The sequence below is a fragment of the Salvelinus fontinalis genome, chromosome 34, assembly GCF_029448725.1.
Source record: "Salvelinus fontinalis isolate EN_2023a chromosome 34, ASM2944872v1, whole genome shotgun sequence".
NCBI lineage: Eukaryota > Metazoa > Chordata > Actinopteri > Salmoniformes > Salmonidae > Salvelinus > Salvelinus fontinalis.
The window spans coordinates 15,240,460-15,312,548 of record NC_074698.1 but is presented as its reverse complement, the minus strand read 5'-3'; the positions used below and the strand labels follow the sequence as shown (position 1 = coordinate 15,312,548).

At 40.9% G+C, this 72,089-nt stretch overlaps 3 protein-coding genes and 3 long non-coding RNA genes across 17 annotated transcripts in view; all 6 read right to left on the bottom strand.

Annotated features, from left to right (window-relative positions):
* LOC129833254 (caskin-2-like) overlaps nucleotides 1-6,670 on the bottom strand; it is a 94,113-nt gene extending 87,443 nt beyond the window's left edge. For all 3 annotated transcript variants that reach the window (XM_055897701.1, XM_055897703.1, XM_055897702.1), the window contains exon 1: nucleotides 6,344-6,670. The gene's annotated coding sequence lies outside the window, so the exon portion shown is untranslated. The remainder of the gene's footprint in view (nucleotides 1-6,343) is intronic.
* Nucleotides 6,671-7,778: 1,108 nt separating this feature from the next.
* Nucleotides 7,779-13,043, bottom strand: LOC129833257 (alpha-N-acetylgalactosaminide alpha-2,6-sialyltransferase 2-like). The gene is made up of 9 exons (XM_055897706.1): nucleotides 12,067-13,043; nucleotides 10,526-10,604; nucleotides 10,256-10,427; nucleotides 9,984-10,146; nucleotides 9,668-9,806; nucleotides 9,238-9,341; nucleotides 8,830-8,913; nucleotides 8,641-8,734; nucleotides 7,779-8,125 (listed from the first exon to the last, which is right to left on the bottom strand). Exons 1-9 carry the CDS (start codon nucleotides 12,189-12,191, stop codon nucleotides 7,946-7,948), a joined length of 1,140 nt encoding a protein of 379 aa, XP_055753681.1. The 5' UTR covers nucleotides 12,192-13,043; the 3' UTR covers nucleotides 7,779-7,945.
* Nucleotides 13,044-26,678: 13,635 nt separating this feature from the next.
* On the bottom strand, nucleotides 26,679-29,299 carry LOC129833263 (uncharacterized). The gene is made up of 2 exons (XR_008756054.1): nucleotides 27,924-29,299; nucleotides 26,679-27,727 (listed from the first exon to the last, which is right to left on the bottom strand). It is a non-coding gene; the product is annotated as an uncharacterized LOC129833263 (long non-coding RNA).
* A 4,529-nt stretch (nucleotides 29,300-33,828) lies between these two features.
* LOC129833262 (uncharacterized) lies at nucleotides 33,829-36,034 on the bottom strand. Its single transcript, XR_008756053.1, has 2 exons — nucleotides 35,074-36,034; nucleotides 33,829-34,877 (listed from the first exon to the last, which is right to left on the bottom strand). It is a non-coding gene; the product is annotated as an uncharacterized LOC129833262 (long non-coding RNA).
* Nucleotides 36,035-48,144: 12,110 nt separating this feature from the next.
* Nucleotides 48,145-49,696, bottom strand: LOC129833264 (uncharacterized). Its single transcript, XR_008756055.1, has 2 exons — nucleotides 49,390-49,696; nucleotides 48,145-49,193 (listed from the first exon to the last, which is right to left on the bottom strand). It is a non-coding gene; the product is annotated as an uncharacterized LOC129833264 (long non-coding RNA).
* Nucleotides 49,697-59,339: 9,643 nt separating this feature from the next.
* Nucleotides 59,340-72,089, bottom strand: part of LOC129833258 (matrix-remodeling-associated protein 7-like) — a 31,370-nt gene continuing 18,620 nt past the window's right edge. For 3 of the 10 annotated variants that reach the window (XM_055897711.1, XM_055897709.1, XM_055897712.1), the window contains one exon: nucleotides 66,501-67,554. Coding sequence is in view for 4 of the 10 variants with exons in the window: in XM_055897712.1 (XP_055753687.1) it covers nucleotides 67,542-67,554 (13 nt within the window). In the remaining 6 variants the exon portion in view is untranslated. Of the gene's footprint in view, nucleotides 64,105-66,500; nucleotides 67,555-67,745 lie in introns of those variants that run through there. The other 7 variants (XM_055897707.1, XM_055897715.1, XM_055897708.1 and 4 more) reach the window with 5 other exon arrangements.

Here is a 72,089-nt window from a genome sequence, read left to right as displayed (position 1 = left end):
ATGTTTGATAAACATACACATGTTGAGAAACTGACTGTTAGAACTGTTAAGGCTCCATGGATTGATGAGGAATTGAAAAACTATATAGTTGAAAGAGATGGGGGAAAAGGAGTGGCTATAAATCTGGCTGTATATCTGACTGACTGGCTGACTTACGGCAAATTGAGAAATTGTGACTAAGCTTAAAAATAAAAAACTACTCAGAAGCCAAGCTCAATGACAAAGAATGATGGAAGAAAACCTGAGTACTTGAAATGAAATTATGGGAAGACAGACAAATTAAACTCCATCTTTTGATGAATCAGATGGCTTACTCATCACAAAACCATTTGATGTTGCCAATTATTTTAATGGTCCCTTCATTGGAAAAGTGGGCAAACTTAGGCAGTAAATGCCAACAATGAACAATGAGAAATCGTATTCATGCATTAAAAAAACGAATAATGAAAGAAAAGCATTGTAAGTTTGAATTTTGTAAAGTTAGTGTGGGAGAGGTGGGAAAATAATTGTTATCAATCAATAATGACAAACCTCCTGGCTAGAGGTCGACCGATTAATTAGGGCCGATTTCAAGTTTTCATAACAATCGGTAGTCGACCTTTTTGGACGCCGATTATATTGCAATCCACGAGGAAACTGCGTGGCAGGCTGACCACCTGTTACGCAAGTGCAGCGTCAAAAGGACCTTGTGGCTGCAAGGAGTCAAAGTAAGTCGCTAGCTAGCATTAAACCTATGTTATAAAACAAATAACAATCTTCACATAATCACTAGTTAACTACACATGGTTGATGATATTACTAGATTAACTAGCTTGTCCTGCGTTGCATATAATCAATGCGGTGCCTGTTAATTTATCATCGAATCACAGCCTACTTCAACTTCACCAAATGGGTGATGATTTAACAAAAGCGCATTCCCGAAAAAAAACACAATCAATGCGCAAATGTACCTAACGATGAACATCAATGCCTTTCTTCAGAGTATATGCAACAGTTTGGGCCGCCTGACTCGTTGCGAACTGTGTGAATACCATTTCTTCCTAACAAAGACCGTAATTAATTGGCCAGAATTTGACATAATTATGACATAACATTGAAGGTTGTGCAATGTAACAGCAATACTTAGACTTAGGGTTGCCACCCATTCGATAAAATACGGAACGGTTCCGTATTTCACTGAAAGAATAAATGTTTTGTTTTCGAAATGATAGTTTCCGGATTTGACCATATTAATGACCAAAGGCTCGTATTTCTGTGTGTTTATTATATTATAATTAAGTCTATGATTTGATATTTGATAGAGCAGTCTGACTGAGCGGTGGTAGGCAGCAGCAAGCTCGTAAGCATTCGTTCAAACAGCACTTTCCTGCGTTTGCCAGCAGCTCTTAGTGATGCTTGAATGCACAGCGCTGTTAATGACTTCAAGCCTATCAACTCCCGAGATTAAGCTGGCAATACTAAAGTGCCTATAAGAACATCCAATAGTCAAAGGTATATGAAATAGAGGTCGACTGATTCTGATTATTCAATGCCGATACCAATTATTGGAGAACCAAAAAAAGCTGATAACGATTAATCGGCTGATTCATATTTATTGACATTTAATCCTAGTAAAAATTCTCTGTTTTAACTCAGTTAGGATCACCATTTTAAGAATGTGAAATGTCAGAATAATAGTTGAGAATTTTTTTTATTTCAGCTTTTACTTCTTTCATCACATTCCCAGTGGGTCAGAAGTTTATATACACTCAATTAGTATTTGGTAGCATTGCCTTTAAATTGTTTAACTTGGGTCAAACGTTTTTGGTAGCCTTCCACAATAAGTTGGGTGAATTTTGACCCATTCCTCCTGACAGAGCTGGTGTAACTGAGTCAGGTTTGTAGGCCTCCTTGCTCGCACACACTTTTTCAGTTCTGCCCCACACATTTTCTATAGGATTGAGGTCAGGGCTTTGTGATGGCCACTCCAAAACCTTGACTTTGTTGTCCTTAAGCCCTTTTGACACAACTTTGGAAGTTTGATTGTCCATTTGGAAGATGACTGATGTCATCCTGACTGATGTCTGAAGATGTTGCTTCAATATATCCACCTAATTTTCCTCCCTCATGATGCCATCTATTTTGTGAAGTGCACCAGTCCCTCCTGCAGCAAAGCACCCCCACAACATGATGCTGCCACCCCCATGCTTCACGGCTGGGATGGTGTTCTTCGGCTTGCAAGCCACCCCCTTTTTCCTCCAAACATAACGATGGTCATTATAGCCAAACAGTTATATTTTTGTTTCATCAGACAAGAGGACATTTCTCCAAAAAGTACGATCTTTGTCCCAATGTGCAGTTGCAAACCATAGTGTGGCTTTTATATGGCGGTTTTGGAGCAGTGGCTTCTTCCTTGCTGAGCGGCCTTTCAGGTTATGTCGATATAGGACTTGTTTTACTGTGGATATAGATACTTTTGTACCTGTTTCCTCCAGCATCTTCACAAGGTCCTTTGCTGTTGTTCTGTATTTGACTTGCACTTTTCGCAACAAAGTACGTTCATCTCTAGTTCTTCCTGAGCGGTGTGACGGCTGCGTATTCACATGGTGCGTATTCCCATACTTGCGTAATATTGTTTGTACAGATGAACGTGCCTTCAGGCATTTGGAAATTGCTCCCAAGGATGAACCAGACTTGTGGAGGTCTACAATTTTTTTCTGAGGTCTTAGCTGATTTCTTTTGATTTTCCCATGATGTCAAGCAAAGAGGCACTGAGTTTAAAGGTAGGCCTGGAAATACATTCACAGGTACACTTCCAATTGACTCAAATGATGTCATTTAGTCTATCAGAAGCTTCTAAAGCCATGACATAATTTTCTGGAATTTTCCAAGCTGTTTAAAGGCACAGTCAACTTAGTGTATGTAAACTTCTGACCCACTGGAATTGTGATACAGTGATTTTTTAAGTGAAATAATCTGTCTGTAAACAATTGTTGGAAAAATTACTTGTGTCATGCATGAAGTAGATGTCCTAACCGACTTGTCAAAACTATAGTTTATTAATATGGCTTGGGGGCCGTATTTCGACGTCTGGATGAGAAGCGTGCCCAAAGTAAACTGCCTGTTACTCAGGCCCAGAAGCTAGGATATGCATATAATTGGTAGCAAGGAACTTAAACATTTGCTTTTTTACATGGCACATATTGCACTTTTACTTTCTTCTCCAACACTGTTTTTTTGCATTATTTAAACCAAATTGAACATGTTTCCTTTATTTGAGACTAAATGTATTTTATTTATGTATTATATTAAGTTAAAATAAAAAAGTGTTCATTCAGTATTGTTGTAATTGTCATTATTACATATTATTATTATTATTATTTATTTTTGTATTATTATTTTTATTTTTTATTTAATCAGCCGATTAATCGGTATCTGCTTTTTTTGGTCCTCCAATAATCGACATCGGCGTTGAAAAATCATTGAAAAAGTGGGATGACCTCTAGTGTAATGTAGCGCAGGGCAGTTCTCTAGGCCCTGTACTCTTTTCTATTTTTACCTATGACCTGCCACTGGCATTAAGGGGATCCTAATAAAATACCAAATACCAAAAGATCTGTGAGAAAACAGTGCTCGACAGGCGGGGGAGGAGGACACTGTGATACCATGTGCTATCTTGCTAGTTAGCACACAGTGTCACCCCCAACTCCTGTGCACTGGGGAAAACCTTGCTTGACAAGCGGGGGCAAAGGACACTGTCTACCAATCGTCCCCAACTCCCGCTAGCACAGCAGGCGGGAGGCGACACCATGGACTAGCTAGCTTGATAGTTAGCTCGCTAACTAGCAAGCACACGGTGTCGCTAACTATCACGCTAGCTAGTCCATGGTGTCGCCTCCCGCCTGCTGTGCTAGCAGGAAGTGGGGACGATTGGTAGACAGTGTCCTTTAAAGAAAAACTAACTAGCAAGCACATGGTGTCGCTAGCACACAGTGTCGCTCCCGCCTGCTGTGTACCAGTTCTTAGGACTAGCTGGTTAAGCTAGTACACAGTGTCCTTCACTCCCGCCTGCCGAACACCTGCCCTCGCCGTCGGCAGGGGCGAAGGACACCATCTACCGGTGTATGGCTAGCTAGCTACTGTTGCCCCACCTTCTTCTGTGAGTTTATTGGCGGCTGGCATCCAACATTATTGTGCATTAACCCCACTTACTGTACTGGAGCGCCCCCGCCTCCTGCCTGTCCTACTTCAAAATGTACCAATAGAAGTATAAAGAGGGGTTACTGCAGATGCAGGAATACCCACGTGCAGGAACACCCTGAATTGTGGGCCAATTGCACCCTTCTCCTCATTACTGCCATGCATGCACAGGTCATCTGATTTTATTTTATTTGGATCTCTTTTAGTCCCCATTTGGACTAATCTTCCAAGAGTCCTTAAACATTAAAATACAATTTGATACAGCAGGAGTACAGTATCCCAAAAGATCATTGATAAAACATTTATTTCACCCTTTTTTGGAAGTACATGTAACGGATGTGAAATGGCTAGCTAGTTAGCGGGTACGCGCTAGTAGCGTTTCAATCAGTTATGTCACTTGTTCTGAAACCTAGAAGTAGTGTTGCACCTTGCTCTGCAAGGGCCGCGGCTTTTGTGGAGCGATGGGTAACGACGCTTCGTGGGTGACTGTTGTTGATGTGTGCAGAGGGTCCCTAGTTCGCGCCCGTGTCGGGGCGAGGGGACGTACTAAAGTTATACTGTTACATTGATGCTGTTGACCCGGATCACTGGTTGCTTCGGAAAAGGAGGAGGTTGAAAGGGGGTTGAGTGTAACGGATGTGAAATGGCTAGCTAGTTAGCGGGTACGCGCTAGTAGCGTTTCAATCAGTTACGTCACTTGCTCTGAAACCTAGAAGTAGTGTTGCACCTTGCTCTGCAAGGGCCGCGGCTTTTGTGGAGCGATGGGTAACGACGCTTCGTGGGTGACTGTTGTTGATGTGTGCAGAGGGTCCCGGGTATGGGCGAGGGGACGTACTAAAGTTATACTGTTACATTGATGCTGTTGACCCGGATCACTGGTTGCTGCGGAAAAGGAGGAGGTTGAAAGGGGGGTGAGTGTAACGGATGTGAAATGGCTAGCTAGTTAGCGGGTACGCGCTACTAGCGTTTCAATCAGTTACGTCACTTGCTCTGAAACCTACAAGTAGTGTTGCCCCTTGCTCTGCAAGGGCCGCGGCTTTTGTGGAGTGATGGGTAACGACGCTTCGTGGGTGACTGTTGTTGATGTGTGCAGAGGGTCCCTGGTTCGCGCCCGAGGTCGGGGCGAGGGGACGTACTAAAGTTATACTGTTACATACATACCGGGTGTGAAGGCAGTAAATGACGATAGTTGCTCAGCGAAACTCCATATTTGGTGAGTATAACAAACATATTGACATAACGTTTGCAGAGCTGTCTAATAGGAAAATGAATGGTGGCTAACTGGGCTAGAGTGGCTACTCGTTATATTCATCGTCTCCTCAAATCAACCTGGCCAGGAAATTCATGTACAGCAAAGTGTTGCTATGTAAACACACCGTTTTGAGAAAGTTCACTGTGTGCACAGCAGGATCCCACTAATGAGATGGTGTCTGCACTGTTCTTTTGTGTGAACATAACTTGCTACATTACATAACATGGCAGTCTCAGTACACCACACACCCAAAGAGGTGCACGGGGCGTAAGCAAAGCTGTCATTCCCATTAACAGTGATCATATCTTCCTCCTCTTCCCCCACCAAGACCACTAGCCAGTCTTTTCATGCTTGCTGCATTGCTGGCAAGGGGTCACACAATATGAATGTGTGTTTGAGAGGTTGGAGTGTGTAGCTGGTGATGGGGTGTAACTTTATTCACTGGTCCCAATGGAGAACTACACCATGATGAGGGATTTACATTATGGATCCTTTATTGCCAATAATGTGTTTTTAGAAATAGACCTAGTTAGTTATTGTTCATCCAACTGTAAGATAGTTATTACTCAATTATAAAATGATCCATAAATAAGACACACATTACAAAGCATGGCGCAAACGTGCAATGCAATTTGAGCTGGACTGGGTTATTATGAAAGGAAAAATGCCATTAGCTAGTAGCTCTTACAACATATGTAGCAAGCCTATCACTTTAGCTAGCATCTACTCCTCAATCTCTCGGTTGCTTCGTTCACTAAAATAACATGGCTAGCTAGCTAGCAAAGCTAACTAGTGTGCTAGCGACCTTCGGACTGAACTTCTTAACTAGCAACACTAGTTTCCCGAGCCCGTCGGTAGGGGCCATTCCTGTCTTATCCATAATTATAACGTTTGAATTCACATTTGTCTTACCTTACAGAGTGTTGTTGTTGCATGTTAGAAAACGGAAATACTTGTGAAGGTGACAGTTTTCAGAGAGCCCTCCAAGGTCCAAGCAAAAGTAATCGTAGCCTTCCAATAACTCAAGGAAAGTAATTTTGAGCCAGTCTCCCACAGAAAGCCAATCTTAGTACTCCTCTTATGTCCAGTGAACACATAACCTACTCATCACAAATATATGTGAATTATAAAACTACATAAAAGTTTGTATAATTTGATACAATATTTTCCAACTCCGACGTGAAAGCCAGACTCCGCTACATTGTCACTTGCTCCGTCAGATCCAATCCAGAATATGTTCGTCCCTCCCACAGTCCTCTGTCCCCGTTATCCCCTCCTCCGCTTCCAAAAAGAGCGAGCTGTGCGACCCGACTCGCACCAGTGCGACTTGAAATTATATGAAGTAAATAATAATAAATCATATAAATAAAAAAGACATAACATGCACTACACTAAAGTTTAAAGCTAGAATCCCTAGTTGTACATACATTTTCAATATATACGAATTGATTATTGATGATAACATAAATGCCTATGAGCTTAGTTCAACTGCTGTACCCCATCAGAACCAAAAATGTGTTTGTAAACAATGTAAATGTATTTAAACAAACTGTATAGCCTCAAAATATGTTTACAACTATAATGTTGAAATCATGGCTGGGCAGTCCTCGCATCCATAGCTCTATGAATTTGAGTTACAATTTGGTTACATTTCTCCTGGCCCATCCCTCAGCTTTTTACCAAAATAGAGGCCGGCTGACCGCTTTGCTATTGTTTCAATTAAGGACTCTAGCTATAATTAGGTTTGTAAAATTAAAGATTTGCTGATGGAATAATAAAACAATTGCACATAAGATGCCATCCCATAACATTTTGCACAGCTGTCAGTGGCAGAAAATGGCCATAACACAGCTTTCCCCAAAAATGTGTACAATTTGTTACAAGTGGTCATTATCTAGCTTTTACAGTGAATTATATAATCTAGCAGCATTCACTAGTCTATTATCAGGATTTCATTCATAACAGACACTGGAGATCCATGTATGTATGTAACAATAGCTCAGCAGATCAAAGCTTGACACAAGAATGTGTCACTTTGTCTTTATTGTGGCTTGGAGTAACCTATCCTTGGATAGGCACTGGACAAAGAGGCTGTAAGTCAAAGCTCATTTACAAAAAGGTTGGCATGAATGGACTGCTGGCTTCATAATGTGAATGCTTTCATTGTGAGTCCCAGTCAAACCCGACAGTTTCTAATGAGAATAGGCATGGTAGGAAAATGAGAAAGAGGAATGACCGAGAGACTATAGTCTCGGCTCCCTGCACCTGCCTTCACAGAGAAGCTAAGGGTTGTTCAAATGATCAAAGGAGGCCCGATCCCACAAACAGACGCTTGGAACACCTGAGCTTGGCTTTACACCGTCAAAGGCCTTTAATGTTGCTGTGAGACTAATAACAAAGGACGCCACACAACTCCAGCAGCCGCTACTTCGGAGGGACTACCTCCATGGCAAACATAGAAGTTAACAGCATTTCAAGGAAGGCTTTTCACATGAAAATACAATTGACTGTCCATCATTTTACTTTTGTCCTCTTGTACAGTGATATTACTTTTCGTGCATGCAGTACTTCCCACAGCGAGCTCTCCATCTGCATGTCGTGGTTGGCATAGAAGTGCAGGGGCAGCATCACAGCATCATAGTAGTGGTCAGAGAAGTCTGCAAAGTTTTTTGTGATGAAACCATAAGCAGACACCTGCGGGAAGGTAGGAGATTTGTTCACTTATGCATGAATTGCATTCTCAGTCAGCTGTGTAACTATTTGCATGCATAGTTTCAGTATAGCACCATCTAGCCTTCAATACAGATGTAGGATCTTAATTTGATCACCCTGTTGCAGTAGAACTGCAAGGAAATTAAATACTTGTGTGTTTGAGATTTAAAAAGGCTTCGGAAGTTTGTAATTTCCACTTTTACATTTCAGACTTGATTTTCCCTTACAAAAAACGTATCAACCACTTCAACAATGTTCAGGAAATATAATCCACATTTACTGTTTCTGCAGGATTATGTTAATAAATTACATCTGACACAATCAATATGGAATAACAGTATATGGGGTCTATACCAGGACTATAAACAGAGGATGTCATGGTTTGCCAATAAATCACTTCCAGACTGGCCAAGTTGCCATATGTCATTAGACACTTGGTTGGTTAAACAGTGACCAATAGATGACCAAGGGCAATGCGTGTGTTGATGTGACCTGACCTGGTCACACATGTGCAGGGCGGTCAGAAGCATCAGAGCACCAGTGCTGGGCATGTAGAGCTGACTGTACTTCAGCAGGGGAGACTTCAGAAACCTGCACAGCATTGACAGTCAACAGTCATTAGTGTCAAAAGCAGCCAATAATGTTCTAAAAGTCTCAATTTGACCAGGCAATACGAGTCCCCTTACCTTTGCGTTACATATGTAATAAAATCTGGATGAAGCATTTTAAAATGCTTAACTGGTGCCTTAAATCCAAAGTATCGAGAGGGCCTGTTTGAGGGGATAAATGTAGTAAGGGGTGAAAACTTTCCATTAAGAACGTCAAAAAGTAAATCAATAGCAAAGGAGCTTCATCAAGTGAATTGTATGCGTATAGCCCTATCACCACTCACAAGATTCTATCCATTGCACACCGCACCACATTCACAGAAATACAACACCACCATCTTGTGGTAATAAAGTGAATTACAGCTGAGAAGCCTATTCACCAGCAGAAGCGCTGACCACAGTACTTCAACACACCATTGTTTCATGCTGTTCAAATGTACTACTCTTCTTAATGTGGGCTTCACATATGTGACCCTCTCAACTCACCAGTCCCCCTTGTCATGACCGGAGGTGACAGTGAGACCCTGGATAGCAGCTGACATCATCACATAGTCACGTTCGTTGGACGGAATGAAGATATATCGGACTCTCTGCACATAGGAAATAGTCAAAGCTTTAAGGAATAGTAGCATAAACAACCACTCAGAGTATGACAAATTCCTAACACTTTAAAATGGACCGGATTCAACACTGTAGCCCAGGGTTTCCCAAACTTGGTCCTCGTGACCCCAAGGGGTGCATGTCTTGGTTTATGCCCTAGCACTTCACAGCTGATTCAAATAATCAACTAATCATCAAGCTTTGATAATTTGAATCAACTGTGTAGTGTTAGGGCAAAAACCAAAACGTGTACCCCTTGAGGTCCAGAGGGCAGAGTTTGAGAAACGCTTCTGTAGCCTGTCCCACAAGTTCTTACCCGTCCCCGTGGGACTTTGGTGAAGCCATCTTTTCTGTAAAAACGTAGGGAATTTTTCATAGTATTTGTGGTGAACCCATAGAAAGATGTCTTTGTGCCCACATCCTCCTCAAAGTGCTTGGTGATTGCCCCATTGACCCTGGAATAAATCATTTACCTTCAGTCTAATACTTAAGCGTTTCCTTAAAAACTGTGGATTAATATAAGGAAATATTTACAATTGCAACAAACTTGATCTTAGTTATGTCAAAGAGCAATAAGAAGTCTAATAGTTTTTTGAAGATGGTCGAAGGGGAGCTGCAGCAGCACTACTGACCTGAAGACAAAGTGGTGACTGTCGATGGCCCTGCCTTGTTTGGAGCCTCGAAGAATGCCGCCATTTCCCACCACAGCACAGCGGACACACTGATCAGGCCACCTGCGCTCAAACAGGCGGCTGCTGGACGAGTCGTTGAGCAGGGCCAAAGTGGATCTCACAACTGATCAACAACAAATAAGCAAAAAGGTGAGAGGTCAATGACTTTATATACAGTAAACACATAGTTTGGTTGAGATGATTAAATAGGGTCCTGAAGGGAATGTTCATACCGTCCTGGGGCAGGCCTTTCCAGCCGTAGGGGGGCATATACCTCTCCAATCGCCACCACTCTGAATAGCTGAAGCTCCCAGCCCACTGCAGCACAGGCACTTTAAAGTTAAAGCGTAGTCTGAGGAAGTCGTCCTTCTTCACTGCTTTTCTCAGAGGACACAACCCCTCCAGCTGAGTAGAGACAGACATCACTTGACACTGTACAAGATGGATATATGTGCCTTTGTTCTATTAGATGAGAGGCAACTACATCATCTCTGTGCGATTACCTTCTCTTCCCCAGCTGCTGTGGTGTTGTCCCAAAGCTCCTCATCGCAAGTCCAAATGCTATCAAACTCTGTGTCTTGACTGGAAGGAGAAGCACAACAAAGAGTTAAATCCACACAAAACCTTGTTAAGTGGACATAAGCACATCAGACCAATCCAGCGGATTTGTTTAAGTCAGGGATGGGCAACTTTGATGGGGTGGGAGCCACAAAATCTGACCTCATGGCTCGCGGGTCTGCGTACCCACATCCATACCCACACATGCAGTCAGAGCTGACTCTAGCCTTTTGGGGACCCTAAGTGAAATTTGAAGTTACATTTCCTTCAATTCCACACATGTTGCAGTTTTAAAGCAAGTTTGCTGCAAATCTACACATTTTGCCATAGGGGGGGTCCAGTTTTTAATAGGACATCTGACCGAGAGTGACTAACAAAATCACTGGGGGCCACCGGTAGGTAATTCAACCATGATTACTGCAAGTTTAAATAGCTGGCTGCAAATCTGGCTACAAAATGAACTTACAATAAATAAATAAAAAATAGCTGACATGGGCTAATTGAGTGACATGAGAAAAACTGCTGATGCACAACCAAATTTCTAAATTTCACTTGATGTATTCTACCTCTCAGTAAGTTGAGACCCCGACCACCCCAAAAAAAGGATATATTTGATTTAAGTCTTTGGAACTTGATCTACGGCCTGTGGGCTGTCAGATACCCATCCTTGGTTTAATGAATACATGAAGATTTTAACAGATATTTTATGGTACCAGACCCATTCAGCCCATCAAAACAATTCCTAACATGCATTTTACAAGGTCCTTTCCTTGGAACAGAGTGACAAGTGACAAGACTCCTGACCTCAATTCAGAGGAGAGTTCAAATTACTGTCATAACAGTATTGTAGTTGTGATAATTACTGCTGTCAGTTGTGTAATCAGCATATTACATTTACATGCACAATTAAAAACCAGAGCACAATGTCTGAACTGTAATGTAGACAGTATTTGGTTCATTTAGGACATGTCTGAACAGGAATAAAAATTAGCCGAGTCAGTAGCTTTACTATTAACCACAAATTCAGATCTTGACAAAATGGCAAGCATAAATTTGAAGACACCAGCAACACTGGAACCTCAAACAATCTCTCATTTAGTAAAACATTTGAGTTTCAACTTTCAGCAACAAAAATTAAGGTAGAGTCTTATGAACGGGAAACGGATTATTACAAACTACCCCCCAAAATGCATCAATTTGATAAATGTAATCTCATCTGCCAGAATCGAACCATTCCACAATAAGACACAATAAAACTACAGTAGCAGTAGGTTGAGTGTGTCAACGTCTCAGTTGAATGCAACAGGTCATAGAACTGTCAGGGTTGATGGATTACAGGGATGAAGATACAGGTAGTTGATTTGCATGGATTTCATTTTTTTGGACAATGGTTTCCCAATTAACTAAGTAGCCTAGATTACATTCTACCAACGTATACAAATATTTGAGAGGGAAAACATTTTTTTTTTAAACGCTGAATATTCACCTGTTCGCAAGTCTGTCGTGGAAGAAGTCCAGGTCATAGTATTGTCCATACATAATCGTGGTTATAGTAACACTTACACATAAAGCCCCCACTAGGAAGACACACTTCCTCCAAGAAATCGTCATATTTCTCAACTAGAGAACAGAATATCTCGTGCTGTTTGAGTTTAAAAAAAATGGAGTTTAACTTTCTGTCACAAGTCATTTACTGCTCTAAATCCCAGGTGAGTCAGTTGGGCGAACAAGGTCCAAGGTCTGTCTCTGTCCTGTTTTTTATTTGTAGCTGTCAATATAACGACGCATGGCGAGACCCAGATGCAGACACAGGACGCAGAAGGTTCAAGTCACTGATTTTATTAAACATCAAGAGGCTGGTCGAGGACAAGTAAAAGTTAATTAACCAGGTCAGAGTTCCAAACGGTACAGGGAGGCAGGCAGGCTGAATGTTCAGGCAGGCGGGCTCAGAGTCAGGGCAGGCAAAAAGTCAAAACCAGGAGCACAGAAAAAAAACACACTGGTTGACTTGACAAGACAAACTGGCAAAAGACAAGGGGGGGGGGGGTCAGGAAAATCAAGAAGTATAAACGCGATTTGGAAGATAAGAACAACGGACTTATATATCTCTGGCGAGACTCTAAACACAAGAAACTAAAAAAACGGAAGAGACAACCCGATGACAGACGACTATCCACAGACAGCGCTAACTCTGGCCACTCTACCAACGCTGAGTGTTCTATCTACAACAGAGGGCAGGGACACCGGGGACAACGTCGAGGCCAACACCCCCAGCACGTAAGAGGGTTTGACACATACGTCGGGGGAAGAAGAAATCCACTACCACCCCGCGACACATATCAATTGAGACCCAGGACGAGCCCACAGTCCGACAGTCCAACAGTCCACAGTCCATCTGAGATCAACCTTGGAGGGGACAATTACATTAAATTTTCTCAAGAGCAATTCCTGAGGGGGACACCAAAAGTAGTGCTGTAACACATAGCATACGTTGTTAAATGTATATTGAGGAACCATAATTCCTACAACTGGATAATTGATAGGTACAGTAGTTAACTGAAGGGTTTTCCCAACTTGTTCAAATGTTTAAATCATTATAATTCTACTACTAATAATAGTTATAGCAGTGCTCCTTACCAGTCCAGTATGTATGCAGGTATTCGTACTTACAACCAGCAATATCAAGAAAGGTCAGTAGGTGACAATGGTACTGTACACTGTATGGGTGTAGTTTTCATAAATACAATGAACATGGTGTGATCACATCTAAAAGAATCTCCATTGAGAACCATCACAAAGTTGGTCTCCGTATTGAATTGACCTTTTAATTTGACTTTTTCTGATACATTTTTATAGTCATTAAATATGTGCACCTGGCCTGAGTCTACAATATCTTTGCAAGAACAAAAAGCTTAAAATAAGTACAGTTCTAAAAGCAAAATAACTACTTCAATGAAAAACCCAAATAAATCAAACAAAATATCCTTCAGTGTCTCAACTCTTCAAACAGCAGCTATGGACAAGTATGTCACACAAAGTATGCCATTTTAAATAAAATAACATGAAATAAATCATTTGTAAGTGTACTGAAAACTACTAAACAAAAGAACAACTATCAATTACACCATGGGTTCTCAAACAGGGGTCCATGGACTAATTGCAAGGGGTCCGTGAAATAAAAAAGTGTAATGAATGTAGTCAGTACCACAAGGTTTCCAGTAAGTTTACATATAATATAGAGGGGGTGGAGGTCCCTGAGGACCGCTCAAAACCTTGCCTGCCTTGCCTCAAAATATGCAGGGGTTCCAGTACCCCAAAAAGGTTGAGAACCACTGCTATACACACTACTGAACAAAAGAACCGAGCATATGTTTGCGGGTTTCCTCAACAACACATCAGTTGGCACTTTCGCAATGCCCTCGCCTGTTGTCTCCGACACCCTGTATAGCCCAATAAACTCCTTGTGAGGGACAAGGTCATGGTCAACATAACGCAGACAGACATTCTCCTGTTCAGCACCAGAGACATCTTGAGTACCATCAACAATTAATGAAAATTGTACAATCGGAAGAGACCTAATCTCAGCTGCAATGCCTCGAATGACTATTGGCCATGATGTTCAGAATTTCATTCTGTGCTTTTGGGCCTGTGTACATTGTGGTACGCTCTGTTAACCACTTCAGTAAAATGGGATCATCCTCTTCTGCCCTAAGTTTCAAAATCTGGTATAAATTCCCACTGTCATCCGTGTGGCCTCTAAATGCTTGTCCCTGTCTTACTACATGCCGCACCGAACTAACAATTTTCATCAAGCAATGCCTTGCGTCATCCTGCTGTTTACCCCACGCGCTGGACATAACTGGACACTGATTGGATTTAGCTGGTGTGCTGTTACAATTACAAAGTGGCGGTGGGTTTGGCAATTTTGATGTGCTGTGAATTTTTCAATGCCTTTTCTCCAGTTCCTAAATCCTGCACTAATGAAGGCAGCATCAGCTCTTTGGCCAAAAGATGGCTGGCTTGAAAACCCTTGGCTACAGTGAAAACACAACACTCCTTTTATTGATGGATTATAATGTAGCCAGGGGAAATCGCGAAACCATCTCTCTTGAAACGTCAACACTCTGTTGGCAAGAGTTTGCGGTTCTATAAATTGTGGGTGTGGCTGATATGGTTTTGTGCCATCACTGTGGTAACTGGACAATGCTGTGCCACTGTCCCCTATACTGGTGCTGCTGGCAACAAGGGTGACACTTGGTCCTGCCGTGGCTGTGACACTGTCCTCTGAAGTCTCTCTCCCTGGCTCTTTCCCTTTCACCACCCTAACTGACTCAGTCTGTCTCCTAGAAAATAAATAAGGTGTTTGCCGTACTCCTAACTACCGGTACCCCAAACTACACAATTAATCACAACAGCAATACCATTGCCGTAAACAAATCTTAGTTTAGTCACCAGTTTAAGTTGAGAGTGGGGGTATCCATGGCATTTTCCAATTATGTCCCTATTTTACAAGTCAAAAAAATTGAGAACCTTTCATAATGTTGCCAAACAAAGACTCAACAAACTTACCTGAGACTCCCTGTCTACCAATCTGTCCCTGCATATCTGTCCCCAACTCTGCTGTCTGTGTGCCATCTGTTGCCTGCTCTGCCTAATGACATCATTGTGAAACATTTCCATTAGCATTTCACTTCTTTCTTATGAACATTTTATCAACTAGTCTTTGAGATATTAGGATACTAGAGTTCTTACTATGCGTTTTGGTGTACTGACAAATACTCTGATGTCCGTCTTCCATTTTTCTACCTGGCTGGCTGGCTGGCCTAGCTGCACACACACACATTTACACAACACATGCTGCAACCTTTTGTAATTTAAATAGTTTGTTTCATATTGGCTGGCTTCCAACAATAGCTGAATTTGTAAAGCTAGCGAGCACCAATTCCGTTTCTGTGTGTTTGCTATAATCTTTGCTACCTGGTTAAATAAAGGTGAAATAAAATAAAATAAAAAAAGTTCACTAGCGACAATTTATCTTTTGCAACGAGACCATTATATATATTTAAGACAATGGTAGAAGAGAGTGTAGTTCTGTTCTGTTCAGTTTGGACTTCAGTTTATTGCTAACCTTATCACAGGGACGTCGAAGCACTACAGCTGCATGCTGATCTTGGAATAAACTGACGATAGCAAAGATTCCATCTTTGACGACGCCACATAAATGGAATAGGTACTAGCTAGCTTGATAGTTAATGTTTGCTTTAGTTTGCGCGCTAGCTCTGCAAATTCCCCTAGTGTGTGAACCCTGCCAACATAAAAATAAATAAATAACATTGCTATGGACCTGCTATGGATTGACTGGATTAACCTCACGTCAGTTACGTACATGTCCCTTTCGGACAGTAGATACGAACCCTTTATTACCTTGCCAGCTAAACAACTGGCAGTGGATCAAACCATTGTGCGGCAAAGGGCGGGGGGGGTCGCAATCTTTTGAAATTTAAATGCGCTATTAAGTGTCTATAATCAGCACAAGTGCTTTCATTGCGTATTATTAATATTATTGAAATTACATAGTTATGTTTACAGTGATATATTGGGGGGGACAAATCATATTTTTCCCAAGATGGGGGGGTCGTGTCCCCCCCGTCCCCCCTGGGATTTCCGCCTATGGGCCATTAACCCAGCTGAGGTACCTGACAACTCTGAGAGAACTACATTTATAGCAAAAAGTTCATTTGTACCTCCCCCCAAACACAATGCCTCCATAGAAACCTTTGGAAAATGTGTTGAAAATGATGTAGGTGACTTACTGAAAGACAAACAGAAACACAAATCCTATGATAACCTGAGTAGAGACAAGAGAATGGCTCTTAAGGACTTAAAGTCAGATCCTTCGATTATCATAAAAAAATGTGACAAAGGAGAATGAATTTGTATACAAAACAAATGTGACTACGTGAATGAATATCGCCGACAACTATCTAAAGGTGACTTCTATCGCAAACTGAATTGTGACCCTACCCTGGAATTCCAGCATAATATTTCATCCACAGTGGAAAGCTGTTTGGAATCAGGACAAATCACTAAACAAGAAGTTGAATTTCTATTTGTGAAATTTCCCAAGATACCAACTTTCTATAGTCGCTAAATTACACAAACAAGTATCTCCTCCAGGTAGACCCATTGTCGCAGCAATCAGCTCTGTAACATCCAACATTTCTAAATTTGTGGATTACCACATCAAACCGATGGTTGAGATTCTCCCATCTTGTGTCAAAGATACTAGTCACATGATCTCATTGATAGAGGGCTTAGGAAGGATACCAGAGGGCACCCTGCTGGTCACTTTTGATGTGGAGAGCTTGTTCACTAACATCCCACACGCTGTAGGCTTGCAGGCATTACAACACTTCCTTCAGCAGAGAGACTCTACCCTTGCTCCATCTAATGATTGCATCTTACAACTTACTGAACTGGTATTATCCCATAACTATTTTGTCTTTGAGTCAGACTGTTTCCTTCAAATTCGGGGTGTAGCCATGGGTTCCCCTTTTTCCCCCAACTATGCAAACCTGTATGTGGGACAATTTGAAGAAGCATTCCTTTTTAAAACAGACACACACCCCTTACTTTCTAAAATACTTATAAAAGAGATACATAGATGATGTCTTTGTGCTCTGGGAAGGAAGTCAGCAGGAACTAAATGAATTCCAAATTCTACCAAACGAGAGCTCTGAATACCTCAAATTCACCATGCAGACTGATGAGAGAAAAATAATCTACCTGGATTTATGGATTATCAAAGAGAATGATGCATTACACAGACTTATACACAAAGCCCACAGATCGCAATAACTTGCTATGTGCGGATAGTATGCATCCTCTTCCCCTCAAGAATGGTCTGCCATATAGCCAGTTATGCAGGGTTAAACAAATCTGTGGCCACCAGTCAGATTTTGACAGCAATGCTAAAAAAAAATGACAGAAATTCAAAATGAGAGGCTACAAGGATAAAACTCTTAATGCTGCAATGATGAAAATATCTCAAAAACCAAGAGATGAATTACTAAGAACTCAACCAAAGAAGAAAAACAACGCAACCGTCTTTTGTACGAAGTACACCAAGGGTTCGGAGAAAATGAAAGCAATTCTGAAAAAGCACTGGCATATTCTGCAATCAGACAAAATAATTGCACACCTCTTCAAGGAACCCCCACTGGTGGTCTATAAGCGTGGTCGCAATATTGGAGATAGTTTGGTGAGATCTGACATGCCCCCTGAGCCCACTCAGACACTCTTGACACCTATCCCAAATGGGAACTACAAATGTGGCTCATGCGCACAGTGTAATAGCACCAAAAAAATAAAAATCTTCAGACACCCACATACAGGTTGAAAGATCCCTGTGAGGGGTATCATCTCATGCAAGACCAAGGGAGTAATCTATCTCATCACCTGTTCATGTGGAAAAGCCTATGTGGGACAAACGAAAAGGCAATTAAAACAACGCATAGCTGAACACCGCAGCTCAATCAGGTGTAAGAACACTGACTATCCAGTAGCAGCTCACTTTGTTGAAGCTAACCATCCCATCTCCTCCCTCAAATACACAGGCAATGAGCATGTGGCTCAACCAAGGAGAGGAGGTAACATTGAGATCGTGCTACAACAAAGAGAGGCTTACTGGATATCCTATCTAAAAACATTGACCCCTAGTGGTCTGAATATTGACTTTGATCTCAGGCCCTTCTTATGAACACTTTTTCCTTTATTAAATTGTCTTATAAATTGAAAAATATTTTTTACAGCTTATACTCAATATGTTCCCCCTGTTGATGAGGTTCATTATATATTAAGGTTGAACCAATATTACCAATATGTAACAAAAATGAAATCCGAAATGATGTGAAATTGAATGAAACAATAATGTATGTTGATGCTAATATGATGTACTATATTCCATTATTTTTCTATATGATAACAATAGAATAATATATTTAATATGCCAAATACAATTACATAACCTGGTTCAAGTATTTATGACATTACCCTGAGGAAGGCACAGTGATGCCGAAACGTTGGTAAATACCCATTAAATTGTTGGGAGATTATACATGCAGTGTGCGACTTTATTTTGATAGTTTAAAAGACAGAGAACACAGGAATAAATACCCTGGGAATAATGGTGAAAACGGGTGACACCTGGAGGTGGGTGGAGACAATCACAAAGACAGGTGAAACAGATCAGGGCGTGAGAGTCAATGCATCTTCCTCATGTGTGGAGTTGGGGGTTTCTTTTTATGGAAATGCCTCAATTCATGCCAACTGGCAGTTTAAAGAGGTGTGCCATTTAAAGAGGTGTGCCATAATTAGGGAAATTCGGGCTGGCTTGCCTTTCAATGATTCTTTAACCTCTAATAACCTCTACCTTTAAAACTTACTTAAACTTGATTACATGATTAGAGTACAATTTGAAGAGAGCATAGTGTACATGTCATGCATTACATGTTCATTACAGGTGCCATTTTAACTAGGATTTTAAGGCCTTGTCTTTGGAGTTATGAAATCATAGCTAGTGCCATATAAGAATTCTCATAAATTCAGATTCATTACATTACTTAAGCCGTGTTTAGACAGAATGCTCAATTCTGATATTTTTTAACTAATTGGTATTTGGACTAAACAGATCAGCTCTGAAAAATACCTGTTGTGATTAGATCTGATGTGATTGGTCAAAATACAATTTAGTGGACAAACGTTCAGAATTGAGCTGTCTGTGTAAACACATCCTTTGTGTTCTAGAAATGACAGAGTGGGATGGATATAGGGGAGGAAGTAATTACATGGATTTCTCAGTCCATCTGCAAATCTTTTCCAGGATGACAGAATAGGATTGGGTTTTAATTGGTCTCCAGCTGATGACAGGACCCTTCAACCAGTAGAGCCCATTGACTAGATAAATAACCAACGGCCAGGGGGAGCACTGAGAGACCAACAGCTGATGTCAAGGTGATTCCTGTCCAGACCAGAAGAATGCAGCACAGATCAGAATGGGAACTCTGCTGCATACCAGAAGTTATTTCATGCAGAGATGGGAATGAGTGGTGTTCCCATAGAAATGTAATTTGAAGACGCACTCCAGCTATTTTTGAACGTTTCCTATTCTAAACAATATTCCATGTATAAATCCAATAATGTACGCTTAATATTGGATCCGTAGCGGTGAAACTGCCACGGTCATTTGCGATATTGCAACAACAAAGATGTTACTTCAGACAATGAACACTTTTTTTCGGCAGACATCACTGCACGCGCAATAGCACAGCAGAGCGTGTTCTCTGATTTAGTTTTTTACCTTGATGTGGGAGCTCCTCTGCCGTTTGAAGGTCCAATGCAGTCGTTTTTATCTCAATATCAAATCATTTCTGGGTAACAATTAAGTCCATTACTGTGGTTGTTTTCCATTCAAATGGTCAAAAAGGGAAAAAATTGCTTCTTAGCAAAGGGCAATTTCTCAAACAAGAATTTTGCTGGGACTGTCTGGGAGGGGTTTGAGTGAGGAGAGGAAAACTGAAAATTAGCTGTTATTAGCAGAGAGGTATGGAACTCTTTTTCTTATTGGTCTATTAACTCATTTATTGCATGTTGACGTCACCATGGAAGGCCAAAACTCCCTCCCACCAAAACAGGCTGAAATTTCAGGTAGTCTTTTCATACAGCTCTTACACTAAAAGCGCATTATCATAATTTTCACAATTTCACAGTATTATTCCAACCTCATAGTGTGGAAAAATACACTCACCGGTCAGTTTATTAGGTATACCACTCCATTCACGAAAATGGATCGCTCCTACAGACAGTGAGTCACGTGGCCATAGCTTGTTATATAAATCAGGCAGACAAGCATTGAGGCATTCAGTTACTGTTCGATTGAACGATAGAATGGGCAAAGCGAGTGACCTAATCGACTTTGAGCGTGGAATGCCAGGCGTGCCGGATCCACTATCTCAGAAACGGCCACCCTACTGGGCTTTTCACTCACGATAGTGTCTAAGGTTTACCAAGAAGGATGCGACAAACAAAAAACATCCAGTCAGTGGCAATCCTGTGGGTGAAAATAGCTCGATGATGAGAGAGGTTGAAGGAGAATGGCAAGAATCGTGCAAGCTAACAAACGGGCCACAAACGGACAAATAGCGGCGCAGTACAACAGTGCGGTGCAGAACTGCATTTCGGAACGCACAACTCGTAGATCCTTGTCAAGAATGGGCTATTGCAGCAGACGACCACAGAGGGCTCCACTCCTAACAGCTAAAAAGAAGAAGAAGCGGCTCCACATGATCACCAACACTGGACAATTGTGGAAAAACATTGCCTGTAACATGGCAGCAAAATCAGTTTACTTGAGTGGCCTGCTCAGTCCCCATACCTCAACCCAATACAGCATCTTTTGGATGACATGGAACGGGCTGTTTACAGCATGAATTAACCGCTGTTGAATCTGCAGCAACTGCATGATGCCATTGTGTCAGCGTGGACCAACATCCCTGTGGAGCGTTTCCGACACCTTGTAGATGCCCTGAAGAATTCAAGGCAAAGGGGGGTCCGCACTGGTACTAGATGTGTGTACCTAATAAACTGGCCGGTGCGTGTATATTAAACACAGAAAAATCACGCTTTGACTGCACTGGGGCTTTAATAAACAAAACAAAAACAATAATAAATGCGCCTGGGGCTGCCAGTGGCCAGTGGTGTAAAGTACTGAAGTAAAAATATTTGAAAATACTACTAGTAGTTTTTTGGGGTATCTGTACTTTACTATTTATATTTTTGCAAACTTTTACTTTTACTTCACTACATTCCTAAAGAAAATAATGGACTTTTTACTCCATACATTTTCCCTGACACCCAAAAGTACTCATTACATTTTGACAAGTAAATGGTCCAATTCGCACACGTATCAAGAGAACATCCCTGGTCACCCCTACTGCCTCTGATCTGTAGGACTCACTAAACACAAATGCTTCATTTGTAAATTATGTCTGAGTGCTGGAGTGTGCCTCTGGCTATCCGTCAATAAAAAAATATATAAAAAATGTTGTGTCTGGTTTATACTTTTACTTTCGATACTAAAATACATTTTAGCAATTCCATTTACTTTTGATACTTAAGTATATTTAAAACCAAATACTTTTAGACTTTTACTCAAGTAGTATTTTACTGGGTGACTTTCACTTTTACTTTTGAGTCATTTTCTATGAGGGTATCTTTACTTTGACTCAAGTATGACTGTGTACCTTTTCCACCACTGCCAGTGGCGCTGTTTCTCCAAGTGCGGAGCTCGGCTTTAAGAGTAAAAAAATATGTTTTGAGCAAAATCATTTTTTCATGCTGCCCTCTGATGTCATCGGCATCCCACCTTGATCGAGGAAAAATAGAGGAGCAATAGAGAACATTTGTGCCATGTCAGAGGACACCTGGACCACCTATAGAGATACGCCTTTTGTTAAGAAAATCAGGTGATAAATGAGCTGAAAAGGAGACTGGAGTTCTGTGGGTATTACACTAAAACCCCTACTTCTTCTCTGATCCAGACTTGGTGTCCTTAATCTTCTCACCTGTGGTGCTATGTAGAATGATGCCAACACAGCTTACAAAAATTATGGCAAGAGGATGAATCCAATTTATACTACTAGGAAGTGATTATAATTATGCCTTGAAATTTATTATGACAAACACAAACATTGTATGACTTTGATAACGATCTGAGCAACTATATTTTGATAAGGTGTTTTTCAAACATGTACTGTGTAACTATGTACTCTAATTATTTCAAACATGTTAGAGGTACCACCCCACAGAGGAATGGTAAGAGTGTGACAAACAGCAAGCGGGAAGACTACTCATCTACTCATCTACTCAACCAGCTAGACCATATCATTGTAGCCTACCTCATTTGTCCTTGCCTGGTTTCACATGTACAACACATCATCAGAGAAACGTTGGACAAGGCATAAACAACTTGTATGTGTTCATGTGACACAATTATGACAGTTGTTTAAAAAAATAACATTTCATAGTTTGCTTTTTCTTATAGAAGTTTAGCAAAATAATGTTGGCGTTAGACTTACTGAAGGAAAATGTGAAATCATGATTTATCAAATGAACTGTTCATAGAGTGTAGAAACAGAGAGTTGAAATAAAAGCATTATCCATCAAACACACATAAAAAAATACATGATCACACGACCTGTTTTGAGTGTCATATTATTTAATAAAATAACTGGTAAAAAGATACACCAGAGTACTAACCACATGAGGCTGCTGAGGGGAGGACGGCTCAAAATAATGTCTGGAATGGAGTGAATGGAATGGTGATACCATTCCATTTATTCCATTCAAGCCATTAGTATGAGCCCGTCCTTCCCAATTAAGGTGCCACCTGTGGTACTAACTATTAAAACCTCATCGCTTGAGACTCTAAACAAACTACTAAAATATCTCCATACAGTATGTACATCCATTAAAAAGATTTGATTCAAAATATGGAGTGCTTAGAATATATGAAAAACATACACTGAGTGTACAAAACATTAGGAACACTTACCTAATACCCACCTTTCACTCAGAACAGCCTCAATTCGTCAGGGCATGGCCTCTACAGGTGTCGAAAGCATTCCACAGGGATGCTGACCCATGTTGACTCCAATGCTTCCGACAGGAGGTCTTTTGGGTGGTGGACCTTGATACACACAGGAAACTGTTGAGCGTGAAAACCCCAGCAGCTTTGCAGTTCTTGACACACTCAAACCGGTGTACCTGGCACCTACAACCCATAACCCCTTCAAAGCACTTAAAGCTTTTGTTTGCCCATTCACCCAATCCATGTCTCAATTGTCTCCAGGCTTAAAAATCATTATTTAACCTGTCTCCTCCCCTTCATCCACACTGACTGAAGTGAATTTAACAAGTAACATCAATAAGGGATCATAGCTTTCATCTGGATTCATCTGGTCAGTCTGTGTCATGTTTTGTACACTTAGTGTATATTTCAATATTACCTATATTAACACTACAAAGTCATTCCAAAATAGTTCTTTACAACTGAAAATACATACAGTTTTTGTGACTTACCAACAATATTTCATAAAAAATGTAAGTAATATAAACAAAGTGTGTTATCGATGTACTTAATGAATATAAGTTACTGCAATTGATTGTTCATTAAATTGTTCATACTCTAAGAACATGTGATTTTTAAAGCCACTGTAACATTGCCATACTTTACGATAACCAATGTTAACAGAACAAGAACAGTATAAAGACTTGTGTCTTACATTCAAGTATTGTACAATTTGTTTTGGTCTTATGGGTAATGCCATTTAACCTATCCCTCTACTGTATGTCAGAATATTAAACCTATTGTCTTAGTCTGGTATGGATCATTCTGACCTGACATGATAAGTCAAACATAAATACGGTATTATACATTGACAGTTGCTCTGCTTGACACCTGCACTTTAAAAAGGGGAACAGGCCATTCAGCCCATACAAGGTTGACAATAACAGAACTGCCCCATTCTGCTACAGGGAGTAGAGTTTGAGCTGCTCCTCCATGTCTCCCTCAGTCACCTCCTCTAGTGCCTCCTGGTTCTGTATCAGCAGGAGAAAGATGGCCGCCAACTGATCGTTTTGCACCCTAGAACAGATACACACAGACATGATGGCATCGCTTCCAATGCCTGGGTCTATATAACACACTTACAAACTCACACTCATCAATACACACAGTAGATACATACAGTATAACAGAAACTCAGTGTACACAAACAACACGTGACATCCCAAAAAACACACACATGATTGTTATCTATGTGTGTGTGTAAGACATACACATACAGTAGCTTGCGAAAGTATACACCCCCCTTGGCATTTTTCCTATTTTGTTGCCTTACAACCTGGAATTAAAATTGATTATTGGGGAGTTTGTATTGTTTGATTTACACAACATGCCTACCACTTTGAGGATGCAAAATATGTTTTATTGTGAAACAAACAAGAAATAAGACACAAAAAAAACAGAAAACTTGAGGATGCATAACTATTCACCCCCCCCAAAGTCAATACTTTGTAGAGCCACCTTTTGCAGCAATTACAGCTGCAAGTCTCTTGGGGTATGTCTCTATAAGCTTGGCACATCTAGCCACTGGGATTTTTCTCATTCTTCAAGGCAAAACTGCTCCAGCTCCTTCAAATTGGATGGGTTCCGCTGGTGTACAGCAATCTTTAAGTCATACCACAGATTCTCAATTGGATTGAGGTCTGGGCTTTGACTAGGCCATTCCAAGACATTTAAATGTTTCCCCTTTAACCACTCAAGTGTTGCTTTAGCAGTATGCTTAGGGCCATTTGTCCTCCTGGAAGGTGAACCTCCGTCCCAGTCTCAAATCTCTGGAAGACTGAAACAGGTTTCCCTCACGAATTTCCCTGTATTTAGTGACATCCATCATTCCTTCAATTCTGACCAGTGTCTCAGTCCCTGCCAATGAAAAACATCTCCACAACATGATGCTGCCACCACCATGCTTCACTGTGGGGATAGTGTTCTCTGGGTGATGAGAGGTGTTGGGTTTGCGCCAGACATAGCGTTTTCCTTGATGGCCAAAAACCTTCTTCCATATGTTTGGGGAGTCTCCCACATGCCTTTTGGCGAACACCAAACGTGTTTGCTTATTTTTTTCTTTAAGCAAGGGCTTTTTTTCTGGCCACTCTTCCGTAAAGCCCAGCTCTGTGGAGCGTACGGCTTAAAGTGGTCCTATGGACAGATACTCCAATCTCCGCTGTGGAGCGTTGCAGCTCCTTCAGGGTTATCTTTGGTCTCTTTGTTGCCTCTCTGATTAATGCCCTCCTTGCCTGGTCCATGAGTTTTGGTGGGCGGCCCTCTCTTGGCAGGTTTGTTGTGGTGCCATATTCTTGACATTTTTTAATAATGGATTTAATGGTGCTCCGTGGGATGTTCAAAGTTTCTGATATTTTTTTATAACCCAACCCTGATCTGTACTTCTCCACAACTTTGTCCCTGACCTGTTTGGAGAGCTCCTTGGTCTTCATGGTGCCGCTTGCGTGGTGTTGCCCCTTGCTTTGTGGTGTTGCAGACTCTGGGGCCTTTCAGAACAGGTGTATATATACTGAGATCATGTGACAGGTCATGTGACACTTAAATAAAGTTCACCTGTGTGCAATCTAAGTAATTATGTGACTTCTGAAGGTAATTGGTTGCACCAGATCTTATTTAAGGGCTTCATAGCGTAGGGGGTGAATATATATGCACGCACCACTTTTCAGTTTTTTTGAATTTTATAATTTTTTTAAACAAGTTATTTTTTTTCATTTCACTTCACCAATTTGGACTATTTTGTGTATGTTCATTACATGAAATACAAATACATTTCAATTACAGGTTGCAATGCAACAAAATAGGAAAAACGCCAAGGGGGATGAATACTTTTGCAAGGCACTGTAGGTGTACATAGTTGGACACTGTGTGTCTTCTAATGTTATAATAAACACAGCTATAAAACATATCCTGGGGTAGACAGGTGCTTCAGTTTATTATTGTCATCATTCACATACTGGACCTTTACAGGCTGTCCAATAAAAACACCTCAAAAGACCTTCTTCTAGAGGGCTTCAATCTCAAGTCCCACTGAAGTTAACACCTACCTGACAAAGGCACGTCAACTAAGGCACGTCTTAAACATACAAAGCTCTACTAGTTACCAGAAATCATATGTCGAGTGGTGCAATGAGAACGGCTATTATTGTGTATGTACATAGAGATATTTGAAGTTATATCATCATCAATCCATGTATGACCTTATCTTGCTTACATAGAAAGATTCAATACATGACATACTGATTAGCATTGTGTTGTATGTACTGCAAAATGTGCTACAAAGTAGGTGAGCAAAACTCAATGATGAGATGAATTTACTGCTTTTAATTAGATGTGCTGATATGGGAAAATGGTTGGATTACTGGGTGGATTCATGGGTGGAGTCATGGGTGGAAATGAGTAAAAGGCTTAAACAAGCATTGGTTTTAGACAAACTGGCTTTTAATAGTCAAGAGTTTAAAAGCCCAAAAACGTCATGTTTAAACAAAACATTTCAATCTCTCTACAAAAATCACTACGGGTTGTCATACACATATTCCACTTTAGCCATTCTAACAACCGAGCTCCAGTCCCATATGAAAAGAAGCCCATTCATTGTCAGTGTGCATTGGTTACATACTTATAAAGTGACAAAAGCCCCAATGATCGTCAGAGTCAGGACAGGAGTGAGATATATGGTTTCCTCAGCATTCAGAATGCCATCATTAGGCTATTCGGATGTTACTGATTGGCATTTGTTACATTACTCAGTGTCTGGGACTGGCTCACAATGGACAGTGGCCACACAGACCAAGACTTGGGTAGAGGGGGCCTTTGCATGCAAATCACTTGTCTTGGCTTTAAATCACAGTTTCACATTTTAAAACAATGAAAAACAACACAACCCTTCCCTATCCCTTCACCCATAATAGCTATTTAAACACTTCCTTACTGTATTGGTATTGCAATGGTCATCCATTTCTTCTAAACCAGTGGTTCCCAACCTTACTTTTTTCGGGAACTGTTTTTGCAAACCCCACACGTCATACTCTATAATAAGCATTGATGTATTATCTTCAAACATTCCTTAGTGACTATCAGAGTCTCAGAATCCAGAATGAATCATTCCTGCTCTAATCAAAGGATAGACGCCACCAGTAAGACAGCAGATAGAAAGCGAAGTGGGCGGGGACTAAAGATTCACATAGGCACTTGTGTTTGGTGTAATGCAGCGTGCTATTCACAGGCAGAGTTGAGCAATAGCCTTTAATTCCCATCCTTCAAAAAAGGATGAAGAAAAGAAGAGGGGAGAGGACAAAAAGCAACATATATTTTCCATATTAACAGCAAAGTTGCTGGACAATCAACAGAAGAGATCGCTCTTCTCAGCAGAGGTTTCAAAGGTTCTTCTTTAGTGATCACTTTTCACAAAACCAAGAATAGAAAGGTGTGGGTGTAGAGTCATTCCTTTTCTTCATCGCCTACTCAGCTGCACTGGTAAAAAGAGAGTACTAATATATCAGTACAATGTGGTACAGTTTTATCTATTGACAAATATAGGTATTTCATTGATATTACTAGCCAGTTATTGTTATTAGCTTAAGAGACAGAAATGTTAAGTAGTTATAGTATTGGAATTGAACTGATATCAAGCTTGTGATTTGGAAAAGAGTGAGATCACTCACCATTGTCAGGGTTGTTATTTCAGCATGCATCAGGGTTTAGTAGGTTTCAAGAAACCTAAAGCAGACAGTGCTCTAACCAAAGGTTGATCAAAACACACCCGGAAAATAGCATACCACCATAGAATACCCCCCACCACCACATATCCCCCTCCCCCACCACCTCCAACTGGTGTACGGTGAAGATGCCCCTAGATGCTGATTTTGGGTCAGTTTTGCATGTTCCTTACTAATTAGGGTTGTGAGAGGGGAAGCTGATCCTAGATCTGCACCTGGGAGAAACTTCACCCCGGAGCACCACAGAGTTCCCAGGCAGGTTAGATGGCAATGTGTGAGATGCATGCCATTTCAAAGGTTAGTATGTCCTAATTAGTGCAATATATCAAAGAGTCCAGATTATCATATGCATTCTAATAGCTGCAGCAGGCATGTGAATGTGACAGCTGAACAATTATCTATTGAAACAAGCATTCCTCCCCTAGCAGCCTGGTCTCAGACTAGACGTAACATAGTAAATGTATATCTGGGACACTCCACTTGGTATGATATGTTATGTTTCGTACGTCCTTTGCAGACGGTACAATTTCGTCCATTTTATGCCACGACTTTGCCGTCCCAGACAAAATTTCCACGTTGTGGACAAATTCTTAGGTAGTAAACGATTGTCGGACATCTTGGCTCGTTCAGTGTGACAGGGTCTAGGTCTGCCGATTAAGTGCCGATTAAGTACCGCTACATTCAATCGTAGGCTCAGACAAAGTTCTAGTGGTGTCCACATATTTTGTCCTCTATCGCGTAGTGTGGCTGGTGTTATGAGCTGATCCCAGTGACTGACCAATAAGAAGACGGCCGCCATTGAGTACACACACAACAATAAAATGATTGTGAATAGTCAGATTAATATAGTAGTTTGAATTAAATGTTTAGCCTACGTGCTGTGTAAGAAGAATGATTTCCCTGTAAATAATCTTGTTTATATGACACATCTGAAATTAGGCTACCTGGTGGGATTTCGATAAAAGCACAAAATCGCCAATCAAATTAATTGTTAGGACATATAACGTTTGTATTTGAAAACTATTTCTAAGATGCCTACTTGAATTTATTCAGAACTCACGCATAAGCATTGAGATCAAATACACCGCTGCAGGCAAATTGCAGAATGTGACGACAGAACTGAAGCAAATCATACAATCTGGCCAGGTTGATATCAAGATTTTAATTTGGTAACGTCGCACAGTGTAACGTGATAACCGTTAAAGACTGAATCTGACAGACAGTCTGCAAATGCTGTAGCCATTTCCTGCAGTCAAATGAATAGTGGCCTCATGGGTGGAATGTTATTAATATTTTTCATAATTAATAACCTGAAAATCTGGTATTTCTTCGTCAAACGGTTTTGATATACTTCAGTCTTCTGTGATGTATTTAATGTGCAATATTGGGATGCAAACTCAAAACTTATACATTTCAACTCTATATCTGACATGGTACAGGTGTCTTCTTTTTTAAGCCCATAACAATGTGTGTGAGGTGTATATTTTGGGGCGGCAGGTAGCCTAGTGGTTACCTGGTTACTTTGATAACGATCTGAGCAACTATATTTTGATAAGGTGTTTTTCAAACATGTACTGTGTAACTATGTACTCTAATTATTTCAAACATGTTAGAGGTACCACCCCACAGAGGAATGGTAAGAGTGTGACAAACAGCAAGCGGGAAGACTACTCATCTACTCATCTACTCAACCAGCTAGACCAGATCATTGTAGCCTACCTCATTTGTCCTTGCCTGGTTTCACATGTACAACACATCATCAGAGAAACGTTGGACAAGGCATAAACAACTTGTATGTGTTCATGTGACACAATTATGACAGTTGTTTAAAAAAAGAACATTTCATAGTTTGCTTTTTCTTATAGAAGTTTAGCAAAATAATGTTGGCGTTAGACTTACTGAAGGAAAATGTGAAATCATGATTTATCAAATGAACTGTTCATAGAGTGTAGAAACAGAGAGTTGAAATAAAAGCATTATCCATCAAACACACATAAAAAAATACATGATCACACGACCTGTTTTGAGTGTCATATTATTTAATAAAATAACTGGTAAAAAGATACACCAGAGTACTAACCACATGAGGCTGCTGAGGGGAGGACGGCTCAAAATAATGTCTGGAATGGAGTGAATGGAATGGTGATACCATTCCATTTATTCCATTCAAGCCATTAGTATGAGCCCGTCCTTCCCAATTAAGGTGCCACCTGTGGTACTAACTATTAAAACCTCATCGCTTGAGACTCTAAACAAACTACTAAAATATCTCCATACAGTATGTACATCCATTAAAAAGATTTGATTCAAAATATGGAGTGCTTAGAATATATGAAAAACATACACTGAGTGTACAAAACATTAGGAACACTTACCTAATACCCACCTTTCACTCAGAACAGCCTCAATTCGTCAGGGCATGGCCTCTACAGGTGTCGAAAGCATTCCACAGGGATGCTGACCCATGTTGACTCCAATGCTTCCGACAGGAGGTCTTTTGGGTGGTGGACCTTGATACACACAGGAAACTGTTGAGCGTGAAAACCACAGCAGCTTTGCAGTTCTTGAGGTGTACCTGGCACCTACAACCCATAACCCCTTCAAAGCACTTAAAGCTTTTGTTTGCCCATTCACCCAATCCATGTCTCAATTGTCTCCAGGCTTAAAAATCATTATTTAACCTGTCTCCTCCACTTCATCCACATTGACTGAAGTGAATCTAACAAGTAACATCAATAAGGGATCATAGCTTTCATCTGGATTCATCTGGTCAGTCTGTGTCATGTTTTGTACACTTAGTGTATATTTCAATATTACCTATATTAACACTACAAAGTCATTCCAAAATAGTTCTTTACAACTGAAAATACATACAGTTTTTGTGACTTACCAACAATATTTCATAAAAAATGTAAGTAATATAAACAAAGTGTGTTATCGATGTACTTAATGAATATAAGTTACTGCAATTGATTGTTCATTAAATTGTTCATACTCTAAGAACATGTGATTTTTAAAGCCACTGTAACATTGCCATACTTTACGATAACCAATGTTAACAGAACAAGAACAGTATAAAGACTTGTGTCTTACATTCAAGTATTGTACAATTTGTTTTGGTCTTATGGGTAATGCCATTTAACCTATCCCTCTACTGTATGTCAGAATATTAAACCTATTGTCTTAGTCTGGTATGGATCATTCTGACCTGACATGATAAGTCAAACATAAATACGGTATTATACATTGACAGTTGCTCTGCTTGACACCTGCACTTTAAAAAGGGGAACAGGCCATTCAGCCCATACAAGGTTGACAATAACAGAACTGCCCCATTCTGCTACAGGGAGTAGAGTTTGAGCTGCTCCTCCATGTCTCCCTCAGTCACCTCCTCTAGTGCCTCCTGGTTCTGTATCAGCAGGAGAAAGATGGCCGCCAACTGATCGTTTTGCACCCTAGAACAGATACACACAGACATGATGGCATCGCTTCCAATGCCTGGGTCTATATAACACACTTACAAACTCACACTCATCAATACACACAGTAGATACATACAGTATAACAGAAACTCAGTGTACACAAACAACACGTGACATCCCAAAAAACACACACATGATTGTTATCTATGTGTGTGTGTAAGACATACACATACAGTAGCTTGCGAAAGTATACACCCCCCTTGGCATTTTTCCTATTTTGTTGCCTTACAACCTGGAATTAAAATTGATTATTGGGGAGTTTGTATTGTTTGATTTACACAACATGCCTACCACTTTGAGGATGCAAAATATGTTTTATTGTGAAACAAACAAGAAATAAGACACAAAAAAAACAGAAAACTTGAGGATGCATAACTATTCACCCCCCCCAAAGTCAATACTTTGTAGAGCCACCTTTTGCAGCAATTACAGCTGCAAGTCTCTTGGGGTATGTCTCTATAAGCTTGGCACATCTAGCCACTGGGATTTTGCTCATTCTTCAAGGCAAAACTGCTCCAGCTCCTTCAAATTGGATGGGTTCCGCTGGTGTACAGCAATCTTTAAGTCATACCACAGATTCTCAATTGGATTGAGGTCTGGGCTTTGACTAGGCCATTCCAAGACATTTAAATGTTTCCCCTTTAACCACTCAAGTGTTGCTTTAGCAGTATGCTTAGGGCCATTTGTCCTCCTGGAAGGTGAACCTCCGTCCCAGTCTCAAATCTCTGGAAGACTGAAACAGGTTTCCCTCACGAATTTCCCTGTATTTAGTGACATCCATCATTCCTTCAATTCTGACCAGTGTCTCAGTCCCTGCCAATGAAAAACATCTCCACAACATGATGCTGCCACCACCATGCTTCACTGTGGGGATAGTGTTCTCTGGGTGATGAGAGGTGTTGGGTTTGCGCCAGACATAGCGTTTTCCTTGATGGCCAAAAACCTTCTTCCATATGTTTGGGGAGTCTCCCACATGCCTTTAGGCGAACACCCAACGTGTTTGCTTATTTTTTTCTTTAAGCAAGGGCTTTTTTTCTGGCCACTCTTCCGTAAAGCCCAGCTCTGTGGAGCGTACGGCTTAAAGTGGTCCTATGGACAGATACTCCAATCTCCGCTGTGGAGCGTTGCAGCTCCTTCAGGGTTATCTTTGGTCTCTTTGTTGCCTCTCTGATTAATGCCCTCCTTGCCTGGTCCATGAGTTTTGGTGGGCGGCCCTCTCTTGGCAGGTTTGTTGTGGTGCCATATTTTTTACATTTTTTAATAATGGATTTAATGGTGTTCCGTGGGATGTTCAAAGTTTCTGATATTTTTTCAAAACCCATCCCTGATCTGTACTTCTCCACAACTTTGTCCCTGACCTGTTTGGAGAGCTCCTTGGTCTTCATGGTGCCGCTTGTGTGGTGTTGCCCCTTGCTTTGTGGTGTTGCAGACTCTGGGGCCTTTCAGAACAGGTGTATATATACTGAGATCATGTGACAGATCATGTGACACTTAAATAAAGTTCACCTGTGTGCAATCTAAGTAATTATGTGACTTCTGAAGGTAATTGGTTGCACCAGATCTTATTTAGGGGCTTCATAGCGTAGGGGGTGAATACATATGCACGCACCACTTTTCAGTTTTTTTGAATTTTAGATTTCTTTTAAACAAGTTATTTTTTTTCATTTCACTTCACCAATTTGGACTATTTTGTGTATGTTCATTACATGAAATACAAATACATTTCAATTACAGGTTGCAATGCAACAAAATAGGAAAAACGCCAAGGGGGATGAATACTTTTGCAAGGCACTGTAGGTGTACATAGTTGGACACTGTGTGTCTTCTAATGTTATAATAAACACAGCTATAAAACATATCCTGGGGTAGACAGGTGCTTCAGTTTATTATTGTCATCATTCACATACTGGACCTTTACAGGCTGTCCAATAAAAACACCTCAAAAGACCTTCTTCTAGAGGGCTTCAATCTCAAGTCCCACTGAAGTTAACACCTACCTGACAAAGGCACGTCAACTAAGGCACGTCTTAAACATACAAAGCTCTACTAGTTACCAGAAATCATATGTCGAGTGGTGCAATGAGAACGGCTATTATTGTGTATGTACATAGAGATATTTGAAGTTATATCATCATCAATCCATGTATGACCTTATCTTGCTTACATAGAAAGATTCAATACATGACATACTGATTAGCATTGTGTTGTATGTATTGCAAAATGTGCTACAAAGTAGGTGAGCAAAACTCAATGATGAGATGAATTTACTGCTTTTAATTAGATGTGCTGATATGGGAAAATGGTTGGATTACTGGGTGGATTCATGGGTGGAGTCATGGGTGGAAATGAGTAAGAGGCTTAAACAAGCATTGGTTTTAGACAAACTGGCTTTTAATAGTCAAGAGTTTAAAAGCCCAAAAACGTCATGTTTAAACAAAACATTTCAATCTCTCTACAAAAATCACTACGGGTTGTCATACACATATTCCACTTTAGCCATTCTAACAACCGAGCTCCAGTCCCATATGAAAAGAAGCCCATTCATTGTCAGTGTGCATTGGTTACATACTTATAAAGTGACAAAAGCCCCAATGATCGTCAGAGTCAGGACAGGAGTGAGATATATGGTTTCCTCAGCATTCAGAATGCCATCATTAGGCTATTCGGATGTTACTGATTGGCATTTGTTACATTACTTAGTGTCTGGGACTGGCTCACAATGGACAGTGGCCACACAGACCAAGACTTGGGTAGAGGGGGCCTTTGCATGCAAATTACTTGTCTTGGCTTTAAATCACAGTTTCACATTTTAAAACAATGAAAAACAACACAACCCTTCCCTACCCCTTCACCCATAATAGCTATTTAAACACTTCCTTACTGTATTGGTATTGCAATGGTCATCCATTTCTTCTAAACCAGTGGTTCCCAACCTTACTTTTTTCGGGAACTTTTTTTGCAAACCCCACACGTCATACTCTGTAATAAGCATTGATGTATTATATTCAAATGTTCCTTAGTGACTATCAGAGTCTCAGAATCCAGAATGAATCATTCCTGCTCTAATCAAAGGATAGACGCCGCCAGTAAGACAGCAGATAGAAAGCGAAGGGGGCGGGGACTAAAGATTCACATAGGCACTTGTGTTTGGTGTAATGCAGCGTGCTATTCACAGGCAGAGTTGAGCAATAGCCTTTAATTCCCATCCTTCAAAAAAGGATGAAGAAAAGAAGAGGGGAGAGGACAAAAAGCAACATATATTTTCCATATTAACAGCAAAGTTGCTGGACAATCAACAGAAGAGATCGCTCTTCTCAGCAGAGGTTTCAAAGGTTCTTCTTTAGTGATCACTTTTCACAAAACCAAGAATAGAAAGGTGTGGGTGTAGAGTCATTCCTTTTCTTCATCGCCTACTCAGCTGCACTGGTAAAAAGAGAGTACTAATATATCAGTACAATGTGGTACAGTTTTATCTATTGACAAATATAGGTATTTCATTGATATTACTAGCCAGTTATTGTTATTAGCTTAAGAGACAGAAATGTTAAGTAGTTATAGTATTGGAATTGAACTGATATCAAGCTTGTGATTTGGAAAAGAGTGAGATCACTCACCATTGTCAGGGTTGTTATTTCAGCATGCATCAGGGTTTAGTAGGTTTCAAGAAACCTAAAGCAGACAGTGCTCTAACCAAAGGTTGATCAAAACACACCCGGAAAATAGCATACCACCATAGAATACCCCCCACCACCACATATCCCCCTCCCCCACCACCTCCAACTGGTGTACGGTGAAGTTGCCCCTAGATGCTGATTTTGGGTCAGTTTTGCATGTTCCTTACTAATTAGGGTTGTGAGAGGGGAAGCTGATCCTAGATCTGCACCTGGGAGAAACTTCACCCCGGAGCACCACAGAGTTCCCAGGCAGGTTAGATGGCAATGTGTGAGATGCATGCCATTTCAAAGGTTAGTATGTCCTAATTAGTGCAATGTAACAAAGAGTCCAGATTATCATATGCATTCTAATAGCTGCAGCAGGCATGTGAATGTGACAGCTGAACAATTATCTATTGAAACAAGCATTCCTCCCCTAGCAGCCTGGTCTCAGACTAGACGTAACATAGTAAATGTATATCTGGGACACTCCACTTGGTATGATATGTTATGTTTCGTACGTCCTTTGCAGACGGTACAATTTCGTCCATTTTATGCCACGACTTTGCCGTCCCAGACAAAATTTCCACGTTGTGGACAAATTCTTAGGTATTAAACGATTGTCGGACATCTTGGCTCGTTCAGTGTGACAGGGTCTAGGTCTGCCGATTAAGTGCCGATTAAGTACCGCTACATTCAATCGTAGGCTCAGACAAAGTTCTAGTGGTGTCCACATATTTTGTCCTCTATCGCGTAGTGTGGCTGGTGTTATGAGCTGATCCCAGTGACTGACCAATAAGAAGACGGCCGCCATTGAGTACACACACAACAATAAAATGATTGTGAATAGTCAGATTAATATAGTAGTTTGAATTAAATGTTTAGCCTACGTGCTGTGTAAGAAGAACGATTTCCCTGTAAATAATCTTGTTTAAATGACACATCTGAAATTAGGCTACCTGGTGGGATTTTGATAAATGCACAAAATCGCCAATCAAATTAATTGTTAGGACATATAACGTTTGTATTTGAAAACTATTTCTAAGATGCCTACTTGAATTTATTCAGAACTCACGCATAAGCATTGAGATCAAATACACCGCTGCAGGAAAATTGCAGAATGTGACGACAGAACTGAAGCAAATCATACAATCTGGCCAGGTTAATCTCAAGATTTTAATTTGGTAACGTCGCACAGTGTAACGTGATAATCGTTAAAGACTGAATCTGACAGACAGTCTGCAAATGCTGTAGCCATTTCCTGCAGTCAAATGAATAGTGGCCTCATGGGTGGAATGTTATTCATATTTTTCATAATTAATAACCTGAAAATCTGGTGTTTCTTTGTCAAACGGTTTTGATATACTTCAGTCTTCTGTGATGTATTTAAAGTGCAATATTGGGATGCAAACTCAAAACTTATACATTTCAACTCTATATCTGACATGGTACAGGTGTCTTCTTTTTTAAGCCCATAACAATGTGTGTGAGGTGTATATTTTGGGGCGGCAGGTAGCCTAGTGGTTACCTGGTTACTTTGATAACGATCTGAGCAACTATATTTTGATAAGGTGTTTTTCAAACATGTACTGTGTAACTATGTACTCTAATTATTTCAAACATGTTAGAGGTACCACCCCACAGAGGAATGGTAAGAGTGTGACAAACAGCAAGCGGGAAGACTACTCATCTACTCATCTACTCAACCAGCTAGACCAGATCATTGTAGCCTACCTCATTTGTCCTTGCCTGGTTTCACATGTACAACACATCATCAGAGAAACGTTGGACAAGGCATAAACAACTTGTATGTGTTCATGTGACACAATTATGACAGTTGTTTAAAAAAATAACATTTCATAGTTTGCTTTTTCTTATAGAAGTTTAGCAAAATAATGTTGGCGTTAGACTTACTGAAGGAAAATGTGAAATCATGATTTATCAAATGAACTGTTCATAGAGTGTAGAAACAGAGAGTTGAAATAAAAGCATTATCCATCAAACACACATAAAAAAATACATGATCACACGACCTGTTTTGAGTGTCATATTATTTAATAAAATAACTGGTAAAAAGATACACCAGAGTACTAACCACATGAGGCTGCTGAGGGGAGGACGGCTCAAAATAATGTCTGGAATGGAGTGAATGGAATGGTGATACCATTCCATTTATTCCATTCAAGCCATTAGTATGAGCCCGTCCTTCCCAATTAAGGTGCCACCTGTGGTACTAACTATTAAAACCTCATCGCTTGAGACTCTAAACAAACTACTAAAATATCTCCATACAGTATGTACATCCATTAAAAAGATTTGATTCAAAATATGGAGTGCTTAGAATATATGAAAAACATACACTGAGTGTACAAAACATTAGGAACACTTACCTAATACCCACCTTTCACTCAGAACAGCCTCAATTCGTCAGGGCATGGCCTCTACAGGTGTCGAAAGCATTCCACAGGGATGCTGACCCATGTTGACTCCAATGCTTCCGACAGGAGGTCTTTTGGGTGGTGGACCTTGATACACACAGGAAACTGTTGAGCGTGAAAACCCCAGCAGCTTTGCAGTTCTTGACACACTCAAACCGGTGTACCTGGCACCTACAACCCATAACCCCTTCAAAGCACTTAAAGCTTTTGTTTGCCCATTCACCCAATCCATGTCTCAATTGTCTCCAGGCTTAAAAATCATTATTTAACCTGTCTCCTCCCCTTCATCCACACTGACTGAAGTGAATTTAACAAGTAACATCAATAAGGGATCATAGCTTTCATCTGGATTCATCTGGTCAGTCTGTGTCATGTTTTGTACACTCAGTGTATATTTCAATATTACCTATATTAACACTACAAAGTCATTCCAAAATAGTTCTTTACAACTGAAAATACATACAGTTTTTGTGACTTACCAACAATATTTCATAAAAAATGTAAGTAATATAAACAAAGTGTGTTATCGATGTACTTAATGAATATAAGTTACTGCAATTGATTGTTCATTAAATTGTTCATACTCTAAGAACATGTGATTTTTAAAGCCACTGTAACATTGCCATACTTTACGATAACCAATGTTAACAGAACAAGAACAGTATAAAGACTTGTGTCTTACATTCAAGTATTGTACAATTTGTTTTGGTCTTATGGGTAATGCCATTTAACCTATCCCTCTACTGTATGTCAGAATATTAAACCTATTGTCTTAGTCTGGTATGGATCATTCTGACCTGACATGATAAGTCAAACATAAATACGGTATTATACATTGACAGTTGCTCTGCTTGACACCTGCACTTTAAAAAGGGGAACAGGCCATTCAGCCCATACAAGGTTGACAATAACAGAACTGCCCCATTCTGCTACAGGGAGTAGAGTTTGAGCTGCTCCTCCATGTCTCCCTCAGTCACCTCCCCTAGTGCCTCCTGGTTCTGCATCAGCAGGAGAAAGATGGCCGCCAACTGATCGTTTTGCACCCTAGAACAGATACACACAGACATGATGGCATCGCTTCCAATGCCTGGGTCTATATAACACACTTACAAACTCACACTCATCAATACACACAGTAGATACATACAGTATAACAGAAACTCAGTGTACACAAACAACACGTGACATCCCAAAAAACACACAAATGATTGTTATCTATGTGTGTGTGTAAGACATACACATACAGTGGCTTGCGAAAGTATACAGCCCCCTTGGCATTTTTCCTATTTTGTTGCCTTACAACCTGGAATTAAAATTGATTATTGGGGGGGTTGTATTATTTGATTTACACAACATGCCTACCACTTTGAGGATGTAAAATATGTTTTATTGTGAAACAAACAAGAAATAAGACACAAAAAACCCCAGAAAACTTGAGGATGCATAACTATTCACCCCCCCCCCCCCCCCCCCCCCAAAGTCAATACTTTGTAGAGCCACCTTTTGCAGCAATTACAGCTGCAAGTCTCTTGGGGTATGTCTCTATAAGCTTGGCACATCTAGCCACTGGGATTTTGCTCATTCTTCAAGGCAAAACTGCTCCAGCTCCTTCAAATTGGATGGGTTCCGCTGGTGTACAGCAATCTTTAAGTCATACCACAGATTCTCAATTGGATTGAGGTCTGGGCTTTGACGAGGCCATTCCAAGACATTTAAATGTTTCCCCTTTAACCACTCAAGTGTTGCTTTAGCAGTATGCTTAGGGCCATTTGTCCTCCTGGAAGGTGAACCTCCGTCCCAGTCTCAAATCTCTGGAAGACTGAAACAGGTTTCCCTCACGAATTTCCCTGTATTTAGTGACATCCATCATTCCTTCAATTCTGACCAGTGTCTCAGTCCCTGCCAATGAAAAACATCTCCACAACATGATGCTGCCACCACCATGCTTCACTGTGGGGATAGTGTTCTCTGGGTGATGAGAGGTGTTGGGTTTGCGCCAGACATAGCGTTTTCCTTGATGGCCAAAAACCTTCTTCCATATGTTTGGGGAGTCTCCCACATGCCTTTAGGCGAACACCCAACGTGTTTGCTTATTTTTTTCTTTAAGCAAGGGCTTTTTTTCTGGCCACTCTTCCGTAAAGCCCAGCTCTGTGGAGCGTACGGCTTAAAGTGGTCCTATGGACAGATACTCCAATCTCCGCTGTGGAGCGTTGCAGCTCCTTCAGGGTTATCTTTGGTCTTTTTGTTGCCTCTCTGATTAATGCCCTCCTTGCCTGGTCCATGAGTTTTGGTGGGCGGCCCTCTTTTGGCAGGTTTGTTGTGGTGCCATATTCTTGACATTTTTTAATAATGGATTTAATGGTGCTCCGTGGGATGTTCAAAGTTTCTGATATTTTTTATAACCCAACCCTGATCTGTACTTCTCCACACCTTTGTCCCTGACCTGTTTGGAGAGCTCCTTGGTCTTCATGGTGCCGCTTGCGTGGTGGTGCCCCTTGCTTTGTGGTGTTGCAGATTCTGGGGCCTTTCAGAACAGGTGTATATATACTGAGATCATGTGACACTTAAATAAAGTTCACCTGTGTGCAATCTAAGTAATTATGTGACTTCTGAAGGTAATTAGTTGCAACAGATCTTATTTAGAGGCTTCATAGCGTAGGGGGTGAATACATATGCACGCACCACTTTTCAGTTTTTAGAATTTTAGAATTTTTTTAAACAAGTTATTTTTTTTCATTTCACTTCACCAATTTGGACAATTTTGTGTATGTTCATTACATGAAATACAAATGCATTTCAATTACAGGTTGCAATGCAACAAAATAGGAAAAACGCCAAGGGGATGAATACTTTTGCAAGGCACTGTAGGTGTACATAGTTGGACACTGTGTGTCTTCTAATGTTATAATAAACACAGCTATAAAACATATCCTGGGGTAGACAGGTGCTTCAGTTTATTATTGTCATCATTCACATACTGGACCTTTACAGGCTGTCCAATAAAAACACCTCAAAAGACCTTCTTCTAGAGGGCTTCAATCTCAAGTCCCACTGAAGTTAACACCTACCTGACAAAGGCACGTCAACTAAGGCACGTCTTAAACATACAAAGCTCTACTAGTTACCAGAAATCATATGTCGAGTGGTGCAATGAGAACGGCTATTATTGTGTATGTACATAGAGATATTTGAAGTTATATCATCATCAATCCATGTATGACCTTATCTTGCTTACATAGAAAGATTCAATACATGACATACTGATTAGCATTGTGTTGTATGTACTGCAAAATGTGCTACAAAGTAGGTGAGCAAAACTCAATGATGAGATGAATTTACTGCTTTTAATTAGATGTGCTGATATGGGAAAATGGTTGGATTACTGGGTGGATTCATGGGTGGAGTCATGGGTGGAAATGAGTAAGAGGCTTAAACAAGCATTGGTTTTAGACAAACTGGCTTTTAATAGTCAAGAGTTTAAAAGCCCAAAAATGTCATGTTTAAACAAAACATTTCAATCTCTCTACAAAAATCACTACGGGTTGTCATACACATATTCCACTTTAGCCATTCTAACAACCGAGCTCCAGTCCCATATGAAAAGAAGCCCATTCATTGTCAGTGTGCATTGGTTACATACTTATAAAGTGACAAAAGCCCCAATGATCGTCAGAGTCAGGACAGGAGTGAGATATATGGTTTCCTCAGCATTCAGAATGCCATCATTAGGCTATTCGGATGTTACTGATTGGCATTTGTTACATTACTCAGTGTCTGGGACTGGCTCACAATGGACAGTGGCCACACAGACCAAGACTTGGGTAGAGGGGGCCTTTGCATGCAAATCACTTGTCTTGGCTTTAAATCACAGTTTCACATTTTAAAACAATGAAAAACAACACAACCCTTCCCTATCCCTTCACCCATAATAGCTATTTAAACACTTCCTTACTGTATTGGTATTGCAATGGTCATCCATTTCTTCTAAACCAGTGGTTCCCAACCTTACTTTTTTCGGGAATTTTTTTTGCAAACCCCACACGTCATACTCTATAATAAGCATTGATGTATTATCTTCAAACATTCCTTAGTGACTATCAGAGTCTCAGAATCCAGAATGAATCATTCCTGCTCTAATCAAAGGATAGACGCCACCAGTAAGACAGCAGATAGAAAGCGAAGTGGGCGGGGACTAAAGATTCACATAGGCACTTGTGTTTGGTGTAATGCAGCGTGCTATTCACAGGCAGAGTTGAGCAATAGCCTTTAATTCCCATCCTTCAAAAAAGGATGAAGAAAAGAAGAGGGGAGAGGACAAAAAGCAACATATATTTTCCATATTAACAGCAAAGTTGCTGGACAATCAACAGAAGAGATCGCTCTTCTCAGCAGAGGTTTCAAAGGTTCTTCTTTAGTGATCACTTTTCACAAAACCAAGAATAGAAAGGTGTGGGTGTAGAGTCATTCCTTTTCTTCATCGCCTACTCAGCTGCACTGGTAAAAAGAGAGTACTAATATATCAGTACAATGTGGTACAGTTTTATCTATTGACAAATATAGGTATTTCATTGATATTACTAGCCAGTTATTGTTATTAGCTTAAGAGACAGAAATGTTAAGTAGTTATAGTATTGGAATTGAACTGATATCAAGCTTGTGATTTGGAAAAGAGTGAGATCACTCACCATTGTCAGGGTTGTTATTTCAGCATGCATCAGGGTTTAGTAGGTTTCAAGAAACCTAAAGCAGACAGTGCTCTAACCAAAGGTTGATCAAAACACACCCGGAAAATAGCATACCACCATAGAATACCCCCCACCACCACATATCCCCCTCCCCCACCACCTCCAACTGGTGTACGGTGAAGTTGCCCCTAGATGCTGATTTTGGGTCAGTTTTGCATGTTCCTTACTAATTAGGGTTGTGAGAGGGGAAGCTGATCCTAGATCTGCACCTGGGAGAAACTTCACCCCGGAGCACCACAGAGTTCCCAGGCAGGTTAGATGGCAATGTGTGAGATGCATGCCATTTCAAAGGTTAGTATGTCCTAATTAGTGCAATGTAACAAAGAGTCCAGATTATCATATGCATTCTAATAGCTGCAGCAGGCATGTGAATGTGACAGCTGAACAATTATCTATTGAAACAAGCATTCCTCCCCTAGCAGCCTGGTCTCAGACTAGACGTAACATAGTAAATGTATATCTGGGACACTCCACTTATGTTATGTTTCGTACGTCCTTTGCAGACTGTACAATTTCGTCCGTTTTATGCCACGACTTTGCCGTCCCAGACAAAATTTCCACGTTGTGGACAAATTCTTAGGTAGTAAACGATTGTCGGACATCTTGGCTCGTTCAGTGTGACAGGGTCTAGGTCTGCCGATTAAGTGCCGATTAAGTACCGCTACATGCAATCGTAGGCTCCGACAAAGTTCTAGTGGTGTCCACATATTTTGTCCTTTATCGCGTAGTGTGGCTGGTGTTATGAGCTGATCCCAGTGACTGACCAATAAGAAGACGGCCGCCATTGAGTACACACACAACAATAAAATGATTGTGAATAGTCAGATTAATATAGTAGTTTGAATTAAATGTTTAGCCTACGTGCTGTGTAAGAAGAACGATTTCCCTGTAAATAATCTTGTTTATATGACACATCTGAAATTAGGCTACCTGGTGGGATTTCGATAAAAGCACAAAATCGCCAATCAAATTAATTGTTAGGACATATAACGTTTGTATTTGAAAACTATTTCTAAGATGCCTACTTGAATTTATTCAGAACTCACGCATAAGCATTGAGATCAAATACACCGCTGCTGGCAAATTGCAGAATGTGACGACAGAACTGAAGCAAATCATACAATCTGGCCAGGTTGATATCAAGATTTTAATTTGGTAACGTCGCACAGTGTAACGTGATAATCGTTAAAGACTGAATCTGACAGACAGTCTGCAAATGCTGTAGCCATTTCCTGCAGTCAAATGAATAGTGGCCTCATGGGTGGAATGTTATTAATATTTTTCATAATTAATAACCTGAAAATCTGGTATTTCTTTGTCAAACGGTTTTGATATACTTCAGTCTTCTGTGATGTATTTAAAGTGCAATATTGGGATGCAAACTCAAAACTTATAAATTTCAACTCTATATCTGACATGGTACAGGTGTCTTCTTTTTTAAGCCCATAACAATGTGTGTGAGGTGTATATTTTGGGGCGGCAGGTAGCCTAGTGGTTACCTGGTTACTTTGATAACGATCTGAGCAACTATATTTTGATAAGGTGTTTTTCAAACATGTACTGTGTAACTATGTACTCTAATTATTTCAAACATGTTAGAGGTACCACCCCACAGAGGAATGGTAAGAGTGTGACAAACAGCAAGCGGGAAGACTACTCATCTACTCATCTACTCAACCAGCTAGACCAGATCATTGTAGCCTACCTCATTTGTCCTTGCCTGGTTTCACATGTACAACACATCATCAGAGAAACGTTGGACAAGGCATAAACAACTTGTATGTGTTCATGTGACACAATTATGACAGTTGTTTAAAAAAATAACATTTCATAGTTTGCTTTTTCTTATAGAAGTTTAGCAAAATAATGTTGGCGTTAGACTTACTGAAGGAAAATGTGAAATCATGATTTATCAAATGAACTGTTCATAGAGTGTAGAAACAGAGAGTTGAAATAAAAGCATTATCCATCAAACACACATAAAAAAATACATGATCACACGACCTGTTTTGAGTGTCATATTATTTAATAAAATAACTGGTAAAAAGATACACCAGAGTACTAACCACATGAGGCTGCTGAGGGGAGGACGGCTCAAAATAATGTCTGGAATGGAGTGAATGGAATGGTGATACCATTCCATTTATTCCATTCAAGCCATTAGTATGAGCCCGTCCTTCCCAATTAAGGTGCCACCTGTGGTACTAACTATTAAAACCTCATCGCTTGAGACTCTAAACAAACTACTAAAATATCTCCATACAGTATGTACATCCATTAAAAAGATTTGATTCAAAATATGGAGTGCTTAGAATATATGAAAAACATACACTGAGTGTACAAAACATTAGGAACACTTACCTAATACCCACCTTTCACTCAGAACAGCCTCAATTCGTCAGGGCATGGCCTCTACAGGTGTCGAAAGCATTCCACAGGGATGCTGACCCATGTTGACTCCAATGCTTCCGACAGGAGGTCTTTTGGGTGGTGGACCTTGATACACACAGGAAACTGTTGAGCGTGAAAACCCCAGCAGCTTTGCAGTTCTTGACACACTCAAACCGGTGTACCTGGCACCTACAACCCATAACCCCTTCAAAGCACTTAAAGCTTTTGTTTGCCCATTCACCCAATCCATGTCTCAATTGTCTCCAGGCTTAAAAATCATTATTTAACCTGTCTCCTCCCCTTCATCCACACTGACTGAAGTGAATTTAACAAGTAACATCAATAAGGGATCATAGCTTTCATCTGGATTCATCTGGTCAGTCTGTGTCATGTTTTGTACACTCAGTGTATATTTCAATATTACCTATATTAACACTACAAAGTCATTCCAAAATAGTTCTTTACAACTGAAAATACATACAGTTTTTGTGACTTACCAACAATATTTCATAAAAAATGTAAGTAATATAAACAAAGTGTGTTATCGATGTACTTAATGAATATAAGTTACTGCAATTGATTGTTCATTAAATTGTTCATACTCTAAGAACATGTGATTTTTAAAGCCACTGTAACATTGCCATACTTTACGATAACCAATGTTAACAGAACAAGAACAGTATAAAGACTTGTGTCTTACATTCAAGTATTGTACAATTTGTTTTGGTCTTATGGGTAATGCCATTTAACCTATCCCTCTACTGTATGTCAGAATATTAAACCTATTGTCTTAGTCTGGTATGGATCATTCTGACCTGACATGATAAGTCAAACATAAATACGGTATTATACATTGACAGTTGCTCTGCTTGACACCTGCACTTTAAAAAGGGGAACAGGCCATTCAGCCCATACAAGGTTGACAATAACAGAACTGCCCCATTCTGCTACAGGGAGTAGAGTTTGAGCTGCTCCTCCATGTCTCCCTCAGTCACCTCCCCTAGTGCCTCCTGGTTCTGCATCAGCAGGAGAAAGATGGCCGCCAACTGATCGTTTTGCACCCTAGAACAGATACACACAGACATGATGGCATCGCTTCCAATGCCTGGGTCTATATAACACACTTACAAACTCACACTCATCAATACACACAGTAGATACATACAGTATAACAGAAACTCAGTGTACACAAACAACACGTGACATCCCAAAAAACACACACATGATTGTTATCTATGTGTGTGTGTAAGACATACACATACAGTGGCTTGCGAAAGTATACAGCCCCCTTGGCATTTTTCCTATTTTGTTGCCTTACAACCTGGAATTAAAATTGATTATTGGGGGGGTTGTATTATTTGATTTACACAACATGCCTACCACTTTGAGGATGTAAAATATGTTTTATTGTGAAACAAACAAGAAATAAGACACAAAAAACCCCAGAAAACTTGAGGATGCATAACTATTCACCCCCCCCCCCCCCCCCCCCCCAAAGTCAATACTTTGTAGAGCCACCTTTTGCAGCAATTACAGCTGCAAGTCTCTTGGGGTATGTCTCTATAAGCTTGGCACATCTAGCCACTGGGATTTTGCTCATTCTTCAAGGCAAAACTGCTCCAGCTCCTTCAAATTGGATGGGTTCCGCTGGTGTACAGCAATCTTTAAGTCATACCACAGATTCTCAATTGGATTGAGGTCTGGGCTTTGACTAGGCCATTCCAAGACATTTAAATGTTTCCCCTTTAACCACTCAAGTGTTGCTTTAGCAGTATGCTTAGGGCCATTTGTCCTCCTGGAAGGTGAACCTCCGTCCCAGTCTCAAATCTCTGGAAGACTGAAACAGGTTTCCCTCACGAATTTCCCTGTATTTAGTGACATCCATCATTCCTTCAATTCTGACCAGTGTCTCAGTCCCTGCCAATGAAAAACATCTCCACAACATGATGCTGCCACCACCATGCTTCACTGTGGGGATAGTGTTCTCTGGGTGATGAGAGGTGTTGGGTTTGCGCCAGACATAGCGTTTTCCTTGATGGCCAAAAACCTTCTTCCATATGTTTGGGGAGTCTCCCACATGCCTTTAGGCGAACACCCAACGTGTTTGCTTATTTTTTTCTTTAAGCAAGGGCTTTTTTTCTGGCCACTCTTCCGTAAAGCCCAGCTCTGTGGAGCGTACGGCTTAAAGTGGTCCTATGGACAGATACTCCAATCTCCGCTGTGGAGCATTGCAGCTCCTTCAGGGTTATCTTTGGTCTTTTTGTTGCCTCTCTGATTAATGCCCTCCTTGCCTGGTCCATGAGTTTTGGTGGGCGGCCCTCTTTTGGCAGGTTTGTTGTGGTGCCATATTCTTGACATTTTTTAATAATGGATTTAATGGTGCTCCGTGGGATGTTCAAAGTTTCTGATATTTTTTATAACCCAACCCTGATCTGTACTTCTCCACACCTTTGTCCCTGACCTGTTTGGAGAGCTCCTTGGTCTTCATGGTGCCGCTTGCGTGGTGGTGCCCCTTGCTTTGTGGTGTTGCAGATTCTGGGGCCTTTCAGAACAGGTGTATATATACTGAGATCATGTGACACTTAAATAAAGTTCACCTGTGTGCAATCTAAGTAATTATGTGACTTCTGAAGGTAATTAGTTGCACCAGATCTTATTTAGAGGCTTCATAGCGTAGGGGGTGAATACATATGCACGCACCACTTTTCAGTTTTTAGAATTTTAGAATTTTTTTAAACAAGTTATTTTTTTTCATTTCACTTCACCAATTTGGACAATTTTGTGTATGTTCATTACATGAAATACAAATGCATTTCAATTACAGGTTGCAATGCAACAAAATAGGAAAAACGCCAAGGGGATGAATACTTTTGCAAGGCACTGTAGGTGTACATAGTTGGACACTGTGTGTCTTCTAATGTTATAATAAACACAGCTATAAAACATATCCTGGGGTAGACAGGTGCTTCAGTTTATTATTGTCATCATTCACATACTGGACCTTTACAGGCTGACCAATAAAAACACCTCAAAAGACCTTCTTCTAGAGGGCTTCAATCTCAAGTCCCACTGAAGTTAACACCTACCTGACAAAGGCACGTCAACTAAGGCACGTCTTAAACATACAAAGCTCTACTAGTTACCAGAAATCATATGTCGAGTGGTGCAATGAGAACGGCTATTATTGTGTATGTACATAGAGATATTTGAAGTTATATCATCATCAATCCATGTATGACCTTATCTTGCTTACATAGAAAGATTCAATACATGACATACTGATTAGCATTGTGTTGTATGTACTGCAAAATGTGCTACAAAGTAGGTGAGCAAAACTCAATGATGAGATGAATTTACTGCTTTTAATTAGATGTGCTGATATGGGAAAATGGTTGGATTACTGGGTGGATTCATGGGTGGAGTCATGGGTGGAAATGAGTAAGAGGCTTAAACAAGCATTGGTTTTAGACAAACTGGCTTTTAATAGTCAAGAGTTTAAAAGCCCAAAAACGTCATGTTTAAACAAAACATTTCAATCTCTCTACAAAAATCACTACGGGTTGTCATACACATATTCCACTTTAGCCATTCTAACAACCGAGCTCCAGTCCCATATGAAAAGAAGCCCATTCATTGTCAGTGTGCATTGGTTACATACTTATAAAGTGACAAAAGCCCCAATGATCGTCAGAGTCAGGACAGGAGTGAGATATATGGTTTCCTCAGCATTCAGAATGCCATCATTAGGCTATTCGGATGTTACTGATTGGCATTTGTTACATTACTCAGTGTCTGGGACTGGCTCACAATGGACAGTGGCCACACAGACCAAGACTTGGGTAGAGGGGGCCTTTGCATGCAAATCACTTGTCTTGGCTTTAAATCACAGTTTCACATTTTAAAACAATGAAAAACAACACAACCCTTCCCTATCCCTTCACCCATAATAGCTATTTAAACACTTCCTTACTGTATTGGTATTGCAATGGTCATCCATTTCTTCTAAACCAGTGGTTCCCAACCTTACTTTTTTCGGGAACTGTTTTTGCAAACCCCACACGTCATACTCTATAATAAGCATTGATGTATTATCTTCAAACATTCCTTAGTGACTATCAGAGTCTCAGAATCCAGAATGAATCATTCCTGCTCTAATCAAAGGATAGACGCCACCAGTAAGACAGCAGATAGAAAGCGAAGTGGGCGGGGACTAAAGATTCACATAGGCACTTGTGTTTGGTGTAATGCAGCGTGCTATTCACAGGCAGAGTTGAGCAATAGCCTTTAATTCCCATCCTTCAAAAAAGGATGAAGAAAAGAAGAGGGGAGAGGACAAAAAGCAACATATATTTTCCATATTAACAGCAAAGTTGCTGGACAATCAACAGAAGAGATCGCTCTTCTCAGCAGAGGTTTCAAAGGTTCTTCTTTAGTGATCACTTTTCACAAAACCAAGAATAGAAAGGTGTGGGTGTAGAGTCATTCCTTTTCTTCATCGCCTACTCAGCTGCACTGGTAAAAAGAGAGTACTAATATATCAGTACAATGTGGTACAGTTTTATCTATTGACAAATATAGGTATTTCATTGATATTACTAGCCAGTTATTGTTATTAGCTTAAGAGACAGAAATGTTAAGTAGTTATAGTATTGGAATTGAACTGATATCAAGCTTGTGATTTGGAAAAGAGTGAGATCACTCACCATTGTCAGGGTTGTTATTTCAGCATGCATCAGGGTTTAGTAGGTTTCAAGAAACCTAAAGCAGACAGTGCTCTAACCAAAGGTTGATCAAAACACACCCGGAAAATAGCATACCACCATAGAATACCCCCCACCACCACATATCCCCCTCCCCCACCACCTCCAACTGGTGTACGGTGAAGATGCCCCTAGATGCTGATTTTGGGTCAGTTTTGCATGTTCCTTACTAATTAGGGTTGTGAGAGGGGAAGCTGATCCTAGATCTGCACCTGGGAGAAACTTCACCCCGGAGCACCACAGAGTTCCCAGGCAGGTTTGATGGCAATGTGTGAGATGCATGCCATTTCAAAGGTTAGTATGTCCTAATTAGTGCAATATATCAAAGAGTCCAGATTATCATATGCATTCTAATAGCTGCAGCAGGCATGTGAATGTGACAGCTGAACAATTATCTATTGAAACAAGCATTCCTCCCCTAGCAGCCTGGTCTCAGACTAGACGTAACATAGTAAATGTATATCTGGGACACTCCACTTGGTATGATATGTTATGTTTCGTACGTCCTTTGCAGACGGTACAATTTCGTCCATTTTATGCCACGACTTTGCCGTCCCAGACAAAATTTCCACGTTGTGGACAAATTCTTAGGTATTAAACGATTGTCGGACATCTTGGCTCGTTCAGTGTGACAGGGTCTAGGTCTGCCGATTAAGTGCCGATTAAGTACCGCTACATTCAATCGTAGGCTCAGACAAAGTTCTAGTGGTGTCCACATATTTTGTCCTCTATCGCGTAGTGTGGCTGGTGTTATGAGCTGATCCCAGTGACTGACCAATAAGAAGACGGCCGCCATTGAGTACACACACAACAATAAAATGATTGTGAATAGTCAGATTAATATAGTAGTTTGAATTAAATGTTTAGCCTACGTGCTGTGTAAGAAGAATGATTTCCCTGTAAATAATCTTGTTTATATGACACATCTGAAATTAGGCTACCTGGTGGGATTTCGATAAAAGCACAAAATCGCCAATCAAATTAATTGTTAGGACATATAACGTTTGTATTTGAAAACTATTTCTAAGATGCCTACTTGAATTTATTCAGAACTCACGCATAAGCATTGAGATCAAATACACCGCTGCAGGCAAATTGCAGAATGTGACGACAGAACTGAAGCAAATCATACAATCTGGCCAGGTTGATATCAAGATTTTAATTTGGTAACGTCGCACAGTGTAACGTGATAACCGTTAAAGACTGAATCTGACAGACAGTCTGCAAATGCTGTAGCCATTTCCTGCAGTCAAATGAATAGTGGCCTCATGGGTGGAATGTTATTAATATTTTTCATAATTAATAACCTGAAAATCTGGTATTTCTTTGTCAAACGGTTTTGATATACTTCAGTCTTCTGTGATGTATTTAAAGTGCAATATTGGGATGCAAACTCAAAACTTATAAATTTCAACTCTATATCTGACATGGTACAGGTGTCTTCTTTTTTAAGCCCATAACAATGTGTGTGAGGTGTATATTTTGGGGCGGCAGGTAGCCTAGTGGTTACCTGGTTACTTTGATAACGATCTGAGCAACTATATTTTGATAAGGTGTTTTTCAAACATGTACTGTGTAACTATGTACTCTAATTATTTCAAACATGTTAGAGGTACCACCCCACAGAGGAATGGTAAGAGTGTGACAAACAGCAAGCGGGAAGACTACTCATCTACTCATCTACTCAACCAGCTAGACCATATCATTGTAGCCTACCTCATTTGTCCTTGCCTGGTTTCACATGTACAACACATCATCAGAGAAACGTTGGACAAGGCATAAACAACTTGTATGTGTTCATGTGACACAATTATGACAGTTGTTTAAAAAAATAACATTTCATAGTTTGCTTTTTCTTATAGAAGTTTAGCAAAATAATGTTGGCGTTAGACTTACTGAAGGAAAATGTGAAATCATGATTTATCAAATGAACTGTTCATAGAGTGTAGAAACAGAGAGTTGAAATAAAAGCATTATCCATCAAACACACATAAAAAAATACATGATCACACGACCTGTTTTGAGTGTCATATTATTTAATAAAATAACTGGTAAAAAGATACACCAGAGTACTAACCACATGAGGCTGCTGAGGGGAGGACGGCTCAAAATAATGTCTGGAATGGAGTGAATGGAATGGTGATACCATTCCATTTATTCCATTCAAGCCATTAGTATGAGCCCGTCCTTCCCAATTAAGGTGCCACCTGTGGTACTAACTATTAAAACCTCATCGCTTGAGACTCTAAACAAACTACTAAAATATCTCCATACAGTATGTACATCCATTAAAAAGATTTGATTCAAAATATGGAGTGCTTAGAATATATGAAAAACATACACTGAGTGTACAAAACATTAGGAACACTTACCTAATACCCACCTTTCACTCAGAACAGCCTCAATTCGTCAGGGCATGGCCTCTACAGGTGTCGAAAGCATTCCACAGGGATGCTGACCCATGTTGACTCCAATGCTTCCGACAGGAGGTCTTTTGGGTGGTGGACCTTGATACACACAGGAAACTGTTGAGCGTGAAAACCACAGCAGCTTTGCAGTTCTTGAGGTGTACCTGGCACCTACAACCCATAACCCCTTCAAAGCACTTAAAGCTTTTGTTTGCCCATTCACCCAATCCATGTCTCAATTGTCTCCAGGCTTAAAAATCATTATTTAACCAACCTGTCTCCTCCACTTCATCCACATTGACTGAAGTGAATCTAACAAGTAACATCAATAAGGGATCATAGCTTTCATCTGGATTCATCTGGTCAGTCTGTGTCATGTTTTGTACACTTAGTGTATATTTCAATATTACCTATATTAACACTACAAAGTCATTCCAAAATAGTTCTTTACAACTGAAAATACATACAGTTTTTGTGACTTACCAACAATATTTCATAAAAAATGTAAGTAATATAAACAAAGTGTGTTATCGATGTACTTAATGAATATAAGTTACTGCAATTGATTGTTCATTAAATTGTTCATACTCTAAGAACATGTGATTTTTAAAGCCACTGTAACATTGCCATACTTTACGATAACCAATGTTAACAGAACAAGAACAGTATAAAGACTTGTGTCTTACATTCAAGTATTGTACAATTTGTTTTGGTCTTATGGGTAATGCCATTTAACCTATCCCTCTACTGTATGTCAGAATATTAAACCTATTGTCTTAGTCTGGTATGGATCATTCTGACCTGACATGATAAGTCAAACATAAATACGGTATTATACATTGACAGTTGCTCTGCTTGACACCTGCACTTTAAAAAGGGGAACAGGCCATTCAGCCCATACAAGGTTGACAATAACAGAACTGCCCCATTCTGCTACAGGGAGTAGAGTTTGAGCTGCTCCTCCATGTCTCCCTCAGTCACCTCCTCTAGTGCCTCCTGGTTCTGTATCAGCAGGAGAAAGATGGCCGCCAACTGATCGTTTTGCACCCTAGAACAGATACACACAGACATGATGGCATCGCTTCCAATGCCTGGGTCTATATAACACACTTACAAACTCACACTCATCAATACACACAGTAGATACATACAGTATAACAGAAACTCAGTGTACACAAACAACACGTGACATCCCAAAAAACACACACATGATTGTTATCTATGTGTGTGTGTAAGACATACACATACAGTAGCTTGCGAAAGTATACAGCCCCCTTGGCATTTTTCCTATTTTGTTGCCTTACAACCTGGAATTAAAATTGATTATTGGGGAGTTTGTATTGTTTGATTTACACAACATGCCTACCACTTTGAGGATGCAAAATATGTTTTATTGTGAAACAAACAAGAAATAAGACACAAAAAAACCCAGAAAACTTGAGGATGCATAACTATTCACCCCCCCCCCCCCCCCAAAGTCAATACTTTGTAGAGCCACCTTTTGCAGCAATTACAGCTGCAAGTCTCTTGGGGTATGTCTCTATAAGCTTGGCACATCTAGCCTGTTATGCTGATGAAGGAGGACCCAAAAGCGACGTAATAGAAACAGAGTCTTTATTCCAGTCTTAAACAAACAATGATGTTCCTGGATATTATCCAAAGGTAATCCAAAACAGGAAACTGAAAATCTCTTGTCAGTAGAGAGGAACGACTGGAGACGCGACCACCGACTGCAGGTCGCTTCAGGAAGGCACAGACCGTAGCTGACATAGACACCTGCTCACACGCAACATCTGACAAATGCAAAAAACACAACAGGGCGGAACAAGGACACAGAGCAGCTAACCTCAAACAAGAATCCGACAAAGACAGAAGCGGAAAACAGAGGGAGAAATAGGGACTCTAATCAGAGGGCAAAATAGGGGACAGGTGTGAAAGAGTAAATGAGGTCGTTAGGAGAATGAGAACCAGCTGGGAGCAAGAACGGAACGATAGAGAGAGAGAGCGGGAGAGGGAAAGAGGGAGGAGGAGAGAGAGGAATAGAAAGAGGGAAAGAACCTAAAAAGACCAGCAGAGGGAAGCACAGGGACAAGACATGAAAATCAAAGACAAAACATGACAGTACCCCCCCACTCACCAAGCGCCTCCTGGCGCACTCGAGGAGGAACCCTGGCGGCGACGAAGGAAATCATCAATCAACGAACGGTCCAGCACGTCCCGAGAAGGAACCCAACTCCTCTCCTCAGGACCGTAACCCTCCCAATCCACTAAGTACTGGTGACCACGTCCCTGAGAACGCATGTCCATGATCCTCCGTTCCTTGTAAACAGGAGCGCCCTCGACAAGGACGGGAGGGGGGGAGGGAAGACGAACGGGGGCGCGAAGAAAAGGCTTGACACAAGAGACATGGAAGACAGGGTGGACGCGACGAAGATGTCGCGGAAGAAGCAGTCGCACAGCGAAAGGATTAACGACCTGAGAGACACGGAACGGACCAATGAACCGCGGAGTCAACTTGCGAGAAGCTGTCGTAAGGGAAAGGTTACGAGTGGAAAGCCACACTCTCTGACCGCGACTATACCTAGGACTCTTAATCCTACGTTTATTGGCGGCTCTCACAGTCCTCCCCGCAGACGAAGGCAGACCGGTAATAAAGTCTAAGGCGATCTGAGACCATGGTCGAGAAGGAATGGGAAGCGGTCTAAGACGACCGGCAGGAGAAGAGTTACCTGACTTAGTCTGCGCGCAGTCCGAACAAGCAGCCACGAAACGGCGCGTGTCCCGCTCCTGAGTAGGCCACCAAAACCGCTGGCGAATAGAAGCAAGCGTACCCCGAACGCCGGGGTGACCAGCTAACTTGGCAGAATGAGCCCACTGAAGAACAGCCAGACGAATAGAGACAGGAACGAACAGAAGGTTACTAGGACAAGCGCGCGGCGACGCAGTGTGAGTGAGTGCTTGCTTTACCTGTCTCTCAATTCCCCAGACAGTCAACCCGACAACACGCCCTTCAGGGAGAATCCCCTCGGGTTCCGATGGCGACAATCGATGAGAAAAGTAAGCGCAAGGATGGACCTTATCGTCAGACTGGAAGCGCTGGGACAGAATGGCTCCCACGCCCACCTCTGAAGCGTCAACCTCGACAATGAATTGTTTAGTGACGTCAGGAGTAACAAGGATAGGGGCGGATGTAAAACGCTTCTTGAGGAGATCAAAAGCTCCCTGGGCGGAACCAGACCACTTAAAGCAAGACTTGACAGAAGTCAGAGCTGTGAGAGGGGCAGCCACTTGACCGAAATTACGAATGAAACGCCGATAGAAATTAGCGAAACCGAGAAAGCGCTGTAACTCGACACGTGACTTAGGAACAGGCCAATCGCTGACATCCTGGACCTTAGCGGGATCCATCTGAATGCCTTCAGCAGACAGATAATCATCGAGAGCCTTACGTTCGGGAGCCGACAGAGAGAATAATCTACCCTGAGGAGAAGTGGTCCCCGGATGGAGATCAATACAACAATCATACGACCGGTGAGGAGGAAGAGAGTTGGCTCTGGACCGACTGAAGACCGTGCGTAGATCATGATATTCCTCCGGCACTCCTGTCACATCACCAGGCTCCTCCTGAGTAGAGGGGACAGAAGAAACAGGAGGGATAGCAGACATTAAACACTTCACATGACAAGAAACGTTCCAGGAAAGGATAGAATTACTAGACCAATTAATAGAAGGATTATGACATACTAGCCAGGGATGACCCAAAACAACAGGTGTAACAGGTGAACAAAAAATCAAAAAAGAAATGGTCTCACTGTGGTTACCAGATACTGTGAGGGTTAAAGGTAGTGTCTCATATCTGATACTGGGGAGAGGACTACCATCTAAGGCGAACATGGGTGTGATCCTCCCTAACTCTCTGAGAGGAATGTCATGCTTCCGAGCCCATGCTTCGTCCATAAAACAACCCTCAGCCCCAGAGTCTATCAAGGCACTGCAGGAAGCAGCCGACCCGGTCCAGCGTAGATGGACCGACAAGGTAGTACAGGATCTTGATGGAGAGACCTGAGTAGTAGCGCTCACCAGTAGCCCTCTGCTTACTGATGAGCTCTGGCCTTTAACTGGACATGACATGACAAAATGTCCAGCAGAACCGCAATAGAAGCAAAGGCGGTTGGTGATTCTCCGTTCCCTCTCCTTAGTCGAGATGTGAACACCTCCCAGCTGCATGGGCTCAGTCTCTGAGCCGATGGAAGGAGATGGTCGAGATGCGGAGAAGGGAAACCCCGTTAACGCGAGCTCTCTTCCACGAGCTCGGTGACGAAGATCTACCCGTCGTTCTATGCGGATGGTGGGTGCAATCAAAGAGTCCACGCTGGAAGGAACCTCCCGGGAGAGAATCTCATCCTTAACCTCAGCGTGGAGTCCCTCCAGAAAACGAGCGAGCAACGCCGGCTCGTTCCAGTCACTGGATGCAGCAAGAGTACGAAACTCAATAGAGTAATCCGTTATGGATCGATCACCTTGACATAGGGAAGCCAGACCCCTGGAAGCCTCCTTCCCAAAAACTGAACGATCAAAGACCCGTATCATCTCCTCCTTAAAGTTCTGATAAACGTCAGAACACTCAGCCCTTGCCTCCCAGATAGCTGTGCCCCACTCCCGAGCCCGCCCAGTAAGGAGTGATATGACGTAAGCGATCCGAGCTCTCTCTCCAGAGTATGTGTTGGGCTGGAGAGAGAACACAATATCACACTGGGTGAGAAAGGAGCGACACTCAGTGGGCTGTCCAGAGTAACATGGTGGATTATTAACCCTGGGTTCCGGAGACTCGGAAGACCAGGAAGTAGCTTGTGGTACGAGACGAAGACTCTGAAACTGTCCTGAGAGATCGGAGACCTGAGCGGCCAGGGTCTCAACGGCATGACGAGCAGCAGACAATTCCTGCTCGTGTCTGCCGAGCATTGCTCCCTGGAACTTGACGGTAGTGTTGAGAGAATCCATAGTCGCTGGGTCCATTCTTGGTCGGATTCTTCTGTTATGCTGATGAAGGAGGACCCAAAAGCGACGTAATAGAAACAGAGTCTTTATTCCAGTCTTAAACAAACAATGATGTTCCTGGATATTATCCAAAGGTAATCCAAAACAGGAAACTGAAAATCTCTTGTCAGTAGAGAGGAACGACTCGAGACGCGACCACCGACTGCAGGTCGCTTCAGGAAGGCACAGACCGTAGCTGACATAGACACCTGCTCACACGCAACATCTGACAAATGCAAAAAACACAACAGGGCGGAACAAGGACACAGAGCAGCTAACCTCAAACAAGAATCCGACAAAGACAGAAGCGGAAAACAGAGGGAGAAATAGGGACTCTAATCAGAGGGCAAAATAGGGGACAGGTGTGAAAGAGTAAATGAGGTCGTTAGGAGAATGAGAACCAGCTGGGAGCAAGAACGGAACGATAGAGAGAGAGAGCGGGAGAGGGAAAGAGGGAGGAGGAGAGAGAGGAATAGAAAGAGGGAAAGAACCTAAAAAGACCAGCAGAGGGAAGCACAGGGACAAGACATGAAAATCAAAGACAAAACATGACATAGCCACTGGGATTTTGCTCATTCTTCAAGGCAAAACTGCTCCAGCTCCTTCAAATTGGATGGGTTCCGCTGGTGTACAGCAATCTTTAAGTCATACCACAGATTCTCAATTGGATTGAGGTCTGGGCTTTGACTAGGCCATTCCAAGACATTTAAATGTTTCCCCTTTAACCACTCAAGTGTTGCTTTAGCAGTATGCTTAGGGCCATTTGTCCTCCTGGAAGGTGAACCTCCGTCCCAGTCTCAAATCTCTGGAAGACTGAAACAGGTTTCCCTCACGAATTTCCCTGTATTTAGTGACATCCATCATTCCTTCAATTCTGACCAGTGTCTCAGTCCCTGCCAATGAAAAACATCTCCACAACATGATGCTGCCACCACCATGCTTCACTGTGGGGATAGTGTTCTCTGGGTGATGAGAGGTGTTGGGTTTGCGCCAGACATAGCGTTTTCCTTGATGGCCAAAAACCTTCTTCCATATGTTTGGGGAGTCTCCCACATGCCTTTAGGCGAACACCCAACGTGTTTGCTTATTTTTTTCTTTAAGCAAGGGCTTTTTTTCTGGCCACTCTTCCGTAAAGCCCAGCTCTGTGGAGCGTACGGCTTAAAGTGGTCCTATGGACAGATACTCCAATCTCCGCTGTGGAGCGTTGCAGCTCCTTCAGGGTTATCTTTGGTCTTTTTGTTGCCTCTCTGATTAATGCCCTCCTTGCCTGGTCCATGAGTTTTGGTGGGCGGCCCTCTTTTGGCAGGTTTGTTGTGGTGCCATATTCTTGACATTTTTTAATAATGGATTTAATGGTGCTCCGTGGGATGTTCAAAGTTTCTGATATTTTTTATAACCCAACCCTGATCTGTACTTCTCCACAACTTTGTCCCTGACCTGTTTGGAGAGCTCCTTGGTCTTCATGGTGCCGCTTGCGTGGTGTTGCCCCTTGCTTTGTGGTGTTGCAGACTCTGGGGCCTTTCAGAACAGGTGTATATATACTGAGATCATGTGACAGATCATGTGACACTTAAATAAAGTTCACCTGTGTGCAATCTAAGTAATTATGTGACTTCTGAAGGTAATTGGTTGCACCAGATCTTATTTAGGGGCTTCATAGCGTAGGGGGTGAATACATATGCACGCACCACTTTTCAGTTTTTTTGAATTTTAGATTTCTTTTAAACAAGTTATTTTTTTTCATTTCACTTCACCAATTTGGACTATTTTGTGTATGTTCATTACATGAAATACAAATACATTTCAATTACAGGTTGCAATGCAACAAAATAGGAAAAACGCCAAAGGGGATGAATACTTTTGCAAGGCACTGTAGGTGTACATAGTTGGACACTGTGTGCCTTCTAATGTTATAATAAACACAGCTATAAAACATATCCTGGGGTAGACAGGTGCTTCAGTTTATTATTGTCATCATTCACATACTGGACCTTTACAGGCTGTCCAATAAAAACACCTCAAAAGACCTTCTTCTAGAGGGCTTCAATCTCAAGTCCCACTGAAGTTAACACCTACCTGACAAAGGCACGTCAACTAAGGCACGTCTTAAACATACAAAGCTCTACTAGTTACCAGAAATCATATGTCGAGTGGTGCAATGAGAACGGCTATTATTGTGTATGTACATAGAGATATTTGAAGTTATATCATCATCAATCCATGTATGACCTTATCTTGCTTACATAGAAAGATTCAATACATGACATACTGATTAGCATTGTGTTGTATGTATTGCAAAATGTGCTACAAAGTAGGTGAGCAAAACTCAATGATGAGATGAATTTACTGCTTTTAATTAGATGTGCTGATATGGGAAAATGGTTGGATTACTGGGTGGATTCATGGGTGGAGTCATGGGTGGAAATGAGTAAGAGGCTTAAACAAGCATTGGTTTTAGACAAACTGGCTTTTAATAGTCAAGAGTTTAAAAGCCCAAAAACGTCATGTTTAAACAAAACATTTCAATCTCTCTACAAAAATCACTACGGGTTGTCATACACATATTCCACTTTAGCCATTCTAACAACCGAGCTCCAGTCCCATATGAAAAGAAGCCCATTCATTGTCAGTGTGCATTGGTTACATACTTATAAAGTGACAAAAGCCCCAATGATCGTCAGAGTCAGGACAGGAGTGAGATATATGGTTTCCTCAGCATTCAGAATGCCATCATTAGGCTATTCAGATGTTACTGATTGGCATTTGTTACATTACTTAGTGTCTGGGACTGGCTCACAATGGACAGTGGCCACACAGACCAAGACTTGGGTAGAGGGGGCCTTTGCATGCAAATTACTTGTCTTGGCTTTAAATCACAGTTTCACATTTTAAAACAATGAAAAACAACACAACCCTTCCCTACCCCTTCACCCATAATAGCTATTTAAACACTTCCTTACTGTATTGGTATTGCAATGGTCATCCATTTCTTCTAAACCAGTGGTTCCCAACCTTACTTTTTTCGGGAACTTTTTTTGCAAACCCCACACGTCATACTCTGTAATAAGCATTGATGTATTATATTCAAATGTTCCTTAGTGACTATCAGAGTCTCAGAATCCAGAATGAATCATTCCTGCTCTAATCAAAGGATAGACGCCGCCAGTAAGACAGCAGATAGAAAGCGAAGGGGGCGGGGACTAAAGATTCACATAGGCACTTGTGTTTGGTGTAATGCAGCGTGCTATTCACAGGCAGAGTTGAGCAATAGCCTTTAATTCACATCCTTCAAAAAAGGATGAAGAAAAGAAGAGGGGAGAGGACAAAAAGCAACATATATTTTCCATATTAACAGCAAAGTTGCTGGACAATCAACAGAAGAGATCGCTCTTCTCAGCAGAGGTTTCAAAGGTTCTTCTTTAGTGATCACTTTTCACAAAACCAAGAATAGAAAGGTGTGGGTGTAGAGTCATTCCTTTTCTTCATCGCCTACTCAGCTGCACTGGTAAAAAGAGAGTACTAATATATCAGTACAATGTGGTACAGTTTTATCTATTGACAAATATAGGTATTTCATTGATATTACTAGCCCGTTATTGTTATTAGCTTAAGAGACAGAAATGTTAAGTAGTTATAGTATTTGAATTGAACTGATATCAAGCTTGTGATTTGGAAAAGAGTGAGATCACTCACCATTGTCAGGGTTGTTATTTCAGCATGCATCAGGGTTTAGTAGGTTTCAAGAAACCTAAAGCAGACAGTGCTCTAACCAAAGGTTGATCAAAACACACCCGGAAAATAGCATACCACCATAGAATACCCCCCACCACCACATATCCCCCTCCCCCACCACCTCCAACTGGTGTACGGTGAAGTTGCCCCTAGATGCTGATTTTGGGTCAGTTTTGCATGTTCCTTACTAATTAGGGTTGTGAGAGGGGAAGCTGATCCTAGATCTGCACCTGGGAGAAACTTCACCCCGGAGCACCACAGAGTTCCCAGGCAGGTTAGATGGCAATGTGTGAGATGCATGCCATTTCAAAGGTTAGTATGTCCTAATTAGTGCAATGTAACAAAGAGTCCAGATTATCATATGCATTCTAATAGCTGCAGCAGGCATGTGAATGTGACAGCTGAACAATTATCTATTGAAACAAGCATTCCTCCCCTAGCAGCCTGGTCTCAGACTAGACGTAACATAGTAAATGTATATCTGGGACACTCCACTTATGTTATGTTTCGTACGTCCTTTGCAGACTGTACAATTTCGTCCGTTTTATGCCACGACTTTGCCGTCCCAGACAAAATTTCCACGTTGTGGACAAATTCTTAGGTAGTAAACGATTGTCGGACATCTTGGCTCGTTCAGTGTGACAGGGTCTAGGTCTGCCGATTAAGTGCCGATTAAGTACCGCTACATGCAATCGTAGGCTCCGACAAAGTTCTAGTGGTGTCCACATATTTTGTCCTTTATCACGTAGTGTGGCTGGTGTTATGAGCTGATCCCAGTGACTGACCAATAAGAAGACGGCCGCCATTGAGTACACACACAACAATAAAATGATTGTGAATAGTCAGATTAATATAGTAGTTTGAATTAAATGTTTAGCCTACGTGCTGTGTAAGAAGAACGATTTCCCTGTAAATAATCTTGTTTATATGACACATCTGAAATTAGGCTACCTGGTGGGATTTCGATAAAAGCACAAAATCGCCAATCAAATTAATTGTTAGGACATATAACGTTTGTATTTGAAAACTATTTCTAAGATGCCTACTTGAATTTATTCAGAACTCACGCATAAGCATTGAGATCAAATACACCGCTGCTGGCAAATTGCAGAATGTGACGACAGAACTGAAGCAAATCATACAATCTGGCCAGGTTGATATCAAGATTTTAATTTGGTAACGTCGCACAGTGTAACGTGATAATCGTTAAAGACTGAATCTGACAGACAGTCTGCAAATGCTGTAGCCATTTCCTGCAGTCAAATGAATAGTGGCCTCATGGGTGGAATGTTATTAATATTTTTCATAATTAATAACCTGAAAATCTGGTATTTCTTTGTCAAACGGTTTTGATATACTTCAGTCTTCTGTGATGTATTTAAAGTGCAATATTGGGATGCAAACTCAAAACTTATAAATTTCAACTCTATATCTGACATGGTACAGGTGTCTTCTTTTTTAAGCCCATAACAATGTGTGTGAGGTGTATATTTTGGGGCGGCAGGTAGCCTAGTGGTTACCTGGTTACTTTGATAACGATCTGAGCAACTATATTTTGATAAGGTGTTTTTCAAACATGTACTGTGTAACTATGTACTCTAATTATTTCAAACATGTTAGAGGTACCACCCCACAGAGGAATGGTAAGAGTGTGACAAACAGCAAGCGGGAAGACTACTCATCTACTCATCTACTCAACCAGCTAGACCAGATCATTGTAGCCTACCTCATTTGTCCTTGCCTGGTTTCACATGTACAACACATCATCAGAGAAACGTTGGACAAGGCATAAACAACTTGTATGTGTTCATGTGACACAATTATGACAGTTGTTTAAAAAAATAACATTTCATAGTTTGCTTTTTCTTATAGAAGTTTAGCAAAATAATGTTGGCGTTAGACTTACTGAAGGAAAATGTGAAATCATGATTTATCAAATGAACTGTTCATAGAGTGTAGAAACAGAGAGTTGAAATAAAAGCATTATCCATCAAACACACATAAAAAAATACATGATCACACGACCTGTTTTGAGTGTCATATTATTTAATAAAATAACTGGTAAAAAGATACACCAGAGTACTAACCACATGAGGCTGCTGAGGGGAGGACGGCTCAAAATAATGTCTGGAATGGAGTGAATGGAATGGTGATACCATTCCATTTATTCCATTCAAGCCATTAGTATGAGCCCGTCCTTCCCAATTAAGGTGCCACCTGTGGTACTAACTATTAAAACCTCATCTCTTGAGACTCTAAACAAACTACTAAAATATCTCCATACAGTATGTACATCCATTAAAAAGATTTGATTCAAAATATGGAGTGTTTCGAACATATGAAAAACATACACTGAGTGTACAAAACATTAGGAACACTTACCTAATACCCACCTTTCACTCAGAACAGCCTCAATTCGTCAGGGCATGGCCTCTACAGGTCTCGAAAGCATTCCACAGGGATGCTGACCCATGTTGACTCCAATGCTTCCGACAGGAGGTCTTTTGGGTGGTGGACCTTGATACACACAGGAAACTGTTGAGCGTGAAAACCCCAGCAGCTTTGCAGTTCTTGACACACTCAAACCGGTGTACCTGGCACCTGGCACCTACAACCCATAACCCCTTCAAAGCACTTAAAGCTTTTGTTTGCCCATTCACCCAATCCATGTCTCAATTGTCTCCAGGCTTAAAAATCATTATTTAACCTGTCTCCTCCCCTTCATCCACACTGACTGAAGTGAATTTAACAAGTAACATCAATAAGGGATCATAGCTTTCATCTGGATTCATCTGGTCAGTCTGTGTCATGTTTTGTACACTCAGTGTATATTTCAATATTACCTATATTAACACTACAAAGTCATTCCAAAATAGTTCTTTACAACTGAAAATACATACAGTTTTTGTGACTTACCAACAATATTTCATAAAAAATGTAAGTAATATAAACAAAGTGTGTTATCGATGTACTTAATGAATATAAGTTACTGCAATTGATTGTTCATTAAATTGTTCATACTCTAAGAACATGTGATTTTTAAAGCCACTGTAACATTGCCATACTTTACGATAACCAATGTTAACAGAACAAGAACAGTATAAAGACTTGTGTCTTACATTCAAGTATTGTACAATTTGTTTTGGTCTTATGGGTAATGCCATTTAACCTATCCCTCTACTGTATGTCAGAATATTAAACCTATTGTCTTAGTCTGGTATGGATCATTCTGACCTGACATGATAAGTCAAACATAAATACGGTATTATACATTGACAGTTGCTCTGCTTGACACCTGCACTTTAAAAAGGGGAACAGGCCATTCAGCCCATACAAGGTTGACAATAACAGAACTGCCCCATTCTGCTACAGGGAGTAGAGTTTGAGCTGCTCCTCCATGTCTCCCTCAGTCACCTCCCCTAGTGCCTCCTGGTTCTGCATCAGCAGGAGAAAGATGGCCGCCAACTGATCGTTTTGCACCCTAGAACAGATACACACAGACATGATGGCATCGCTTCCAATGCCTGGGTCTATATAACACACTTACAAACTCCCACTCATCAATACACACAGTAGATACATACAGTATAACAGAAACTCAGTGTACACAAACAACACGTGACATCCCAAAAAACACACACATGATTGTTATCTATGTGTGTGTGTGTAAGACATACACATACAGTAGCTTGCGAAAGTATACACCCCCCTTGGCATTTTTCCTATTTTGTTGCCTTACAACCTGGAATTAAAATTGATTATTGGGGAGTTTGTATTATTTGATTTACACAACATGCCTACCACTTTGAGGATGCAAAATATGTTTTATTGTGAAACAAACAAGAAATAAGACACAAAAAAAACAGAAAACTTGAGGATGCATAACTATTCACCCCCCCAAAGTCAATACTTTGTAGAGCCACCTTTTGCAGCAATTACAGCTGCAAGTCTCTTGGGGTATGTCTCTATAAGCTTGGCACATCTAGCCACTGGGATTTTGCTCATTCCTTAAGGCAAAACTGCTCCAGCTCCTTCAAATTGGATGGGTTCCGCTGGTGTACAGCAATCTTTAAGTCATACCACAGATTCTCAATTGGATTGAGGTCTGGGCTTTGACTAGGCCATTCCAAGACATTTCAATGTTTCCCCTTTAACCACTCAAGTGTTGCTTTAGCAGTATGCTTAGGGCCATTTGTCCTCCTGGAAGGTGAACCTCCGTCCCAGTCTCAAATCTCTGGAAGACTGAAACCGGTTTCCCTCACGAATTTCCCTGTATTTAGTGACATCCATCATTCCTTCAATTCTGACCAGTGTCTCAGTCCCTGCCAATGAAAAACATCTCTACAACATGATGCTGCCACCACCATGCTTCACTGTGGGGATAGTGTTCTCTGGGTGATGAGAGATGTTGGGTTTGCGCCAGACATAGCGTTTTGCTTGATGGCCAAAAACCTTCTTCCATATGTTTGGGGAGTCTCCCACATGCTTTTAGGCAAACACCCAACGTGTTTGCTTATTTTTTTCTTTAAGCAATGGCTTTTTTTCTGGCCACTCTTCCGTAAAGCCCAGCTCTGTGGAGCGTACGGCTTAAAGTGGTCCTATGGACAGATACTCCAATCTCCGCTGTGGAGCGTTGCAGCTCCTTCAGGGTTATCTTTGGTCTCTTTGTTGCCTCTCTGATTAATGCCCTCCTTGCCTGGTCCATGAGTTTTGGTGGGCGGCCCTCTCTTGGCAGGTTTGTTGTGGTGCCATATTCTTTACATTTTTTAATAATGGATTTAATGGTGCTCCGTGGGATGTTCAAAGTTTCTGATATTTTTTATAACCCAACCCTGATCTGTACTTCTCCACAACTTTGTCCCTGACCTGTTTGGAGAGCTCCTTGGTCTTCATGGTGCCGCTTGCGTGGTGGTGCCCCTTGCTTTGTGGTGTTGCAGACTCTGGGGCCTTTCAGAACAGGTGTATATATACTGAGATCATGTGACAGATCATGTGACACTTAAATAAAGTTCACCTGTGTGCAATCTAAGTAATTATGTGACTTCTGAAGGTAATTGGTTGCACCAGATCTTATTTAGGGGCTTCATAGCGTAGGGGGTGAATACATATGCACGCACCACTTTTCAGTTTTTTTGAATTTTAGATTTCTTTTAAACAAGTTATTTTTTTTCATTTCACTTCACCAATTTGGACTATTTTGTGTATGTTCATTACATGAAATACAAATACATTTCAATTACAGGTTGCAATGCAACAAAATAGGAAAAACGCCAAGGGGGATGAATACTTTTGCAAGGCACTGTAGGTGTACATAGTTGGACACTGTGTGTCTTCTAATGTTATAATAAACACAGCTATAAAACATATCCTGGGGTAGACAGGTGCTTCAGTTTATTATTGTCATCATTCCCATACTGGACCTTTACAGGCTGTCCAATAAAAACACCTCAAAAGACCTTCTTCTAGAAGGCTTCAATCTCAAGTCCCACTGAAGTTAACACCTACCTGACAAAGGCACGTCAACTAAGGCACGTCTTAAACATACAAAGCTCTACTAGTTACCAGAAATCATATGTCGAGTGGTGCAATGAGAACGGCTATTATTGTGTATGTACATAGAGATATTTGAAGTTATATCATCATCAATCCATGTATGACCATATCTTGCTTACATAGAAAGATTCAATACATGATATACTGATTAGCATTGTGTTGTATGTATTGAAAAATGTGCTACAAAGTAGGTGAGCAAAACTCAATGATGAGATGAATTTACTGCTTTTAATTAGATGTGCTGATATGGGAAAATGGTTGGATTACTGGGTGGATTCATGGGTGGAGTCATGGGTGGAAATGAGTAAGAGACTTAAACAAGCATTGGTTTTAGACAAACTGGCTTTTAATAGTCAAGAGTTTAAAAGCCCAAAAACGTCATGTTTAAACAAAACATTTCAATCTCTCTACAAAAATCACTACGGGTTGTCATACACATTTTCCACTTTAGCCATTCTAACAACCGAGCTCCAGTCCCATATGAAAAGAAGCCCATTCATTGTCAGTGTGCATTGGTTACATACTTATAAAGTGACAAAAGCCCCAATGATCGTCAGAGTCAGGACAGGAGTGAGATATATGGTTTCCTCAGCATTCAGAATACCATCATTAGGCTATTCGGATGTTACTGATTGGCATTTGTTACATTACTTAGTGTCTGGGACTTGCTCACAATGGACAGTGGCCACACAGACCAAGACTTGGGTAGAGGGGGCCTTTGCATGCAAATTACTTGTCTTGGCTTTAAATCACAGTTTCACATTTTAAAACAATGAAAAACAACACAACCCTTCCCTACCCCTTCACCCATAATAGCTATTTAAACACTTCCTTACTGTATTGGTATTGCAATGGTCATCCATTTCTTCTAAACCAGTGGTTCCCAACCTTACTTTTTTCGGGAACTTTTTTTGCAAACCCCACACGTCATACTCTGTAATAAGCATTGATGTATTATTGTCAAACGTTCCTTAGTGACTATCAGAGTCTCAGAATTCAGAATGAATCATTCCTGCTCTAATCAAAGGATAGACGCCGCCAGTAAGACAGCAGATAGAAAGCGAAGGGGGCGGGGACTAAAGATTCACATAGGCACTTGTGTTTGGTGTAATGCAGCGTGCTATTCACAGGCAGAGTTGAGCAATAGCCTTTAATTCCCATCCTTCAAAAAAGGATGAAGAAAAGAAGAGGGGAGAGGACAAAAAGCAACATATATTTTCCATATTAACAGCAAAGTTGCTGGACAATCAACAGAAGAGATCGCTCTTCTCAGCAGAGGTTTCAAAGGTTCTTCTTTAGTGATCACTTTTCACAAAACCAAGAATAGAAAGGTGTGGGTGTAGAGTCATTCCTTTTCTTCATCGCCTACTCAGCTGCACTGGTAAAAAGAGAGTACTAATATATCAGTACAATGTGGTACAGTTTTATCTATTGACAAATATAGGTATTTCATTGATATTACTAGCCAGTTATTGTTATTAGCTTAAGAGACAGAAATGTTAAGTAGTTATAGTATTGGAATTGAACTGATATCAAGCTTGTGATTTGGAAAAGAGTGAGATCACTCACCATTGTCAGGGTTGTTATTTCAGCATGCATCAGGGTTTAGTAGGTTTCAAGAAACCTAAAGCAGACAGTGCTCTAACCAAAGGTTGATCAAAACACACCCGGAAAATAGCATACCACCATAGAATACCCCCCACCACCACATATCCCCCTCCCCCACCACCTCCAACTGGTGTACGGTGAAGTTGCCCCTAGATGCTGATTTTGGGTCAGTTTTGCATGTTCCTTACTAATTAGGGTTGTGAGAGGGGAAGCTGATCCTAGATCTGCACCTGGGAGAAACTTCACCCCGGAGCACCACAGAGTTCCCAGGCAGGTTAGATGGCAATGTGTGAGATGCATGCCATTTCAAAGGTTAGTATGTCCTAATTAGTGCAATGTAACAAAGAGTCCAGATTATCATATGCATTCTAATAGCTGCAGCAGGCATGTGAATGTGACAGCTGAACAATTATCTATTGAAACAAGCATTCCTCCCCTAGCAGCCTGGTCTCAGACTAGACGTAACATAGTAAATGTATATCTGGGACACTCCACTTGGTATGATATGTTATGTTTCGTACGTCCTTTGCAGACTGTACAATTTCGGCCGTTTTATGCCACGACTTTGCCGTCCCAGACAAAATTTCCACGTTGTGGACAAATTCTTAGGTAGTAAACGATTGTCGGACATCTTGGCTCGTTCAGTGTGACAGGGTCTAGGTCTGCCGATTAAGTGCCGATTAAGTACCGCTACATGCAATCGTAGGCTCCGACAAAGTTCTAGTGGTGTCCACATATTTTGTCCTTTATCGCGTAGTGTGGCTGGTGTTATGAGCTGATCCCAGTGACTGACCAATAAGAAGACGGCCGCCATTGAGTACACACACAACAATAAAATGATTGTGAATAGTCAGATTAATATAGTAGTTTGAATTAAATGTTTAGCCTACGTGCTGTGTAAGAAGAACGATTTCCCTGTAAATAATCTTGTTTATATGACACATCTGAAATTAGGCTACCTGGTGGGATTTCGATAAAAGCACAAAATCGCCAATCAAATTAATTGTTAGGACATATAACGTTTGTATTTGAAAACTATTTCTAAGATGCCTACTTGAATTTATTCAGAACTCACGCATAAGCATTGAGATCAAATACACCGCTGCAGGCAAATTGCAGAATGTGACGACAGAACTGAAGCAAATCATACAATCTGGCCAGGTTGATATCAAGATTTTAATTTGGTAACGTCGCACAGTGTACCGTGATAATCGTTAAAGACTGAATCTGACAGACAGTCTGCAAATGCTGTAGCCATTTCCTGCAGTCAAATGAATAGTGGCCTCATGGGTGGAATGTTATTAATATTTTTCATAATTAATAACCTGAAAATCTGGTATTTCTTTGTCAAACGGTTTTGATATACTTCAGTCTTCTGTGATGTATTTAAAGTGCAATATTGGGATGCAAACTCAAAACTTATACATTTCAACTCTATATCTGACATGGTACAGGTGTCTTCTTTTTTAAGCCCATAACAATGTGTGTGAGGTGTATATTTTGGGGCGGCAGGTAGCCTAGTGGTTAGAGCGTTGTGCCAGTAACTGATCGAATCCCCGAGCTGACAAGGTAAAAATCTGTCGTTCTGCCCCTGAACAAGGCCGTTAACCCACTGTTCCCAGTAGGCCGTCATTGTAAATAAGAATTTGTTCTTAACTGACTTGCCTTGTTAAATAAAGGTTAAATATATTTTTTCAAACTTTGGTGTCAAAGTAGTTTTGTTTAAGGCTACCAATAAACAATCTGTGTGACCCTGATTTAGCCCACTGCAGTAAAAGGTTAGTTAAGGCAAAAACGAAAGTAAGGTTGTTGGCCGGAGTGGATGGGTCGGAGTATAACGAGAATGTCTAGCCACCCAAAGGTCACGTTTTCAAATCTCAGCGACAACTCTTGCATTTTAGCTAATTAGCAACTTTGCAACTACTTACTACTTTTTAGCTACTTTGCAACTACTTAGCATGTTAGCTAACCCTTCTCCTAACCCTAACCCTTTAACCTAATTCCTAAACCTAACCTTAACCCTAACCTTTTGGCTAGCTAACGTTAGCCACCTAGCTAACGTTATCCACAACAAATAGCAATTTCGCAACATAACATATGAATTAAAATTCGTAACATATCATACTAAATGGATTGTGGACATTTACAAATTAAATCCGGGACACTCTATTTACATAGACACACTCGGGACACTCTATTTACATTTACTATGTTACGTCTACCCCTGGGTCTATGTTGCCCCTAGATGTAACAATGTTGTAATTGGAGATAGGACAGGCATACAGTAATACACATTCTAGATAGACCTACAGACACTGGTAGGCTGAACATAAACAGTTTATGAGCAAAACATATGTTGGGAAAGATACCTATATTCCAGTGAGTCAGCCTTATTGCACTAATAATGTTGATCTTTATTTGTAAAGTAGAGACAATAAACTTGGCTTGCAAATAGTGGCCTGATTTGCCTTTTCAGGCTACACTGATCAAATGCTGTCACCATCTAGCTATTAGCTATCTGGCAGTGCATTAGGTATACACTATACAATCTTGAATAACTGTCTGACACTCTGACTTGGCAACATATCATGGCAAAACATATCATGGTAAAATAAGGCCTGTTCCTCAAACCTTTTCTCAACAGAGTGGAATAAAAATGCAATTATAATGAAAGCATTTCAGCTCACACAGACACAGTAAAAAAAATCCCCAATTTAAGTGTCTCACTACCTCAATATCGCCTGCAGAGGGCACAATGGTATAGCAGCAAAGGTCTAAGGTTCAGGGCTCAGCTATAATTCAACTTCAAAACTGCTCTCTGCACGGTCCCCTGAGTGTGTACAAGCGCAGCTGTTGGCACAAGATTAGTTCTAATTTTGCAGGTGGCTCCTAAAATCAGAGTGGTTCTGATAAAAGTCCCACCCAACCACTAAATTTGAAAACTTGAATACTATCACGGCAGCCATTTTGTTTGTGCAGTAAGTGAGTAACTGATTCTCTCTCAGCCAATTGGTTAGCAGGTGTCACGCACCGCCAACCAATTCCAAATGGATTCCCCTCTGGCACCAGCATTAAGAGGTAAAGAATGTGCCTTAGTGAATGATTCCTCACAGATGTCATCTCAATAGAAGGTGGTGGGGGGTCTCCCCTGCAGCACTGATGATGACCCACATTGGTGCCCCAGTGCAGTATTTCCCATGATCGCAGGGCCCTTTGTTTTCAATGGCCGTGAGACAGCAGCATATGATAACTATTAACTGTATATTTATAGAACCTGAAGCTCCAGGATATTAGACTGTCTGAAGACACAGGGGGACGTAGATGGAGAGATGGGGGAGGGAAGTGACGTACAGTGAATTTGGAAAGTATTCAGACCCCTTAACTTTTTTCACATTTTGTTACGTTACAGCCTTATTCTAAAATTGATTAAATTGTAAATAAGGTATTTCTGTTTTTATTTTAAAATAAAAATTAGCTAAAATGTCTAAAAACCTGTTTTCGATTTGTCATTATGGGGTACTGTGTGTAGACTGATGAGGGAAATAAATGATTTAATACATTTTAGAATGGCTGTAATGTAACAAAATGTGGAAAAGGGGAAGTGGTCTGAATACTTTCCGAATGCACTGTAGTTCTGGTGGTCGTTGGCGGGGATCAAACAGAAAGTGTAGAATAGAAAGGATAAAGCAAGCTCTGCCAGAATGTGCCCTATCAGACCCAGATGTGTGCTCTACCACATCAGTGGAAGCCTATCAGTGGCTAACAGGTCCCTTCAAAAACAAAAAAACAATAGCCTACAGCCCAATCGCCTGGTGGCAAGGTACACTGTTGGTGATGTCATACTAGTGTAATCAGTAAATGGGTGAATGCATCGATACACACTGCTTTCACCAGAGCCATATATACAGTGCCTTCGGAAAGTATTGAGACCCCTTGACTTTTTCCAAATTTTGTTACGTTACAGCCTTATTCTAAAATGTATTAAATTGTTTTTTTCCCTCCTCAATCTACACACAATACCCCATAACGACAAAGGAAAAACAGTTTTTTTTTATATTTGAAAAATGTTCTGGTCTCTCCAGAGATGTTCGTTCATGTTCAAGTCCGGGCTCTGACTGGGCCACTCAAGGACATTCATAGATTTGTCCCGAAGCCACTCCTTCGTTGTCTTGGCTGTGTGCTTAGGGTCGTTGTCCTGTTGGAAGGTGAACCTTCGCCCCAGTCTGAGGTCCTGAGCGCTCTGGAGCAGATTTTCATCAAAGATTTCTCTGTACTTTGCTCTCTTCATCTTTGCCTCGATCCTGA

What these genes read in the sequence shown, in the direction of transcription:
- LOC129833257 (XM_055897706.1), bottom strand. Translation starts at nt 12,191, where the DNA reads ATGACGATTTCTTGGAGGAAGTGTGTCTTCCTAGTGGGGGCTTTATGT. An exon ending in ATTACATATGTAACGCAAAG is followed by an intron (nt 8,735 to 8,829) that starts GTAAGGGGACTC and finishes AATGCTGTGCAG; the next exon opens with GTTTCTGAAGTCTCCCCTGC. An exon ending in CCCTGCACATGTGTGACCAG is followed by an intron (nt 8,126 to 8,640) that starts GTCAGGTCACAT and finishes ACCTTCCCGCAG; the next exon opens with GTGTCTGCTTATGGTTTCAT.